Raw genomic sequence first — 72,089 nt, 5'->3', positions numbered from 1 at the left:
ATTTCAAGAGGCCACTTGCGCACAGCTCTGCTTCTAAATGCCATAGTGTGATGCTAAGCAACAAAGAGTGCACACAGAAGGAAAGGGCATGCACAGGTGTGTTGTGGCGGCACATGCTCGTGCACAAATTACAACCACAAACTGCTGTGCAGCTTTGCCTCCACCCACCCCTCTAGAATAATTCCTGCAGTGGGCAGGCTCCCCACTGTAGACTTTCACCCTCCTATTTTTTAAATAGATTAAACATTTTAACTGATGAGGTCTTGTGTTGATTGTACTTTAACTTTGGATTTAGTAAACCCCGTAGAAATATTTTTTTAGATGTGGTAAGCAGTATACAAGTTGAACAACGACAACAACAACAAATTGAGGAGGGTGATGGGGACAGTGACCTGGGCAGCGACTGAGGGGGCGGAGCCAGTATGCTTGTCCCCACCCTCCCTTGTGCCATTCTAATTGCATGGGGGAGTAGAACACCTAAGCAGGGTGATAGTCATAATTTAGGCCCTGAGAAATCCTGCCCATCAGCTGTTCAGGGAGAAAAGCAGGGGCTTGGTTTAACACCCTCCCTCCCACCAAGCAGATGATTGGCACCATGTCCCCTTCTCTAAAAAGGGCCATATCTGTGCAGTGATCCCCCAGCTGGTCCACGTGCATTCCCATGAACTGAGGCCCTTCGGTATCTTTTCTAACAGTGCAAAGAAAATATGTTGCTCATACTGATCTCTTATGCTAATTATATCCTTATTATAAACTATATAAAATTAATAAAAAGAATTAACATTGCACTTCTTCAGGCATTCTATTCAATTGCTTTTATTTAATCTGCTGAAAATATTGATGCCAGCAGTCACATTATCATGCCTTTATGGGCTTCCTGTATAAAGGCTAGTTTACTATCGTTATGGGGTTTTATATTAATTATCCTTGGTACTTCATTGGATTTAGTGAAGTGCTTTGCTGGATAGCCTCCAACCACTAACAGGGAAATGAAATTAAACAAAAAGGTTCGGCTATACTTAAGAGCATTATGTAAGTATTTTAGAGCCAGCTTATAATTAAAAAGGTTGTAAACTAACACGCAGTGCAAGTGTCGTTGCTCACCTGTGGTTCTTTAACTCACAGTGTCAGAGAATTGATCATATATCAGAAGCAGCTTAATCAAATAGATCTTAATAAATGCAGGATGCTTTACAAATGTTTAGCAAAGATTTATAGATCCTAAAACAGTAATACATGAGTGCAGTCATATCTATTATATTCTGTTTTATGCTCCAAGAAACAAATGCCCTGGCTTGGAGAAGAGGAAGCAGTCATTAATTGCTCGAAAAACACTTATGTATGAGGAGTGGAGGGGGAGAGCAAACAAGCTTATTGCCTTTGTGTCTTTCAGCTGTCCACAGTTTCCTTGTATGCATGGGAGTGCCTTTTATAACAAAGGGGAGAGAGACGAAGATCAGCGCAACAACATCAGGAGGATGATTGTGTAATGCAGGGGTGCAAAAACTGTGCCCCTGCAAGCCCTGTCTTGTAGCCTTCCCTCAACAACCCTAGCATTGTGCTGCCAAAAAAAACTACAGTGGCATTCAAAAAGGGGGGGGGGGCAGTCTAGAAATGGACTCTATGATTCCTGCCATAGAAGCCTCATTCCTAGAGTATCTAGGAGCACCCTAGGAAGCAGTGCTTGAAGGCTCCTGCCTACTTCCTAGGACACTCAGAGGACATTCTAGAAACAGGGCTTCTATGGTAGGAAACATAGAGCCCCATTTCTAGAGCCCTCACGTTACACCACTAATTACATCCAAACAGAAATATTTAGAACTTACATATGCCATTAATCTCTAACATGCTCCATGCTCTGATGAAGTCCATTTTTTCCATAGCCCTTGACCTGCCCTAATAAATTTGGGCAACATCCCACAGGCAACAGGAGAAAATGCAAAATGGAGAAAAAGTAAAGGGAGAAAACAAAGCAGAATATCCAGGTCTTACGTAAGGACCCACCAACAGGTCTTGTTAGAGGGCCGATGCCCTTAGCACAAATCTTTGTGCACTTGGTTGCAGCTGCTGGAGCTTTATTGAGACTACCCCAGAAGGGGTTGTATCTTCCACGTTCTGGTCGGGAACCAGCTTCCCGCCTCCGTTTCTCTCCCTCACCCATGTGGGATGGCAGAGCCTCCTCAGCAACACCTAAGCTGTGACAGGGAGTGCCCATGGAAGAAAAAGTCAAGTTGACCCAAGAGTTGATGCTGCCTGGTACTAGCTCCACTCCCACAATATGCTGCTGGTTCCCCTCTTTGTCTTGTTAGCAGAGCAGCCTTCTGCCCTCCACTTCAGCAACTGACCTCAGAGACTTTGGGCTGGAGAACATCTCCTTCCAAGTCTGGATTGGGGTAAAGCTGCCCACAACCTTTCCCTAGCCATGACATTGCACCAGGAGTGCACAATCAAGTTGGCCATGAGGGCCACATCAGATGTTTGCTGGGGTGGCAGGGATGACACATATACATGCACACATGCCTACACGTTCACATGCGACTCACACACGCTAACCACTCCCTCACTCACACATGCACCACTTATTCACATGTGCACACACCAGCTGTGTAGGAGTTTGCTGGGGGAGGGAGGAGGCTGCCTCTTCCCCAACTCAGCAACCTTAACCTGCTTGCTGCTTTACAGATTGGGGCTTTAAGTGGGAAATGCTGGCTGTTTTTCCTCAGTTCTTTTAGGCAGGAAATGGCTTTACCTCCAATGTGACATTGTATATAAGAAGATATCTTCATAGTGAATTGTACCACCCTAAGATAAAGGCAGGGGAAGACAAAATCTGGGAATTCAGGGAAATAACTGCCTATAGAGCTCTGTTACATCCAGGAATCTATGACAACAGCGTGATAGGGAGTCAGCATATATATTGCCTACATCTTATAGTTGATTTGCAGTTGATTACACAAAGGAATTGAAGTGGGATTATTTCTTTTTCTCTTTTCCCCCCTTCTTTTTCTTTAATGAATTTCTTCCTTGTAAATGAATTATGAATTAAGGACTGATTTATGAAATAACCAGTGTACGTTTGCTGTTGGTGGTGGTTTTATTGTCATCTTTATTGCTGCTTTTATTGCTCTTTCATTGTGTTTATGTTTTTTATCACTTTTAATATAATGTTTTTATGTGTTTTTATTTATTTTATGTATTTTACATAATGTTTTTATGTATTTTATTGCTGTGGGCCACCATGGGAGGGCTTCTGCCCTGAAAGGTGGCCAAGAATTTTTTAAAACACATAAATAAAAATAAATAAATTTGATTAATATGTATATTTTGAAATGATAAGTAAGATCTAAAGATTTAAATTAAAATGAAAATTAAGACAATAAGCAAGTAAGAAGTATCTAGTATCTGATATAAATTAATTAACAGGTTTTCTCTGTTAGTGAGGATGTTTTAACTTTTATGTTGTTCTATATGATATGGTTGTAATTTTGGGGATATGAGTAGAAAGAGCAGAGGTATTATGTATTATTTGTAGAAGGATGAAATGTCAACTAGGCAAACAAAGAAAGATATGGAGAGGGTGGATACTGTCAAAGCAGTAGCTATAAGTGATATACAGACACTGTAACAGAATTTAAGAAATTTTAAACAGAGCTTGGGGGATTTAAAAAGGAGTTATGAAACACTATAGGGAAGACAGAAATGAGTAGGTGCTAAGTAAATTGTCAGTTTGGGAGCATAAAGTTGAAGACATAGAGAAAAATGTAGGGATGGGGGAGAATTTCTCCCCGAAACTTTGGGGGGCCGAGTGCCAACGCATTCGGTCCTCCGAAGGTTCGGGGAGAAATTCTCCACCACCACCCTGCCCCCCCGCCCCCCCGGGATGGGACTTACCTTTCACGAATGTCGCTCCCGGCGGCGGGTCCCGGCGGCGGTTCGGCAGGTCTTTGTCAGGGGCAGGGGCGGCAGCTGGACTTTCGACTAGCTGCCGCCGCTGCCATTACAACAAAAGTAAAAAAAAAAAAAAAAAACGCCCCTGTGATAGGCTACATAACGATTAACGTAGCCTATCATGGCTAGATTTGCAAAGTCAGCCGTGATAGGCTACATTAATCGTCACGTAGCCTATCACGGGTGACTTAAAAAAAAAAAAAGTGCGTACGCTAATGGCGGCCCCCATAGGGAGCCGCCATTCGCGTTCCTTATTTGGTCCCTGTAGTCTACGTAAAGATATACATAGACTACGGCGAAAATAAGGGCAACGCAAATAGCAACGGCGAAAATAAGGGCAATGCAAATGACAAAATGGAAGCATTTTGTCAAGATGCGTATGGTCTAGAAGCATACATATAGGGATGGCAGAGAATTCCGCCACGGATCACTGTGAATATTTACGTAGGCTAAAGCGGGGAATAAAAAAGGGACGCAAATAGCGCCCGTTACGCTATTTGTGTTCCCCTTGATTTTCACCGTCATAGTCTACGTAAATATTTACGTAGATTAAGAGGGCAAAAATAAGGAACACAAATGGCGGGGGCTGTAGCCGCCGCCATTTGCATACGCGGGGTTTTTTTTTTGTTTTACCCAGAGCCCTCTGCGGCCAGAAATCCGGCTGCGGACGGCTCTGGCCTGGCCGAGCCTGGCCGGCTGCTCTGCGGAGCTGCCGCAGAGCACAGCCGGCCACGGAGGATTCCGGGGGGGAGGAAAAGAGTGCCTCCCCCCAGGCGAGGATTCCGGGGGGAGAGATGGAACGCCTCCCCCCCCACCATCAACATAATCCATGAACACGTAAGTGACTTTTGTACATCCCTACATACATATGAATGACATAGGACAACAGTTAGAACCACAGTCAAGACGAGCATCACTGACATTTGTTTATAAGGTAGGGAAGAAAACTGAAAAGAGAAGATCTACATATACGGGGGAGGGGAATTTAATTTAATTACATGAGTTTCTTTTTCCTTCTCCCCCCCTTTTTTTTTCTTTCTCTTTCTCTCTCTTTTTAGTATAAGATAATTCATAAAGGGAAAGAAAATGAGCACTAATAGGCACTTAATAGCCCTTATAAGTGTAGGAGAATTAAAAAACACTTTAAGCAAAGATGGACCAGATAATTCTTTCATGCAGGAGACACATGCAAAGTCTGAGCATAAGAAATTTCTTAAAGAAGTTTTTAATGGATCTATATATCATGCAGCTGCACCCACTAAAACAGAGTAATGATAGCTTATAAGAAGAGGTTACTCTTTGTATGGAGCACAATGATAAAGGGCCCTCAAAGGTGAACGTGATGGTAAAAGAACAACATTAGATCGTATATATAACCCAATGCTGGACAAGTGCAATTTTACATATAGTTAAAAACTAAAGTTGATACCTGGATTGAAGGGGAAGTTATATTAGCAGGAGATTTAAATGCAGTCTTTAATCAAGATTTAGATATCTGAGCTTCAATCAGAATCAAGTTCACATTCCATGTATTTTCAGTGATTGGTTAACTAAAACACATTTGGAGATTCCACAATTCACACTATCTAAAGAAACTCCACTTTTTACTCACATCAACATAATACTCACTTGAGGATAGACCATTTATTCATGATATCTGCAATATTGGGTATGGCAACAGAGTCCAAAGAACACCTAGGGTATATGCAGATCATGCCCCAATGCAATGTAAAATTCAATATGCAGGGAGATCCAAAAAGCAGGGACAGGTGGAAGTTGAACCCAATATTGTCGAAGGATAGAAATTGGGTAGGAAAAGTGAGACAAGAAATTAGGGAGCTTTTTGAGATAAATGAACATTCAGTGGCTAATCCTTCGATTGTCTGGATACCTTTAAAGCCTGGCTTTGGTCCAATGTATTTCAATTACAGCCTATTACAAGAAAATGAGAGATAAAGGGAGGAATGAGCTGTTAAAAGTGATCAGTACATGTAGGAAGAACATAAAAATAATAGATCAGGGGAGAATAAAGAAAGAATGAAAATGCAAGAGACAAACTGAGGATTTTGGATGCCTATTCTACAGCTAAATCATTAGTATTTTATAAACAAAACATATTTGGATATGGTGATAAGCCAGGGAAATTGTTGGCAAATTTACTGAAAGAAACTCAGGACATCACAAAAATAAATTGTATCCAGAAAATCAGTGGCAGTAAAGTGTATGATCAACATGGTATTGTGGAAGAATTGATTAATTTGGGGGAACACTTGTATAAATCTTGACAGACAGGATATTGCTAATTTTCTGTGGGATATTGTTCTCCAAATGGAGGAAACACATAAGTAAACTTTGAAAACCCCAATTACATATCAAGAGGTAGAAATAACCACAAATGATGTTAGAAAGGGTAACTAACCATGTTCTGATGGACTACTAGGGGAATATTTTCAAGATTTAATGATACTCATAGATAGCCAGATTGTTGAAAATATTTAATGAGATATTAACTCTATCTGCCATGCCAAATTCTTGGAAGGAAGCTTATATGACAATGACATATAAATGGGGGAAAACCTTGAGAAGCCAGAATCATATAGGCCTATATCACTATTAAATATTAAGATTTTAGCAGCTATTTTAGCACGAAGGATGAATAAAGTGATTGAGAACTACATTGGGGAAGACTAAACATGATTTATCCCAGGGAGATAATTACAGTGGGATATAAGGAAAATAACAAATATGTTAGAATAGTCTAAAAAACAAAAGCAACGATATGTGTATGACTTTGTAGATGAAGAAAAAGCTTCTAATTCTATAGAATGGCCATTTGTGATAAAAGCTATTAAAAAGTTGGGCTTCAGAAAGAAATTTGTAATTTGATAAAATCTCTATATAAAGTCCCAATAGCAAGGCTAATGGTAAAGATCAGTCCATTATCCACAATTAATATGCAATGTGGGGTGAGACGGGGATATCCCCAGTTTCTATTGCTTTTCAATATTTGCATTGAGATATTGGCTCAATGCATCCGAAAGGATGAAAATATTAAGGGTATAAAACCTGGTCAACTAAATCTGATGGAAGAAATGAAAAAATTAGCATGGTTTCAGGATGTAAAATCAATTTGAGGAAATCAGAAATATTATCCATCCATATGGAGGAAGTGCAGAAGAGAGTGGTATAGAATCATACAGGGTCTTAATGTAAACAAAAGGTGTATTAGTTGGGTATTTATTTGTCAAATGGCAACACATTTATTTGAAAGTAATTGAAAAGCAAGATATGAATAGATGGGATAAGTTTCCAGTTTCATGGCTAGAATGAATGTTGTTGTTCAGTCGTTCAGTCGTGTCTGACTCTTCGTGACCCCATGGACAATAGGACACCAGGCCTTCCTGTCCTCCGCTCTCTCCCGGAGTGTGCTCAAGTTCATATTCATTGCATCGGTGATGCTATCTAGCCATCTCATCCTCTGCCGTCCCCTTCTCCTTTTGCCTTCAGTCTTTCCCAGCAACAGGGTCTTTTCCACAGAGTTTTCTCTTTGCATTAGGTGGCCAAAATATTTGAGCTTCAGCTTCAGTATCTGTCCTTCCAATGAGCAGTCAGGGTTGATTTCATTTAGGATGGACTGAATTGACCTCCTTGCAGTCCAGGGGACTCGTAAGAGTCTTCTCCAGCACCACAGTTCGAACGCATCAATTCTTCAGCACTCAGCCTTCCTTATAGTCCAGCTCCCACAGCCATACATTACTACTGGGAAAACCATAGCTTTGATTATAATACAAACCTTTGTCGGCAAGGTGATGTCTCTGCTTTTTACTATGCTGTCTAGGTGTGCCATAGCTTTCCTCCCAAGGTGCAAGCGTCTTTTAATTTCATGGCTACAGTCACCATCTGCGGTGATCTTGGAGCCCAAGAAAATAAAATCTGTCACTGCTTCCATTTCTTCCCCTTCCATATGCCAGGAAGTGATGGGGCCAGATGCCATGATCTTAGTTTTTTTAATGTTGAATTTCAAACCAGCTTTTGCACTCTCCACTTTCACCCTCAACAAGAGGCTCTTTAGATCCTCTTCCCTTTCTGCCATTAGGGTGGTATCATCTGCGTATCTGAGGTTGTTGATAATTCTCCCAGCAATCTTAATTCTGACCTGTCATTCATCCAACCCGCCGTGTCTCATGATGTACTCTGCATATAAGTTAAATAAGCAGGGCAACAATATACAGCCTTGTCGTACTCCTTTCCCAATTATGAACCAATCGGTTGTTCCATGTCTGGTTCTTACTGTTGCTTCTTGACCCTCATACAGGTTTCTCAGGAGACAGGTAAGGTTGTCTGGTACTCCCATCTCTTTAAGAATTTGCCACATTTTGTTGTGATCCACACAATCAAAGGCTTTAGAGTAGTCAATGAAGCAGAAATAGATGTTTTTCTGAAATTCTCTTGCTTTCTCCATAATCCAGCGAATGTTGGCAATTTGATCTCTAGTTCCTCTGCCTCTTCGAAACCCAGCTTGTACTTCCAGTAGTTCTCAGTTCACATACTGCTGAAGCCTAGCTTGCAGGATTTTGAGCATCACCTTGCTGCATGTGAAATGAGCGCAGTGAGCACAATTGTACGGTAGAATGAATAGTAGAAGTAAAAATCAAAGTGTTGCCAAAAATAATATTCTTATTCCTTTCTCTTCACATTACGATCCCACAAAGGTCTTTGAATAAAATACAATCTGAGATCAATAGGTATATATGGAATTGTAAAATGCCCAGACTTAGAGTGAAAATAATGCAACAGCAAAGGTGGATTACAGGAGCCAAATGTTGAATATTATTGCCATACATCATTATTGGTGACATTAACACGATGGTTTCAAGAACATAAAGACACTCCGCTATGGATGGCAGAAATGACAGGAGTAAATATATCTTTATTAAAATGAATATAGTGTACCTCCCAAGAAAAGAAAGAGACTTCAAGCAAATTGAATTAGGGATACAATAGTAAGAATATGGGACAAGTATAGATCTGTCTTAGCTCCAGATATTTCATCCCTGAAATGGGCAGGATTCCAAATTGTAAAAGAAACAGGAGATTTTTGGTAAATGTATACTAGCAGGTATAAAAAAAGCTTTCAGGATTTTGAGAACCAAGAGATAATTCTGTCCTATAACCACTTTAGACAAAAATATCCTGAAGCTTTTTTCTAAGTATTTACAATTATGAAGTTATATACAGGACAAGACAAGAGGGATAAATATGAATAGGACATTAACCTCATTTGAAAAATTGGTGGTTAGTTGAAAATATAGGGACACACTTTCTTTAATATATAAGACAATATTAGAATCTACAAGTAGGAATGATTGTATAAAGCCTAATTGAGAGAGATAATTTAATGTCAAAGTTACAGAAGTGAAATGGGATTTTTTTCTGTAAGCACATAGCAATATTTGAGAGATATTGCCACTAGGAAGGATCTTTATAAAATATTGTAGAAATGGTATTATACACCTATAAAGATTCCTAAAAAGGAATCAAATAGGTCTCATCTATGTTGGAGATGTGGTAGAGAGAGGGGTACATTTGTTCATATTTGATGGGAATGTGTGAAGTTGAAAAAAAAATTGATTGGACATTATTCATGGTATTAAACATATTATAGGTTATGAAATACAGTTAAATCCTCAAATGCTATTGCTGGAAGTAATAAAGGGTTGGACCAGGAAGGAGCACACTGTGATGGTAGTGTGTATCTTAACAGCAGCTCATGTGTTGTTTGCAAATCACTGACCAAAAAAACTGTGACTTAATGGAGAAAGGAAGATCTGGAACATGATGCTGATGAATAAGATCACAGCTTACAAACAACGGGAAGGAAAAACTTTGGAAACCTTCCATTTTGGACTCCATTTTGGAATCAATATTGGTCAAATGATTTGGTATTAATGGATATTCTGACTATGTGGAAAAAATCAGTGCTGGATGTGAATGTAACCTAAGTAATTTTATTTACTTTATCAAATATAAAATGAATAAAATATATAACCACCAGCAACAAAAACCAGGCAAGGAGGACAGGAGAGCAGACACCTTGTATTTTCTACCTGACTTGGCCAATCCAGAGGCTTCATACAGTCTGCCAGTTGCAGGCACAGATGTTTCACACCTCTCTTCCTACTTGTTGTGCCTGAAGACAGCTGATTGTCAAGAGGTGTTTTTAAGGTGCTGAGGACAGCTCCTAGGATATCGGTGGCCCAATCTAGCTTTCAGGCACTTCCCATCTGGCCTCAGCATAAACCCCAATCCCAAGGACTCTCCAAGATACACCTCAGCCACTTTGTCCCATGCAAACCATGGCAAATGGTCTTCACAGGCATCAGTTGTCAGCATGGTTGAGCATCTGCTGATGGACCTCAGCTCAGAAAGTCCTCCCCCAACCCAACTGACCACCCATTGGGGCCCCATCTGGCATGCCAGTGCCACACTGGGCCTCCATCCAGCACTGCTGCTGCTATAAAGAACCCCACCAATACTGCTGCTTGTGGCCACCAATCACTCTCCCCCACCCCAATGTGCTTTTTTACCTGGTGGACAGTAGCAATACTTTTGGATAGAATGGAGCCATTCCTCTGCATTGCGTGGTGGGAGGCCACCATTGTAGATCCCACAAACTGTGGTGTGTGGTATGGGGTCAATAGCACTGTGTGGGGCCCATTGGCAGCACAATGCTATGGGCCCACAAAAGTCTAGAATGAGGCCTAGTTCTTCAACCCCCTCCTCTCCAGTGTAAATAACAGCAAAGGCTTTGTGCAAGTTATTAAATCCCATGAACAACTAAGCCACAAGAAACTATTGTTGGGGTGGTAGCACCAAAGTGTTCATCCTGGAAATCATTTGCACTGCACTAGCATTAAAGTCAAGAATGTAGACTCTTGAGAAGTGCAGCAAGTGAGCATTTAACTTTAATGCTTGAAGGGTGCAATACAAGAAGCCCTCCTGTGCCTGCTAACCCTCCCTCCCTGGCCCAAAGATGCAAAGCCTCACTTAGTTAAGGGGGACTGGGAATAGGGATGTCAGAGAATTCCACGATGGATCTCGGTGAGGCCGAATGCCAGTGCATTCGGCCCCCCGAAATCCATCGCGGAACAGCCTGCCACCCCCCCCACCCCCCGCGGATCCCCCCCAGGACGAGACTTATCTGGGGCGGATGTTTCGGATGGCAGCGGCTCCAGCAGCAGCTTCGGCGGTGGCAGCGGTGGCAGCTGGTCTTCCGACCAGCTGCTGCCGCCGCCATTTGCAGTCTGTGTTTTTTTCTTTTTTTCCCCCCATAGACGTGATAGGCTACGTAAAGACTTATGTAGCTTATCACATCTGGGTAAAAAACCCAGAAAAACCAAAACGCATATGCAAATGGCGGTGGCTACGGCCGCTGCCATTTACGTTCCTTATTTTTCTTCGTCTTAGTCTACGTAAGTATTTACGTAGACTAAGACAAAGACAAGAAAGAGGAACGCAAATAGCACCCAGTATGCTATTTGCGTTCCCCTTTCTTTTCTTCTTCTTAGTCTACGTAAATATTTATGTAGACTAAGACGAAGAAAAATAAGGAACGCAAATGGCGGCGGCCATAGCCGCAGCCATTTGCGTACGCATTTTTGTTTTTGTTTTTACCCAGAGCCCTCTGCGGCCAGAAATCCGGCTGCGGACGGCTCTGGCCTGGGCCTGGCTGGCTGCTCCGCGGAGCCACCATGGAGCACAGCTGGCCGTCGAGGATTCCGGGGGGGAGGACCAGATCGCCTCCCTCCCCCGCCGAGGATTCCGGGGGGAGGGACGGATCGCCTCCCCCCCACACCATGAAAAGAATCCGCGAAAAGGAAAGTGACTTTCGTACATCCCTAACTGGGAAGCAGTTGAAGGAGAGCTCCAGCAGTGATAGGAGAGTGCTCTTCTCTGGTAGCTAATGAGGGTCTGAGCATCTTTTCTCTCCAGGGATGCTGGGGCTTGTAGTTCAGCTCTATTAACAACAAGTACAGAGGGGCAGCCATGTTAATCTGTTACAGCAACAGCAGGGCATTTTGTGACACTTCAAATACTAACAGATTTATTGTGGCAGAAGTTTCCATGGAGTAGAGCTCACTTAATCACATGCACAGAGTATATCCCCATTTAGCATATAGAGGGAGGGAGGGGGAATGTATGGTAAACAGTGGGGTCAACAGGCCATGAAATACAAAAGCCACAGACTGTACTTCATGCGTTTCATGGCCTTTTGATCCACTTTTTCCTCCCTCTGTACCCATATGTCTGTGCATGTGGTCTGCCAATTGGCAAGAACAGTTCATACATCTGATGAAGAGGGCTCAAGTTCACCAGGGGTTATGCCGCGATAAACCTACTAGTCTTTATGGTGACAAAACACACCAAAAGGGCTATGTTACCACAAAGGAGTAAAGAACAGAAGTCCAACTGGTGAAAAATTTATCAACTCTAGTTGCGTAAACACGAATGTACCCTGCTGTGGTCTTCCCTGCCAAATAACATTACTTGCTTACTGCATGAATATACTGCCTTTCTGCCAATGCACTCAAGGCAGTTTTCAATGTACCAACTAAAATGACAACAACAAGACCCCAAAGATAGGGATGCCGTGAGCGTCCGTTTGGGGGCTCAAGCGTGGTGGGTTCCCACCAGTTCGGCCCCCCGGACACTAGTCCGCGACTTCCTGCCCTTGCCTGACTCAGCACATGCTCCTTGCCCAAGCAGCGATGACAGCAACTGTGCCCCTCTCAGTCTGTGTTCGGCAGAGAGAGGCACAGTTGTTCTGGGCAGCAGCGGAGGCAGCAGGAGAGGCCCTCTCCCATCGCTGCCACCGCGAGCTACTCAGTGATCAGCAGAGAGGGGCACAGTTGCTCTGGGGGGCAGTGCAGACAGAAAGATGGGAAGCGAGAGGGAAGCAGTGCTTCCCTCTCACTTCCCATCCTGCCACCGAGAGCAACTATGCCCATCTCTGCCAGTGCTCAGCAGACAGGGACACAGTTGCGCATGGCATCAGCAGCGACAGTGCTCGCTAGGCCCCTGCGAACCACCAGCCGGCTTGCGTCCGGCAGTGAGTGGGGTTCCGGCAAGCAGGTCACAGGGTGGAGTTCGCACAACCCTACCCAAATACAAGACAATAAAACAGCAGAATTCTTCCAGGCCATTGATAGTCTCTTCAGGAGCTGATTGCATGAGCTCCCTGGCCTGGCCTTCTTTTTTTATGGTTGCTGAATATCATTTTAAAACTCTACTTTTAAAAAAATCCACTTGTTATTCTAGGGGTGTACAAACCCCACTCACCCGTCTGGTCCAGGGCATCCACTGAGGGTGGGGGAGGCGATCCATCCCTTCCCCCGGAATCCTTCCCGGCCAGTTCTGCTCCACAGAGAGTCCGTGGAGCCGCTGGCCAGGCCCACCAGCAGCCAGACTTCTGGCCACTGCCACGCAAATGGCGTCCAGCTTAGCCATTTGCATCCCTGCCCTTGGCCCTGATAGGCTACGTAAATATTTACATAGCCAATCACGAAAAGAGAAGGGACGCAAATGGCATAGCGTCCCTTCCCTTTTCTTGATTGGCTATGTGCAGCGACGTGCCTGCCTGTCGCCATGTGCCTGCTCTTTGCCGTGATAGGCTACATAAATATTTGCGTAGCCTATCACGGCCAAGGGCAGGGATGCAAATGGCATCCGCTACGCCAGACGCCATTTGCATCCGCATCCCAGCAATGGATGGCAGTGGATGGACCTGGACGGACAGCGCCAGGTAGGTCTGTCTCTACCGGACTTCGCGGGGTGGCAGGGGGGAGCAGTCCGTTCCGCCACGGACTCCGGGGGGCCGTATTCTAAAGAATCTGGCCTCATTGGAGTCCGTGGTGGATTTCTCCAACATCTCTACATTATTTTGAAAAATAAAATAGTGCACAAGAGGTCACACATCCCCCCACCCCCAAATGTTTTCCAACATTTTCCAATATTCCAAACCTGGGGAGTGTCAAGGAATCCTAAACACACACAGAGAGACAATCAATCAAAGCCCTGCTTTTCCCCTGACTGTTTCCATTTTCTTGGCCACTTAGGGATGGGTAAACTCTGTTGTGTGCCCTGTTCGGGCACCACTCGCTCGACTCCCACCACCTGCTTGACACTGGTGTGTGTGTGGGACAAGCCTCCAGAAGGCCCATAGGTGCCTGGTGAGAGCTCACAGTTTCCCGCTTTTTTGTGAGCTGCTATTTTGTGCAAAATCGCGGGTATAGCCATTTACAGAATCAATGTTTGTGCAAAATTGCAGCTGTAAATAGCACAATTTGAGCAAACTTGCAGGTGTGAATAGTCTAATTAGACCATTTACGCCTGCAGGGTCGGGCAAGCTCAGGGTTCTGCAAGCTGGCACCTGGGGGGCTGAGCTGGTGAAAACTCGCCAAGCTCTACCCCCAAACTGGATTCCTTGGGCATCCCTAAGGATGGGGGAGAATTTCTCCCCGAAACTTCGGGGGGCCGAGTGCCAACGCATTCAGTCCTCAGAAGGTTGTTCGGGGAGAAATTCTCCGCCCCCCCCCCGGGATGGGACTTACCTTTCACGAATGTCCCTCCCGGCGGCGGGTCCCAGCGGCGGTTCGGCAGGTCTTCGTCAGGGGCGGGGGCGGCAGCCGGTCTTTCAGTCAAATAGCATTGCCCTTATTTTCGCCGTAGTCTACGTAAATCTTTACGTAGACTACAGGGACCAAATAAGGAACGCGAATGGCGGCTCCCTATGGGGGCCGCCATTTGCGTACGCGCTTTTTTTTTTTTTCAAAGTCACCCGGGATAGGCTACGTGACGATTAACGTAGCCTATCACGGCTGACTTTGCAGATCTAGCCGTGATAGGCTACGTAAACCGTTACGTAGCCTATCACAGGGGCTTTTTTTTTTTTAACTTTTCTTTTGAAATTCGCAGCCGGGGAGACGGGACGCTTCTCCCCAGCCTGAATTTCGGCCAGGCGAGGCGGGAAGCCTCCCCCCAGCCTGAATTTGGCCGGGCGAGGCAAGAAGCCTCCCCCCCCGGCCTGAACTTCGGGGGGAGCAGCGAAGCGCCTCCCCCCCACCGCAAAGCAAGCTGTGAGACCAGGTAAGTGACTTTCGTACATCCCTAGTAGTTCCACCCCTTTGCCACTGGGGACATCATTGGACCTGAAATAGGATTTGGGTGGGAGAACTTTTAACGAGTTCATAGCCCTATGACATTATGCCACATCCCCAAACCTGTCAAGCCTAAATAGGTCTTTAAGTAGCCCTAAAAAGGTAGGGAAAGGGCTGTGTTGCCTTAACTCTCAAGCCATCTCAAGCCATTTGTATATTTCGATGTATAAATTGTAATGTTGTAAAGCCGCCTTGAGTCCCAGTATTGGAAAAGGCAGGAAATTATGATGATGATGATGATGATGACAGGTGGCCTCTTCAGTGAGGGAGAAGATGAGCTCTCCTGTTCTGCTTCCCTCTTGGCATACATACATAGCACTTCTGAAGTTGAGTTGTTAGTAACATCACCACAGAGTAGCTGGTGTCTAGCAACAAACAACACATTGGAGCCATCTCTCTAGAATCTGTAGAAGGGCAAGATTTCCTTGGAATCGAGTGGGTATTGTGGGTATGCTCTAGAACTATAAAGTCCACTGGAACTACATGGGCAGAGATTTCACATAGTTTTGATCTGATATAGGTGCAACCATGCCTCTCAGGTAGCTTGTAAATCAGGCCTCAATGCCTTGCAGGCCTACATGCTGCACCTACTGAAATTTCCACTTTTGTGCTCTTTTGCATCTTGTCTCCCTAGGCCGAGGCTTCCAGAGGTCATTTATGCAGTGCCAAAAAAGAGGAAATGCATCTCCAAAAAAGAGGACCAAAGAGGACACCAATTTGCGTAAAATTCACAGCTGGTAATTCATATGTATAGATGCAAATTTAGAAATAGTTATTATAACTTTAATAGAAATACAGCGCATCTCACCATAGTGTGGAAGACTGTGACCAGGGGACCTGTGTGCCTTGCTCAGTCTGTTGTCCAGTTGCTGTTGATGGGCAGCTTCATGGCCTAGCTCTCCTTTCTGATGGCTCTTGGACAGGACAGCCCTTCAAATAGATGACACCTTCAAATAGGGAACAGTCCTCTGACAGGCCTTCCAATAGAGGACTGGGCCACCCTAGGTCTCAAGGGTAGAGTTAAGGGTATTCAACAGAGTATTTAATTGGTTAAGTTTATTTGGCTTTCTACAGTCAATTCTGTTTTTCTTCCTCCCTAAAGCGCCTTCTCCCATTCTAAATATGCTGGGGGTGGGGGAGAGAGAAGGAGTAACTGGCTCTCCGAGTCAATAGTGTGATTTACGACTTGTCTCAGGTTTCTCAGAGATGGCTTGTGCCAGAGTAAGTTAATATATTTGGATCCTGGCCCTTGTTCATGCTTGTTCTATTGGCAGAAGACTTACAACATCGTTTTAGGAACCATTCAACTACATCCAAACCATATTTTTAAAAAATGTCAAGTAGAACAACATTTTTAGTAGCTCCCAGGAATACCCTGTGGTAGAACATGAAAAACCAAGCGTTTTCATTTGCAGATAAGGTCACAGTATGCCTGTCTTCCAATGCACATGAACAGAGAACAAATTAGCACTGGCCAGTTGTGGCTGGCAGGGAAAAGTTCAAAGTTTATTAAGTTCAAGATGGACTATTCACTTGGCATAGGGATAAAAGCCAGAAAAGGTTTGAGTCTGGAAATCCAAATTCTGCAGCCTCAGCTTCAACTGGGGGCAATTGAGGTTGGAACGTTGGCTGCATTGGACAGAAATAACAAAATATTTAAAAACCCAGCAAAGCCTTCTTGTCAATGAATCATGAAAAAACAGTGAAAGGGGGAGGAGAGGGAGAAAGTGAGAGGAGCCTCTTTAACGCACAAAGATAAATTATGGGTGACAACAGATGTAAAATTAAAAGAGGACTCATGGTAGGTTCTTCCCAGCTTCACCATTACAGAACTGACAGGAGAGCATGCTTGAGAAACGAATTACAGTTCCAGCTGCTAGCTGCACCCCTCCTCCTCCTGCTGCAGCTGGAGAAAGTTAACAACACACCCTGCAGTCTAGTGCCTAAAATGGAAGAAGGCTGCACTGCTTCCATCTAAGGTGATCAACTGTAGGGCACTTAATTTTCTCCATCTGCAGGTGAAGGCAGAAACATTAGAAAGCTCAGGATTAAGGGAGCTGCTTGGAAACTACAGTTAGTGCAAAATGTGGTGGTTGGACTTTTGTCAAGAGTGCACTTCATTGACCACATTGACAACAGTCTTGGATCAACATCACTGGCATCCATTTTGTTTCTGGGCATAATTCAAGGTGCTGGTTTGAACCTACAAAGCCCTAAAAAGTTGGCAGGTGGGCGGGCAAGTGCGTGTCTGTCAGGATATCTGAAGGACTGCCTCTTTCCATTTGATCCAGCCCACAACTTATAGTCATAATCAGAGACCCTGTTATATATACCACCCACTAGAGAGGCAATCCCCTTCATGGATCACTGCCTTGTTGTGGCGAAGGAGCTTGCATAAATCAGTGAAGCCATAAGCTATGCTGTGCAGGGCCACCCAAGACGGACAGGTCATAGCAGAGAGTTCTGACAAAATGTGGTCCACTGGAGAAGGAAATGGCAACCCACTCCAGTATTCTTGCCAAGAAAACCCCATGGAACCTATCACAAGGCTAAAAGATATGACGGTGGAAGATGAGCCCCTCAGGTCAGAAGGTGTCCAATATACTACTGGGGAACTAGGGATGGCGGAGAATTTCTCCCCGAAACTTCGGGGGGCTGAGCACCAATGTGTTTGGCCCCCCAAAGAAGTTTCGGGGAGAAATTCTCCGCACCCCCCCACACCCCGCACACACCCCCGGGACAGGACTTACCTTTCCCGAATGTCCCTCCCGGCGGCGGGTCCGGCCGGCGGTTCGGCGGGTCTTCGTCAGGGGCGGGGGTGGCAGCCGATCTTTTGACCGGCTGCCGCCGCCGCCATTGCAATAAAAGAAAAAAAAAACGCCCCTGTGATAGGCTACGTGACAATTAATGTAGCCTATCATGGCTAGATTTGCAAAGTCAGCCGTGATAGGCTACGTAAATCGTCACTTAGCCTATCACGGGTGACTTAAAAAAAAAAAGCGTGTACGGATAATGGCGGCCCCCATAGGGAGCCACCATTCCCATTCCTTATTTGGTCGCTGTAGTCTACGTAAATGTTTACGTAGACTACGGCGAAAATAAGGGCAACGCTATTTGCGTTGCCCTTATTTTCGCCGTAGTCTACGTAAAGATTTACATAGACTACAGCGACCAAATAAGGAACGCGAATGGCGGCTCTCTATGGGGGCCGCCATTTGCGTACACGCTTTTTTTTTTTTAAAGTCACCCATGATAGGCTGCATGGCGATTTACGTAGCCTATCATGGCTGACTTTGCAGATCTAGCCATGATAGGCTACGTTAATCGTCACATAGCCTATCACGGGGGCATTTTTTTTTTTAACTGTTTAGTTCGTGGCCGGGCGAGGCAGGAAGCCTCCCCCCCGGCCTGAATTTCAGCCTGGCGAGGCGGGAAGCCTCCCCCCTCGGCCTGAACTTCGGGGGGGTACCACAAAGCGCCTCCCCCCCACCGCGGGAAATCTTTGAGGACAGGTAAGTGACTTTCGTCCACCCCTAGGAAGAGCAGAGGGAATTTCCAAGTAGCGCCAGAAAGAGTGAAGCGGCTGGGCCAAAGCCGAAAGGACACTCAGCTGTGGATATGTCAGCTGGTGAAAAGAAAATCTGATGCTGTAAAGAACAATATTGTTTAGGAACCTGGAATGTAAGATCAATTAATCAAGGTAAGCTGGAGGTGGTCAAACATGAGATGGCAAGATTGAACATCAACATCTTGGGAATCAGCGAACTAAAATGGACAGGCATGGGCAAATTTAATTCAGGTGACCATTATATCTACTACTGTGGGCAAGAATCCCTTAGAAGAAATGGAGTAGCACTCATAGTCAACAAAAGGGTGGGAAAAGCAGTACTGGGGTACAATCTCAAAAACGATAGAATGATCTCAGTACGAATCCAAGGCAAACCATTCAACATCAGAGTAATTCAAGTCTATGCCCCAACCACTGAGGCCGAAGAAGCTGAGGTTGATCGGTTCTATGAAGACCTACAACACCTTCTAGAACTAACACCAAAAAAAGATGTCCTCTTCATCATAGGGGATTGGAATGCTAAAGTAGGAAGTCAAGAAATCACCGGGATAACAGGCAAGCATGGCCTTGGTGTACAAAATGAAGCAGGACAAAGGCTAATACAGTTTTGCCAAGAGAACACGCTGATTCCAAACACTCTTTTCCAACAGCACAAGAGGTGACTTTGCACATGGACATCACCAGAGGGTCAATATCGAAATCAGGTTGATTATGTCCTTTGCAGCCAAAGATGGAGAAGCTCTATACAGTCAGTAAAAACAAGACCTGGAGCTGACTGTGGCTCAGATCATGAGCTGCTTGTTGCAAAATTTCAGCTTAAATTGAAGAATGTAGGGAAAACCACTAAACTATTCAGGTATGACCTAAACCATATCCCTTATGAATATACAGTGGAGGTGAGGAATAGATTTAATGGATTAGACCTGATAGAGTGCCTGAGGAACTATGGACGGAGGTCTGTAACATTGTTCAGGAGGCAGCAACTCAATCCATCCCAAAGAAAAAGAAATGCAAGAAAGCCAAGTGGCTGTCTGAGGAGGCTTTACAAGTATCTGAGGAAAGAAGGGAAGCGAAAAGCAAGGGAGAAAGGGGAAGATATACCCAACTGAATGCTGATTTCCAGAGAATAGCAAGGAGAGACAAGAAGGCCTTCTTAAATGAACAATGCAAAAAAATCGAAGAGAACAATAGAATGGAAAAGACTAGAGATCTCTTCAAGAAAATCAGAAATGTCAAGGGAACGTTTTGTGAAAAGATGGGCATGATAAAGGACAAAGAAGGCAGGGACCTAACAGAAGCAGATGAGATTAAGAAGAGGTGGAAAGAATACACAGAAGAACTATACAGGAAAGATCTGAATGTCCCTGATAGCCATGATAGTGCGGCCACTGAACTTGAGCTGGACATCCTAGAGAGTGAAGTCAAGTGGGCCTTAGGAACCATTACTAACAACAAAGCTAGCGGAGATGACAATATTCAGGCTGAGCTATTTAAGATCCGAAAAGATGATGCTGTTAAAGTGCTGCACTCAATATGCCAACAAATTTGGGACACTCAACAATGGCCACAAGACTGGAAAAAGCCAGTTTACATTCCAATTCCAAAGAAGGGCAATGCCAAAGAGTGCTCAAACTACCATGCAGTTGCACTCATTTCACATGCCAGCAAGGTTATGCTCAAAATCCTACAAGCTAGGCTTCAGCAGTATGTGAACTGAGAACTACCGGAAGTACAAGCTGGATTTTGAAGAGGCAGAGGAACTAGAGATCAAATCGCCAACTTTCCCTGGATCATGGAGAAAGCAAGAGAATGCCAGAAAAACATCTATTTCTGCTTCATTGACTACACTAAAGCCTTTGATTGTGTGGATCACAACAAACTGTGGCAAATTCTTAAAGAGATGGGAGTACCAGACCACCTTGCTTGTCTCCTGAGAAACCTGTATGAGGGTCAAGAAGCAACAGTAAGAACCGGACATAGAACAACCAACTGGTTCAAAATTGGGAAAGGAATATGACAAGGCTGCATATTGTCGCCCTGCTTATTTAATTTATATGCAGAGTACATCATGAGAAACGCCGGGTTGGATGAATGACAGGTCGGAATTAAGATTGCGGGGAGAATTATCAACAACCTCAGATACGCAGACAATACCACCCTAATGGCAGAAAGCAAAGAGGATCTAAAGAGCCTCTTGTTGAGGGTGAAAGTAGAGAGTGCAAAAGCTGGTTTGAAACTCAACATTAAAACAACTAAGATCATGGCATCTGGCCCCATCACTTCCTGGCATATAGAAGGGGAAGAAATGGAAGCAGTGACAGATTTTATTTTCTTGGGCTCCAAGATCACCGCAGATGGTGACTGTAGCCATGAAATTAAAAGACACTTGCTCCTTGGGAGGAAAGCTATGGCACACCTAGACAGCATAGTAAGAAGCAGAGACATCACCTTGCTGACAAAGGTTCATATAATCAAAGGTATGGTTTTCCCAGTAGTAACGTATGGCTGTGAGAGCTGGACTATAAGGAAGGCTGAGCGCCGAAGAATCGATGCTTTTGAACTGTGGTGCTGGAGAAGACTCGTACGAGTCCCCTGGACTGCAAGGAGGTCAAATCAGTCCATCCTAAAGGAAATCAACCCTGACTGCTCATTGGAAGGACAGGTACTGAAGCTGAAGCTTAAATATTTTGGCCACCCAATGCAAAGAGAAAACTCTGTGGAAAAGACCCTGATGCTGGGAAAGATTGAAAGCAAAAGAAGGGGATGGCAGAGGATGAGATGGCTAGATAACATCACCGATGCAATGAATATGGACTTAAGCACACTCCAGGAGAGAGTGGAGGACAGGAAGGCCTGGCGTGCTATGGTCCATGGGGTCACGAAGATTTGGACACGACTGAACGACTGAACAACAACAGAGAGGCAATATTGGTGGTTAGACAGAACAGGGCCTTTTTGATACCACCTCAATTGTGGAACTCCCTTCTGAAGGAAATGAGATTGGTTCCTTCTTTATTTTACTTTAGATGGGCAGGAAAGACTGCTTTGGATAGGGATGTCAGAGAATTTTGCCACGAATCCCAGAGAGGCCGAATGCCAGAGCATTCGGCCCCCCGAAATCGGTGGCGAAACAGTCTGCCAGCCCCCCGCCACCCCCCCGGGACGGGACTTACCTTGGGCGAATCTCCCTGGCGGCAGCACAGCGGCGCAGCAGCAGGAGCAGCTGGTCTTCCGACCAGCTGCCACCGCCACCATTTCCAAGTTGTTGTTTTTTTAAAAAAGGGATAGGCTACGTAAACATTCACGTAGCCTATCACGGCTAGATTTTTAAAAAATACCATGATAGGCTACGTAAATGTTTACGTAGCCTATCACAGCTGAGTTTTAAAAAAAAACCCGTGCGTATGCAAATGGCGGCGCCCATGGGCGCCGCCATTTGCGTTCCTTATTTTGGCATGTGTAGTCTACATAAACATTTATGTAGACTACGGCGAAAATAAGGGGAACGCAAATAGCGTAACGTCTACGCTATTGGCGTTTCCCTTATTTTCACCGTAGTCTACGTAAATGTTTATGTAGACTAGACGTGCCAAAATAAGGAACGCAAATGGCGGCACCCATGGGCGCCGCCATTTGTGTACGCGCGTTTGTTTTTTTTTAACCCTGCCGTGATAGGCTACGTAAACATTTACATAGCCTATCACGGCTGACTGCACGGAGGCAAACGGCGGCAGCTATGGCCACCACTATTTGCAAGCCCGGCCGGCCAGGTTTCATGGCGGGAGGGACGGGGCGCCTCCCCCCCGGCCAGAATTTCGGGGGGAGGGACGGAGCACCTCCCCCCCACCGCGAATCAAATTTCATAAAAGGTAAGTGACTTTCGTACATCCCTAGCTTTGGACCACGGGGCATTTAATGTTGTATGTTTTGTCGCTCTTCAATGCCACACTTATGCTACTTTTTGTTTGTTCTTTGCTTCTGCATTTTTTGTAGGGATGTCAGAGAATTCTGCCATGGATCTCGGCATTCAGCCCCCCGAAATCTGTGGCAGAATGGCCTGCCACCCCCTGCCCCCTGCGGTTCCCCCCCAGGACAAGACTTACCTGGGGCGGATGTTCCGGGCGGCGACAGCTCCGGCAGTGGCTCCGGCAGCAGCATCTGCTGCGGCGGCAGTGGCTGTGACAGCTGGTCTTCCGACTGGCTGCCGCCACAGCCATTTGCAGTCTGGAGGTGTTTTTTTTTTTTTACAGAGATGTGATAGGCTACATAAGGATTTACGTAGCCTATCACGGCTGGGTTAAAAAAAATGCATACGCAAATGGCGGTGGCTACGGCCGCCGCCATTTGCGTTCCTTATTTTTGGCTGTGTTAGTCTATGTAAATATTTATGTAGGCTGAATAGGCGAATCAAAAAGGGACACAAATAGCGCCCGCTACACTATTTGCGTTCCCCTTTATTTTCGCCATAATAGTCTACGTAAATATTTACGTATACTAAGACGGCGAAAAATAAGGAACGCAAATGGCGGCAGCCATAGCAGTGTTTTTTTGTGGTTTTTTACCCAGAGCCCTCCGCGGCCGGAAATCCAGCTGCGGACAGCTCTGGCCTGGGCCTGGCCGGCTGCTCCGTGGAGCAGAGCTGGCCGTCGAGGTTTCCAGGGGGGGGAACGGATCGCCTCCCCCCCATTGAGGATTCCAGGGGGAGGGATGGAACACTTCCCCCCCCACCACCATGAACATAATCCGCGGAAAGGTAAGTGACATTCATACATCCCTAGTTTTTTGGTGTTATTGTCCATTGTGCCAGGTGCTTGATAGGCTGAGGTTATGATTGATAGCTAAACAAACAAACAAACAAACAAACAAACAGATCAACTGTTGGAGATAGGGATGGGCGAAAGTCCCTTACCTGGTCCCGCAGCTTTTTTCGGGGGGAAGGTGCTTTCTCCCCCCAAAATTCTTGGCGGGTGGGGAGGTGCCCCGCCCCTCCCCACCGAAATTCTGGCCGGGGGGTAGGCACCCCATCCCTCCCCGCCGAACTTCTGGCCAGGGGGAAGCACCCCGCCTCTCCGGCAGCGAAAGAAAAAAGTAAAGTAAAAAAAAACGTGATAGGCTACGTAAAGATGTACAGCCTATCCCGGCTTGATTTTCAAAGTCAGCCGTGATAGGCTACGTACATCTTTACGTAGCCTATCACGGCTGACTTTTTTTTAAAAAGCGCATACGCAAATGGCTATTTGTGTTGCTCTTATTTTCGCAGTAGTCTATGTAAATCTTTATGTAGACTACCCGTGCCCAAATAAGGAACGCAAATGGCAGTGCCCATGGGCGCCGCCATTTGCGTACGCGCTTTTTTTTCCCCCAAAGTCAGCCGTGATAGGCTACGTAAAGATTTACGTAGCCTATCACGGCTGACTTTGAAAATCTAGCCGTGATAGGCTACGTAAATCTTTACGTAGCCTATCACTTTTTTTTTTTACTTTACTTGGAAATGGCGGTGGCAGCCGGTTGGAAGACCAGCCACCGCCACTGCCGCACCGCCGCCACACCGCCGCCGGGACCCGCTTCCGCGAGGGACATTCGTACGAGGTAAGTCCCATCCCGGGTGGGGGCGAGGGGGTGTTGGAGAATTTCCCCACCAATTTCGGGGGGCCGAATGCATTGGCATTCGGTCTCCCGGAGATTCATGGAGAAATTCTCCGACATCCCTAGTTGGGGAAGGGTAAGAATAACAGCTTGATCCAAACTTTGATTTAGTGGTGTATTCATCTGTTAGTTTCATTATGAAACCAGGATTGGAGTATACCTGAAGAATGAGTCCTTCTTTCTTCATTTCTGCCTTTGCACTGTATGTACGGATGTATGAAAAACTTACCTGGTTTCGTCCAGGGACATCCGCGGTGGGGGGGAGGCGCTCTGTCCCTCCCCCCGAAATTCTCCCCGGCCAGCTCCGCTCTGAGGTGACTTTGCGGATCTGCCAGCCAGGGCCGCCTGCAGCCAGACATCCGGCCGCTGGGCTGCTCAGGGATGCAAATGGTGGCCACCGTAGCCGCGGTAGCTGCCGCCATTTGCGTTCCTGCTTTTTTGCCACGATAGACTACGTAAATATTTACGTAGCCTATCACGGCAAAAAAACAGGAAGGCAAATGGCGGCTGCTATGGCGGACGTCATTTGCGTTGCCTTTTTTGCCATGAAAGGCTACGTAAATATTTCCATAGCCTATCACAGCCTCCGCAGGGATGCAAATGGCGTAATTATTTATGTAGCCTATCACGGCAATAATGAAGAAGCGAATGGCGGCTGCAGACATGGCCTCCATTCACAAAGCAGCGCGAATGGCACCAGGTAAGTACTCTGTTTCGCGAGCCTTTCGTGAGGTGGTGGGGTGGGGGGCTTCATTCCGCCATGGATTTTGGGGGGGCAAATGCACTGGCATTCGGCCTCACTGAGATCCGTGGTGGAATTCTCCAACATCCCTAGCTATATGGTACAGAGGTCTTTAGACTGTACAATTTCAAATTGCAGGAGAATGAATAGATGTTTGAATACTTCTCCCATGTTTTTTAAACCCTATGCATATGGAAAACTGCATACCAGCGAGAGTTCTATGTTACAACCCTCTCCCTGATTATCTGCTAGTTTTCCATGAGCAGGGTTATTTTGATGTGAGGAAATCTTCAAATATCAGTGTCCCCATCTCCAGGCTGAAATCGTACCATCCTACTAACTGAGTATCACATGATGTATCTGCATATGTAGATGCTCTTGTGAGGGGTAGGGATGGCAGAGAATTCCACCACGGACTCCAATGAGGCTGGATTCTTAGAATCTGCCCCCCTGGAGTCCGTGGCAGAACAGACTACCCCACCCCGCCACCCTGCGAAGTCCGACCTGGCTGGATCCTACTGGCACCACCAGGTCCGGGTCCATCTGGGTCCATCTGCTGTCCCTGTGTGGATGCAAAATGGCATCCAGCATAGCGGACGCCATTTGCACCCTTCTCTTTTGCCGTGATAGACTACGTAAATCTTTATGTAGCCTATCATGGCCAAAGGGAAGGACACAAATGGTGTCCGCTATGCCGGACGCCATTTGCGTCCATACACCAGCTGCAGCCGGAAGTCCAGCAGCGGTCAGCCCCAGCTGGTGGCTCCACGGACTCGCCGCGAAGTGGAGCTGGCTGGGGAGGATTCCAAGGGGAGGACTGGATCACCTCCCCCCCCCCCGCGGTCTTCCCAGCGGATGAAGGTGAGTGGGGTTCGTACGCCCTAATGAGGGGAAATAAACATTTTGGGACTGGACAGTTGAGTTTCTGCGCACATTTCTGAGATAGACTTACACTTCCACCACTGAGCCATGTGAATATATTAGGGATGTCAGAGAATTCCGCCACGGATCTCGGTGAGGCCGAATGCCAGTGCATTCGGCCCCCCGAAATCCATGGCGGAATGAAGCCCCCCCGCCCCCCACCCCACGAAAGGCATGCAAAACGGGACACCTACCTGCTGCCGTTCGCACTGACTTGCGAATGTTGGCCGCGGCTGCCATTCGCTTCATCACTATAGTCGTGACTCCATTTGCGTCCCTGCGGAAGCTGTGATAGGCTGCGTAAGTATTTATGTAGCCTATCACGGCAAAAAAAGGGAACGTAAATGGCGGCGACTACGGCGGCCACCATTTGCATTCCTTTTTTTTTTTACCATGATACCATTTTTTTACAGCAAAAGAAGGTCACAAATGGCGTAGTGGCTGCCATTTGCGTTCCCTTTTTTCCCGCCATAATATGCTACGTAAATATTTACATAACCTATCATGGCAACCAAAAAAAAAGGGAACGCAAATGGCGGCCGCCGTAGCGGCCGCCATTTGCATTTGCTGTTTTTTTGGAGGTGGGTTTGCCGTGATAGGCTACGTAAATATTTATGTAGCCTATCACAGCAAAATACAGGGATGCAAATGGCGATGGCTACAGCAGCCGCCATTTGCGTCCCTGCAGCTGCCCAGAGGCCAGATGTCTGGCTGCGGACGGCCTTGGCCGGCGGCTCTGCGGAATCTCCGCTGAGAAGAGCCGGCCGGAGAGACTTTCAGTGGGAGGGACGGAGTGCCTCCCCCCCACCGCGAATGTCACCCTTCGAAAAGGTAAGTGACTTTCATACATCCCTAAAATATATGGAGTTGAATATTCAGCCTGGATGCATTTTCAGAGGCATTCAAAATCCCCTCTCTCTCTCTCTCTCTCTCTATATATATATATATATATATATACACACACACACACACACACACATACATGTGTGAGTGTGTGTGTGTGAGAGAGAGAGAGAGAGAGAATGTATGTATATAGCAGACCGTGGTAATTTTTATTCTAGATTATTTGAGGCTAAGCTTGCTTTGGGGCCATATAATTGGTCTCTTTTCTTCTTCTTTTCACTTGCTAAAATATCAATCATCTCAAGCTTGGACTTCTGGGGGCCAGATTCGAATGTCTTACCTCCTGTGCCACCAAATTTGCTGATGGAATTGCAGGCTAAACTGTATTACCTACAAATGACACACACCTAGGCAGTATGGGAAGCCCTAACTCCTAAGTCAGCACCCAGTCTAGTGATCAAAGTGCACAGGATACATGTGTGTGTGTCTGTGTTTTGTTCATGAACACAGAGGCGTTCTCTATGCAATAAATGCACACAATTTATAAAGTAAAAGTGTCCTACCAGAAACAGTTTCCCCTAGTCATGTGTCAATTGCTCAGGTCCCAGATCAGTTTCAAACCCACCACTTTTTAAAGAGTCTCTGCCAGGCACTGAACTGTTTACTCCCTAAGTGGTGGAGTTTTTCTCTTTTTCTATATCAGCGTGACCTGGGGCCTATAACATGTAAGATCTAGTCTGACTCTATTAACAGCTTCTCTATGCGTTCAAACAATATACTTTACCAGATGTCTTGCAACTCTTCTGGGATAAGAGAAGAGTTATCTCTTGTCTTTGCATTCCTTTTTTTTTTTTTTACCATGATACCATTTTTTTACAGCAAAAGAAGGTCACAAATGGCGTAGTGGCTGCCATTTGCGTTCCCTTTTTTCCCGCCGTAATATGCTACGTAAATATTTACATAACCTATCATGGCAACCAAAAAAACTGACAAAAAGACAAAAATATTGTCTTTTTGCAGGTGCTTTACCTGCAAAAAGACAATATTTGGTGGAAGATCCTGGGAATCTCTTTCCCATTTTGAAGGACCCAAGGTGATATGCAGCACAACATGTGGGCTATTTTAAAGTACAGGAAAGTTATTCTAAGCTAGGGTATTCAATATATACAAGTGTGTTTGGAAGTACAAGGGCATGTATACAATGAGATCTAGGGATGCTGGAGAAATTTGAGACGGATTAAAATGAGCTCAGATTTCTAAGAATCCGACCTGTGGAATCTGCTGCAGAGTGACCTGCAGAGTCCATGGACTTTTGAAAGATTTTTTTTTACTTTCCCGAAATTTATGCATATAAATACGTAGAAAAATACCTAAGTTTCTGCTGAGGAAACGTAGAATGGAATAGGGGACAATACACTAAATGTTACGTACTGGGGTAAATTATGTAAATACTTACTTAAATACTTATATAAATACTTACATAATTATTTCCGTATTTTTCCACATGACGAAAAAAAATCACATTCGTCTGTGGGCGGATGATGGAATGAAAGGCACCTGACAATCCGCAAAACACAGACGGACTGGATTTTGCACAATCCGTACATCCCTAATGAGATCTCATTTACAAGTTTGTGATTGTATATTTTAGTGCAATATAGGTAATATTCATGGAATATTGAGTCTTTGCACTGGTGAGCTTGATTATTGTAATGAGGTCACAACTGGATGCCACACACAATCTAAAAGCTATACTGCTATAAACAACCTCTTCCAGTGTGCAAAATTAACCTTTTTTCAAGGCTTTTGTATAATTCCCTACCTGAAAATGGTTGCTTAATGGTCTCTGATGGCTAGTAGCCACTGATAAACTCCATGTGCTTCGGGTGGAGACTGAAGGAAACTAGTACTTTTGAATGTGGCCAGCAAAGGGGAAACAAATCTGAAATTTGAAAGGGGAAACAAATGTGAAATTCGTGGCACCATAAAGACCAACATCAGCTTTTTTGTGGCATAAGCTTTCATGGTCCAGTTTGTCAGACGCATGAAGTGTTGTCTTCAGTTAGCAAATAAAAATATATGGGAACAAAAAGGAGCATCTAACAGAGAAACAGTTGGGCCCAAAGGCCATGAATTACAAGGGTATCTGTCAGGGTTCCCTTTATGGCCTGGACCCCCTGAGCAACTCCTTAAGGATCTCTTGCCTCCTTAAGAGTCCCACCTTACTTCTTTTAAACTTCCCCTTTCCAGTAATGTGGGGTTTAAGCTGTAGACATGGGGTAACTGACACTGTAGACACAGGGTTTAACCTCAACCGTTTACTGATAAATTATTATTCTGCTTTTAGAATGGCAAAATATATTTATTCTGCGTCAAAAGTGAGACAAGGGGCTTTTAATTCAACCCTCCAGATTTTGCTTAGTTCAATGTAAGTCAGACAATATGGTTTGGCCTTAAGTTTTAAATATTAAATTTTAAGAGTTGTTGTTTTCTTGGATGTAACCAGTGCTTGTATTTTAGTCATATATGTTTTAGCTTTATGGACTGACTCACTGTTTTTCAAATGACTGGTTGTCAACAAAATGAAATTGAACTGAACTGATAAATTAAAGCAACTGATAAATTAAAATTAAACTGATAAATTAAATTAAATTAAACTGATAAATTAAAGCAACTAAGGGTGCAATCCTATGCAGATAGGCAGCTGCCTCCAAACTTGGAGGCGACCGCCTATCCAATGCAGGGCAGGAGAAGCACAGAGGGGATCGTTCCCTCTGCCTTTCTCCTGCCCTGAATATTTGGCTAGACAGCCAATTGTGGCTGTCTAGCCGCGGGAGAGCAGAGCAGGGGAGGAGGCTGCTGTACGACACATTAGATGTGTCGTACAGGCATTTCTGCCCACCCCGGAATGCCCCCTGGAATACCCCATTTTGGCCGCTCCACGCTCCTCTTCCGAGCATGGAGCACGGGGCTTTTCTGCGCTGCCTGGAGGCAGGGCGGAAGTGGGGGAAAGTCGGTTCTCCGGGAATTGACCTCAGAGCACGGGCTCCGAGGTCAGTTCCCAGAAAATGAGATATCCTATGGCTGTCTAGCTACTGACTAGCAGCCATAGGATTGCTCCCTAAAGGTATTTACACAATAGAGTGGAGTGATACAAAAAGCCTTAAAAGAAAATAAAAGTTTTGAAACGAAAGTTCCTTTACTCTAGCTGCACTTAGACTTCATCAGGCTGCTTCTTCCTGCTCCCTCTTTAGGCTCTGCTCTGCTCTCCTCAACTCTGCTCTTGCTCTACATCTGCTCTTTCCAACTCTCTTTTTATATCCACTTTCCCCAAAACTGAAAGTACTGCTTCAAACCTGAAGAAGTAAAACGTAACTGGGGAAATGAAAATGAAACCTAACCGGAGAAATGAAATGACTCTTCTCAGGGTTAGCCCCTCCCAACAGAAAACTCCAGGCCTCTAAGCCTGATCATTTTTCTTTTGCCTCTCTAGGCCTCGAACTTCACAGTATCTGTAGGCCTGTGGGATTTCTAAGCAGAGAAATCCCACAGGCCTACAGAGAAGGGCTCTGCTCAATTTTGGGAGAGCCTAGGGATGCACGAAAGTCACTTACCTGGTCTCGCAGCTTGCTTCCCGGTGGGGGGGAGGCGCTTTGCTGCTCCCCCTGAAATTCAGGCCGGGGGGGGAGGCTTCCCTCCTCGCCCGGCCGAAATTCAGGCCGGGGGGGGAGGCTTCCCGCCTCGCCCGGCCGAAATTCAGGCCGGGGAGAAGCGCCCCGTCTCCCTGGCCGCGAACTTTAAAAAAAAAAAAGCCCCTGTGATAGGCTACGTAACGATTAACGTAGCCTATCACGGCTAGATCTGCAAAGTCAGCCGTGATAGGCTATGTTAATCGTCACGTAGCCTATCACGGGTGACGGGTGACTTTGAAAAAAAAAAAGCGCGTACGCAAATGGCGGCCCCCATAGGGAGCCGCCATTCGCATTCCTTATTTGGTTCCTGTAGTCTACGTAAAGATTTACGTAGACTACGGTGAAAATAAGGGCAATGCTATTTGCGTTCCCCTTATTTTCGCCATAGTCTACATAAATGTTTACATAGACTAAGTCGTGCCAAAATAAGGAACGCAAATGGCGGCGGCCATGGGCGCCACCATTTGCGTACGCGCTTTTTTTTTTTACTCAGCCGAGATAGGCTACGTAAACATTTACGTAGCCTATCATGGCTGACTGCAGGGACGCAAACGGCGGCGGCTACGGCCACCACCATTTGCGGGCCCGGCCAGCCAGGATTTGGGGGGGGAGGGACGGAGCGCCTCCCCCTAGGCCAGAATTTGGGGGGGAGGGACGGAGCGCCTCCCCCCCACTGCGAATCAAATTTCGTTAAAGGTAAGTGACTTTCGTACATCCCTAGGCTGTCTGCAGCCGGATTTCCACCGCCGCCCAGAACATCCGCCCCAGGTAAGTCTCGTCCCGGGGGGGATCCGCGGGGGGGGCGGGGGGCGGCAGGCCGTTCCGCCACAGATTTCGGGGGGCCGAATGCGCTGGCCTTCGGCCTCCCTGAGATCCACGGCGGAATTCTCTGACGTCCCTCCTTATACTGAGTCAGACCACTGGTCCATCCAGCCCAGTGTCATTGTCCACACTGACTGGCAGCAAAGGCAGTCCAGGGATACAGGCAGGATTCTCTCCTAGTCCTGCCTGGAGATGCTGGGGATTGAACTCGGGACCTTCTGCATGCAAAGCGGGTGCCCTACCACTGAGCTACGCCAGTTCAGCCAACTGTGTTGTGCCTCTCTCCTTGCTTGCTTGCTTGCTTGCTCCCCCCCTTTTGTTACAGTGATGCATGTATGCCCATTTGTTTTTATTTTGCACATCAACTTTTTTTTTTTTAGTCAAACATTATAGAAGCTGTTGCAGAACTGACACAGGGACTGGGAAGGAGGCAAGTTGGTGACAACACAGAAACTAGCCAATTGGCACGCTCCACAGTTCGCTTTTCCCTGGTTTAAACTGAACTATGGTGCAAACTTGTAGAAAAAAAATTCTAATGGAGGAAGAAAAATACACTGGCTAATATATACATAAAAATGGCTCCATTTTTTGGTATACCTTACGCCCAGGTCTCAAGCACACTTTCCTCCCAAGTAATCAGACCCTTTGAAAGGATGCCAATGGAATTTTCTATGGTTGTGGGGAGTGGGAAATATGAAATTATATCAGCACTGAGCACCGATTGTTCGTGTGTCTACGGACAGAAGATGGGATCATTTCAACGCTGTAGATCGAAATAAATATTCCGATTGACCTAGTTAGAGGAAAGAGGAATTATGAAGCAAAGCCATACCCCATTAATGGGTTAATAATTTTATCACGCTATTGCTTTTTTGCTTTTTTTGAAAAGGCTTATTTAAATGTTTATCAGTTGTGCAAAGTGGAGCAGCACTAGAGAGACGCAAGGGAAAACCGATCATTGCCTATGCATGGCAGCGTTGTAGGAAGATTAAAATAACATTGAGTATATTCTGTAAATGAAGGAGAGAACTAAAAAAAAGCCTCCAGAGTCCATTATAAATTTTAATAATACATCAAGGTAATGTAACTGAATAACCGATCTCTGAGGGAAGAAACACAACATTTGGCTAATATTACAATTTAAATTATGAAAACAAAAAGAGCTTTTAGTTAATCTTGTCTTTCTGCTTTTATTCTTCAGGCTTTTTACAATTTTTTTTATTTTTCCCTGAATCCAAAACACCATGTAAACAAATAAAAGTATGGGAGAAAAATAAACAGTTTGGCATCTCAGTAGATTAATTAATGCGCTTCAGCCTTGGCACCAGTAGGCGAAAATTATGTGCATAAATAATATCACTAATTAAAAAGATGCAGATTAACATGCAAATAATGTTAATGAGGATCTGCAATTCCAGAGTGGGTTCGCATAACATCAACAATTTAATGGGTTGGAAGGCTTGTGTTTGCATTACATTAATAAATTTCAAAGACCTTGCATAAAAAAGTTCTGTCGGAGCCTCTGTATCCCACTTGTGAGTTGTAAATTCTGTGGGCAGTTGCAAGCACTCATCGGCAGATGCCCAAGTCATTATCTCAAAGGCTGCTGAGAAAGTGCCATGTGCCAGTGTAACCAGCTGCTGGGAACTGGGCAGTGGGCACAGGGCTATGCCAATTATTCATATTATTTGGGGAGTCTTGATATTTATTTAAAATGATTAATATTTTGTGCTCTGCATCTTGATCTGAAGGGAAATCATTTTAAGCAAGTAAAGTTGTTCTTTTTTGTTGTTGTTCTTTTTCAAAATCTCTTCTTAGCCTTTGATGTGTCATGGATGGTTGAATGCATAATGGAATTGATTAAGCAGACATAATTTCTAACCATGGGCAAAACAATATAAGATGTCTTTCATGATGTAATCTAATGTTGAGATAAAATATGGCTGCATTAAAAATCCAAATGAGTCATAATAACCCAGATTTTATTTTTATGGCTTTTTTTTTTTAACACGATGAAAAAGTCTGCTGTTCTTATTATAAATGGGAGAAGCTTCTCAGAGGACACAGATCAAAGGTTAGGGAAGATTAGAACCAACTTTTTGGGGAAAAAATGTCCAGTGTTCTTCTCCACAGCTTCTTTTTAAAAGGGGGGGTCACTTTTGAATTATAACAGAGGAAGCCCTGAGTTTGAATCTCACCACTGCTATGACCTCAGAAGGTGGTCTTAGGCACTGTGGGCATCAGTCTTCTCATCTGCTATGTGGGGATAGTAATACTGACCCACCTTGCAGGGTTGATTTAAAGAATGCAACAAGGTAATGTATGTGAAGCACTTTAAGCATTTGAAAGTGCTTTATAAATGCCAAGTATAGTTACCGCTAGAGGACGTGATGGATGGTGGAGGAATGGAGTAGGAGAAATTAATATGACGGGGAGAGTTGTCCCTGGTAATTTCTTCCTCTTGTTTTTATGCAACCCTTTCAGTGAGCGATGTGCATGCCCCCAAAAGCAATAAAATGTGTGCGTGCAAATTTTACATATTGATTTCCACAAATGGCCCAAACAGGTTTGCCAGGTCTGCAGGGTTTGATCTAAAGTGTCAGGGTTTCAGCTTCGTTAGGTTCTCCAGCAGAAGGAATAACATTTCCGGGTGAGGGGTAGGGATGGGTGAATTGATCAGTTTCACTTTCTCCTGCATTCACATTTTTTAGAATGTGAAGTTCCTTCTCCCCGAAACATGAACTTTGCAGTCCTTATCAAAAACTAACTGAAACGAAATTCGCAGCCCTCTGCATCAGCCAAATTCAGTAGATACAGCGAGTCCCAGTTTGTAGAGGACCATGATTTATCTGCCTACCATGTAACTGTTAAAGATGAAGAGCCTGTTAGAAAAAAGAGGTGGCAGCACTAATTCAGCACAAGGATTCAAAGCCAGACTTTTAAGAGCGAAGCACTCAAGGCCCTGGGCCTGGATGGACAAACTGGTCAGTTTCGGTTTCTCCTGCATTTGATGTCTTCTTCTTTTTTAAAATCCCAAGATCTTTTTGTCCCAAATATGAGGAATGTTGCAAATGCTGGTAAATACTTTTAAAAAATGAACAGAAGTGAAATTATCACCCATCCTCAGTGAAGGGGCAGAAGCAAAGGGGGCCAGGCTATTTTCTGCTAGGCTTGAGAAGCACTTTTGCTAGGTGTGTTTCCATGCCTGATAGAACCACTGGGTTAATAAAACCACCAGGCAGCACCATGCTCTGGCCCCAGCCTGCCAGGTGTCACAAGGCTCTAACCCTCCAGACGTTTTGGACTACACCTCCCAGACAGCATGGCCAGTGGTCAGGGATCATGGGAGTTGCGGTCCTAATCATTTGGAGGGCACCAGCTAGCCTAGCCCTGCTCTAGCCCTACCCCACTGGGTCCCCCCGTCTGGCAGACATGGAGTAAATTGTGGAGGGAGCTGGGCCCAGGCTAGCAGCAACAGTGCTGGAATCAGACTGAAGGGAGCCGATCCACTGCTCACCTCCAGTTGGAGCTGGGCAGCTGCCATTTTTCATGCCCCACAATGCAATGCTGGACAGGGTCCCACAGCAGCGTGAGGAGGGTGACGTTTTGCTCGGTGGGAATGAGGCTTCCCTTCCTCCCCCAAAAGTAACATTAGCAGAAAGGCTGTTTCTGCTGCAGCTACCCTTTGGCTTATAGACAGGCTGCAAGATCAGCCTTGGGTCTTTAGTGTTATTACCTTGATTGAGCAGACAAGAAAATTGTCAGCCTAATCAACAGATCACAGCTATACTGGTGTGTGTCAGATCTGATGGTCTTACATTCTGCATCAACAGAGCCAGTATTTATGGGGTAGGAACAGGCAGAGAAAAAATCAAAGGGGGATAGAGGGGGCATATACCAGATTATTTCATGGTGTATTAGATTCTGGGCTGCAAGGAATACATTGGGTCTTTTTATGGCTATGAGGAAGAGGGCCTTTTCTGCTGTGGCACCCCAGCTGTGGAATGACCTTCCTAGAGAGGGTTGCCTGGCACCTACGTTGTAGTCCTTTCGACACCTTTTTATTTCCCCAGCATTTTAGTTTTTTAGCTCTGCTATTATAAGTCTGTATTTTAAATCTCTGCATTGCTGCTAGGTTTTATTCTGGTTGTACTTTTATATTGTAGTTTTAAGCTTTCATATTTTATATAGTTTTATGTTGTGCTTTGTAGTTTAAATTTTTGTGAACCCAGATGTCAGGGTTGGATCGGAGCCCATAGAGCCCCAAAGCAGTTCTGATTCTGAGGAAGAGATAGAAACCATGGGAGAGGAACCTGCATGCTGTTCAGAGGTGCCGCCGGAGGGAAAGCCCTTCCCTGCTCACATTCCTGAGAGTGGCAGTGACCCTGGCAGGGAGAGAGAGGGACAACTGGAGCTTCGGGACATGAGGTGCCTGCACAGGGGTAAGAGTGCACGAAAGTCACTTACCTGGTCTCGCAGCTTTTTGCAGTGGGGGGGAGGTGCTTCGCTGCTCTCCCCCTGAAGTTCAGGCCGGGGGGGGAGGCTTCCCGCCTCGCCCGGCCGAAATTCAGGCCAAGGGGGAGGCTTCCCGCCTCGCCCGGCCGAAATTCAGGCCGGGGAGGAGGCGCCTCGCCTCGCCTGGCCGCGAAATTAAAAGTTAAAAAAAAAAATGCCCCCGTGATAGGCTACGTGACGATTAACGTAGCCTATCACGGCTAGATCTGCAAAGTCAGCCGTGATAGGCTACGTTAATCGTCACGTAGCCTATCACGGGGGCGGTTTTTTTTTTTTTTTATTGGAATGGTGGCAGCAGCAGCCGGTTGAAAGATCAGCTGCCGCCCCCGCCCCGGACGAAGACCCGACGAACCGCCGCCGGGACCTGCCGCTGGGAGAGACATTCGGGAAAGGTAAGTCCTGTCCCGGGGGGGGCGGGGGGCAGGGGGGGCGGAGAATTTCTCCCCGAAACTTCTTCGGGGGGCCGAACACATTGGCGCTCGGCCCCCCGAAGTTTCGGGGCGAAATTCTCCGCCAACCCTACACAGGGGCAAGCGGGAGATGGTGGGCGCCAAGAGGAGGCGCTCAGCCTGCTTGGCACGATGACAACAGCTGCGCCCTGATGCCCCACAGGAAAGGGGTGGACTCTCTCCTCCTAGCCCTTAAGTTCAGAGGCTTCCCACCCTTTCCCTCCAAACAGAGACCAACTGATTCCCTAAGGCTAGGAACCCCAGGTAGGCAGCTCTCTTAAGTTTCCCTCATTAGGCTCAGGCAATTAGCATCTGTAAGCGTCATTAGGTTGAATGGAAATAAAGCCTTGGAAAAGAGCCCTATCGTCTGCATGTTGATTCTGGCTACTTGAGGATTTCAGAAGGCAGCAGCCAGCAAGGGTAATCCTGACACCAGAGAGCTTCAGCTATTGGGCAGGATAGAATGGAATAATAAAGAAAGAAAGAAAGAAAGAAAGAAAGAAAGAAAGAAAGAAAGAAAGATCTGGTATTTGCTCCATTTCATCTCCTGAAGTTGTAAAAAGGCTCACCATTAGAGATCTATGTTTTGATGCTAAATATTAGGGATGTATGAGAATTTTGTTGCTGTTCAAAGAATAGACAAAATGTCCCACCCACAATCCTGAATATAATCACATTTCTTTTAGAAAAGCTTGCATGTTCTTGAGCTTGCAATCATATTTGCAGACTGCATCCTTTTTGAAAAATGTGCACTTTAAAATGCACATTTTTCAAAAAGGATGCATGTTCATGCTCTAATCAATGGGAGGGAATGCACATTTGGGTGCATGCTTGGGAAATGCACATTTTTCCTGTTTGAAAATGCACACTTTTCCTGTTTGTTTGTTATTTGTTTTATAAAGACTCATGTTTGGGAGTGAGAACAAGGTGAAATTAGCATAACAATAGAAAATGGAGACAGGCTTGAACACTGCTCTGTCACCCATCCCTACTAAGTAAGTGTGATAGAAAATGGTGGCTACTTGAAAGATCCCAATGAAAAAACTCTTTTGCATTTTCCCTGCCTCATATTGTTTAATCTCAGTTTTCCTAATTCTAATCTAGGCCACCACTTGATCTGTTAGAGCTGGATAAGCTGAGGTAGAAATAGGATGCTTTCAACAAATTAAACAAGTAACTCAGGACAGACTTTGACCTCTATATCCAATCATCTAAAGAAGATGGGGGGGTGCAGTGATGTGTCCATAGGACTGTTGCACTCATGTCCTGCTGCTTGTGGGTTTCCCACAGGCAGCTGGTTGGCCTCTGTGTGAACAGAATTAGGGATGTAAGAAACACTTACCTGGTTTCGTCCAGGGACATCCGCGGTGGGGGGAGGTGCTCCGTCCCTCCACCCGAAATCCTCGATGGGGGGGGAGGTGATCCGTTCCTCCCCCCCGGAATCCTGCCTGGCCAGCTCTGCTCCGCGGCCAGGACGCGGAGCCAACGGCCAGGCCAACCCACAGTGGGGCCTCCAGCCGCTGCCAGGCTGCTGCGGACGCAAATGGCATCCTGAGTAGGGGACACCATTTGCGTCCCTATGGTAGCCCGTGATAGGCTATGTAAATATTTATGTAGCCTATCATGGCTAAAGCGGGGACGCAAATGGCATCCCCTACGCCATTTGCGTTTCCCTTTTCTCCGTGATAGGCTACGTAAATATTTACATAGCCTATGACGGCTAAAACTGGAATGCAAATGGCATCCCCTACACCATTTGCGTTCCCGCTTTAGCCGTGATAGGCTATGTAAATATTTACGTAGCCTATCACGGGCTACCATAGGGACGCAAATGGCGTCCCCTACTCAGGACGCCATTTGCGTCCGCAGCAGCCCAGCAGCGGCTGGAGCTGCAGCCGCCACCGGAGCCACTGCTGCAGCCGAAGCTGCAGCTGGAGCCGCCACTAGGTAGGCTCCGTTCCAGGGGGCTTTCGCGGGGTGGTGGGGCGAGTTGCTCCTTTCCACCACGGATTCTGGGGGGCCAAATTCAGTGGAATTCAGCCCCCCTGGGATGCGTGGCAGAATTCTCTAACATCCCTAAACAGAATGCTGGGCTAGATGGAGCCTTGGTGTGATCTATCATGGTTCTTCTTATGTTCTTGGTGCCTAAAAGGATTTCCCTATTAATTTTAAAGGAAGAATCAGGTCTGCACAGGAAAATAAATGCATATGGGGAGCTGCTTCCTCATTGAAATTAATGAGGAACCCCTGAGGGTGGTGGAGCCTCATGTGTGTACTAAAGCCCCTGTACATGAAATCAACGCAAATAAGTTACAGCAACTTATTTCATCTGGATTCTCTATCCAGTAGGGATGGCGGAGAATTTCTCCCCGAAACTTCGGGGGGCCGAGCACCAACGTGTTCGGCCCCCCGAACAAGTTTCGGGGAGAAATTCTCCGCACCCCCCCGCACCCCGCACCCCCCCCCAGGACGGGACTTACCTTTCCCGAATGTCCCTCCCGGCGGCGGGTCCGGCCGGCGGTTCGTTGGGTCTTCGTCCGGGGCGGGAGCGGCAGCCGGTCTTTCGACTGGCTGCCGCCGCCGCCATTCCAATAAAAGAAAAAAAAATGCCCCCGTGATAGGCTACGTGACAATTAACGTAGCCTATCACGGCTAGATTTGCAAAGTCAGCCGTGATAGGCTACGTAAATCGTCACGTAGCCTATCACGGGTGACTTTAAAAAAAAAAAGCGCGTACGGATAATGGCGGCCCCCATAGGGAGCCGCCATTCATGTTCCTTATTTGGTCGCTGTAGTCTACGTAAATCTTTACGTAGACTACGGCGAAAATAAGGGCAATGCTATTTGCGTACGCGCTTTTTTTTTTTTTTTTAAGTCACCCGTGATAGGCTGCGTGATGATTAACGTAGCCTATCACGGCTGACTTTGCAGATCTAGCCGTGATAGGCTACGTTAAGCGTCACGTAGCCTATCACGGGGCCGTTTTTGTTTTTGTTTTTTAACTTTTAATTTCGCGGCCGGGTGAGGCGAGGCGCCTCCTCCCCGGCCTGAATTTTGGCCGGGTGAGGCGGGAAGCCTCCCCCCTGGCCTGAATTTCGGCCGGGTGAGGCGGGAAGCCTCCCCCCACTGGCCTGAACTTCGCGGGGAGAGCAGCGAAGCGCCTCCCCCCACCGCGAAAAGCTGCGAGACCAGGTAAGTGACTTTCGTGCACCCCTACTATCCAGATAGGTGGTGCAATTCCACACATACGTATGCTTTCCAGGATCCATTATGGATTTTAGATACCCCAATTCTTGTAATGAACCTTCTGGAATCTGGAGGGATCTGATGGATTCTGGAAAGTCCTGAAGCTTTTGACTGTGCTGTAGATCACCCTGTGCACCTGCATGATGATATGATGATGTCATCACTCAGAGCACGAAATCTCTGTGCATGCAAAGCATTGGCCAAGCCTTCTAGACCTGTGGTAGAACCTATAAATAAAGTCAAGTTCCATTCCAGTGCCTTCCTGCCAAGGGCGGAACAGCAAATTCAACACCATTCGGAGTTGTATTCAGTATCATCTCTACTATTATGTAATATGTACATATTAGGGTTTGGCTGAGGGCACCAGTCTGTGGGAAACTGGGAACCAGGAAGAATAGGGAACTGGAAACTAGGACTGAAGAATGTCAGAACCAAAGGACAAATCAGGGGCCAGGACTGAGGAGCAAGCAGAGGTTGGGACCAAAGGACAACTAAAGGATACTGCGCAGGAAGAGCATAGCCCTATTTAGGCATAATACTTGGGGTTTAAGTTAGGGATGGGTGAACCCCCTGACATCCAGTCAGGATCCACTGTGGGGAAATCTGGGCCACTAAGGGCCCCATGGATTTCCCTGGAGCCCTGGTGCATCCTCCATAGTTCGCAGGGTGGCTCCCTGGCTGTCTAAAAGGCGTGTTAGGCTAACGGCGGTCACCATCAGCCTATCACAGGAAGATTACAGCTGTAAATTGCATGGTTTACAGCATTTGCAGCCATAAAGCACTTCCTTATATGTAAATTGCAGCCTTTTATGCCACAGTTTACATAGAAGGAAGTGCTTTATAGCTGCAAATGCCATTGTCAGGAGCGCCCTAGCTGCCTCTTGTAGTCCCCTCCAATAGCCAACTCAGGACACAGATGATGAGGATTCTTTCCAAGACTTTATTCCTTTATTACTTTATGACTCTTTCAGATACTAATCACTAGCGACTAAGCAAGGAACAGCACTGGGGAAAGACAGCAGAGTAGCCTAAGCTCCAGGTAAGGCAGTTGGTCCCCGTTTGAAGGAGAACCACAGGAAGACCCTGAACGTATGGGCTATGGAGAGATCCTCCCTCTTTCCCTTGGGTCCTTGGGACACGACCGTTGTTTGAGCACCAAACAAGTGGAACGCCTCCTTTCAGCACCCTCCATCTGTTGCCGCTCCCTGCGTCTGCACCGAGCGTCCAGCAAGCCCTGCTCCAGCGCTCTCTCACAGCCAGGGTCACTATCTATCCCAGGAATGCTGGCAGGAGGAATCTCTGCCAGCTGCTGTGCTTGTGAGAGTTTAGGGATAGACGAAAGTCACTTACCTTTTCGACGGGGTGATTAGCGGTGGGGGGGAGGCGCTCCACACCTCCCCCCAAAATCCTAATCCAGCCAGCTCCGCTCCACAGAAATTCCGCAGAGCCACTGGCCAGGGCCACCCGCAGCCGGACATCCGGCCGCTGGGCAGTCATCCAGAAAAAAAAAAAACAGCATACGCAAATGCTATGGCGGCCGCCATTTGCGTTCCCTTTTTTTCACTGTTTTACCCTATGTAAATATTTATTTATTTATTTATTTATTTATTTATTTCATTTCTATACCACCCAATAGCTGAAGCTCTCTGGGCGGTTCACAAAAATTAAAACCAAACAACACACAATAAAACAATTTAAAATATATAGAACATTAAAACCACAATATAACAATACAACCACAATAAAACCTAGCAGCAGTACAGGAATTTAAAATACAGATTTAAAACAGCAAAGATAAAAATTTAGAAAGCTAACAAGCCTGGGAAAATAAAAAGGTCTTCACCTGGCGTCAAAAGGAGTACAATGTAGGCGCCAGGCGAACCTCACTAGGGAGCTCATTCCAGAGCCGGGGTGCCACAACAGAAAAATCCCTCCTCCTAGTAGCCACCCGCCTCACTTCCTTTGGCAGGGGCTCACGGAGAAGGGCCGCTGATGCTGATCTTAAGGTCCGGGCAGGCACATATGGGAGGAGGCGATCCTTCCGGTAACCTGGCCCCAAGCCGTTAAGGGCTTTGAATGTTAACACCAGCACTTTGAATCGGGCCCGGAAATGGACTGGCAGGCAGTGCAGCTGGAAAAGTACTGGCGTAATATGAGCTCGCAGGCCAGTCCCTGTTAACAATCTTGCTGCCCTATTTTGGACCAGCTGAAGTTTCCGGACCGTTTTCAAAGGCAGCCCCACGTATAACGCATTGCAGTAATCTAGACGAGAAGTTATCAGAGCATGGATAACTTTAGCTAGGCTATCTCTGTCCAGATAAGGGCGTAGTTGGTATACCAGCCTAAGCTGATAAAAAGTGCTCCGTGCCACTGAGTTCACCTGTGCCTCAAGTGACAGTTCTGGATCCAAGAGCACCCCCAAACTACGAACCTGATCCTTTAGGGGGAGTGCAACCCCCTCCAGAACAGGTTGAATATCACCTAGCCGGGCAGATGAACCACCCACTAACAGTACCTCCGTCTTGTCTGGATTGAGTTTCAGTTTATTAGCCCTCATCCAGTCCATTACCGTGCCCAGGCACTGGTTCAGAACAGCCACTGCCTCACCTGGGTTTGATGAAAAAGAGAGGTAGAGCTGGGTGTCATCCGCATATTGATGGCACCTCAGCCCACACCTCCGGATAACCTCCCCCAGCGGTTTCATGTAGATGTTAAACAGCATGGGGGATAAAATAGAGCCCTGTGGAACCCCATGGCACAATTGCCATGGCACAGAGCAATAATCCCCCAGCACCACCTTCTGGAATCGTCCATCCAAGTAGGAGCGGAACCACTGTAGTGCAGTGCCTCCAACTCCCAACCCAGACAACCTATCCAGAAGGATACCATGGTCGATGGTATCGAAAGCCGCTGAGAGGTCCAGGAGAATCAACAGGGTCGCACTCCCCTGTCCCTCTCCCGGCAGAAGTCATCCCACAGGCGACCAAGGCAGTTTCCGTTCCAAAACCAGGCCTGAAGCCCGATTGAAATGGATCTAGATAATCCGTTTCATTCAAGAGTGCCTGGAGCTGTCCTACAACCACCCACTCAAGCACCTTGCCCAGGAAGGGGATGTTGGCCACTGGCCTATAATTATTAACATCCTATGGGTCCAGGTTAGGCTTTTTCAGGAGTGGTCTAATTACTGCCTCTTTTAAAGCAGCAGGCACCACTCCCTCTCTCAAGGAGGAATTTACAACCTCCTGGACCCAGCCGGACAACCCCTCCTTGTTTGATTTAATAAGCCATGAAGGGCAAGGGTTAAGCACACAAGTGGTTGATCGGACTTGGCCAAGCACCTTGTCCTCATCCTCAGGCCTCAGTAACTGAAACTCATCCAATAAAACTAGACCAGACGGTGCTCTGAACGCCTCTACCAATGGAACTGCATTAATGGTGGTGTCCAATTCGTGACGAATCTGAGCGACTTTATCCTCAAAGTGCCACGCAAACTTGTCACAGCGTGCTACCGAGGGTTCCACCATCTCTCTCCCTGGCCCAGAATGTAACAGGCCGCGAACCACTCGGAAAAGCTCCGCTGGACGACACTGAGAAGATGCAATGCTGGTGGAAAAGAACTGCCTCTTTGCCACCCTCACCGCCACAGAGTAGGCTCGATAGTGGGCTCTTACCTGTGTTCGGTCAGACTCAGCACAAGTTTTCCTCCACCTGCGTTCTAGCCGTCTCCCCTCTTGCTTCATTGCCCTCAGCTCAGGTGTATACCAAGGAGCTGGCCGGGCTCTGCTCAGAGGGAGAGGGCGCTTGGGCGCGATCGTGTCAACCGCCCGAGTCATCTCTGCATTCCACAGAGCGACCTGGGCTTCGACAGGAGCACCAGCCATACCAGCAGGAAAATCCCCCAGAGCCCTCTGGAATCCATTGGAATCCATTAATCTCCGGGGGCGGACCATTTTAATAGGTCCCCCACCCTTGCAGAGGGGAAAGGCCGCCAGGAGTCTAAACCTCAGCAGGAAGTGATCTGACCATGACAAAGGGAGAGATGTTAATTCCTCCACTTTCAGATCACCATCCTCCTGCCCAGTCGAGAAAACCAGATCAAGCGTGTGTCCTTTTATATGCGTTGGGCCGATGACATGTTGGGACAGCCCCATGGTTGTCATGGCGGCCATGAAGTCCTGAGCCGCCCCGGATACAGCGGCATCGGCATGGAAGTTGAGATCCCCCAGGACCATCACCTAGGGGTCCTCAACACCAAGTCCAAGACCACCTCCGTCAGCTCAGGCAGGGAGTCTGATGGGCAGCGGAACAGAATCCCTAATCTGTCCCGGGTACCCAACACAAGGTACAAACACTCAAGATCTGCACTCAAATGAGCAGGAAGCCTGGAGAGGGAGATTGAATTCCTATAGACCACGGCAACCCCCCCTCCCCGACCCTCAAGTCGGTGTTGGTGCTGCACCGAGTACCCAGGAGGGCACAGCTGGGAGAGAATGACCCCTCCCAGTTCCCCCACCCAGGTCTCAGTAATACATGCCAGGTCAGCTCCCTCATCCACAATCAAATCATGGATGAGGGAGGTCTTATTTTGGGCCGACCTGGCATTCAGCAGCAGCAGCAGCAGACCTGAGGGCAGACTGGTAAGGCTTCCAGGAATAGGGATGGCAGAGAATTTCTCCCCGAAACTTCAGGGGGCCGAGCGCCAACGTGTTCGGCCCCCCGAACAAGTTTCGGGGAGAAATCCTCCGCCCCCCCCGCCCCCCGGCCCCCCCCCCGGGACGGGACTTACCTTCCCTGAATGTCCTTCCCGGCGGCGGGTCCGGCTGGCGGTTCGTCCGGTGTTCGAGCGGGGCGGGAGCGGCAGCCGGTCTTTCGACCGGCTGCCACCCCCGCCATTGCAATGAAAGAAAAAAAAAAAACGTCCCCTGATAGGCTACGTGACGATTCACGTAGCCTATCACGGCAAGATTTGCAAAGTCAGCCGTGATAGGCTACGTGAATCGTCACGTAGCCTATCACGGGAGACTTTAAAAAAAAAAAAAAAGTGTGTACGGATAATGGCGGCCCCCATAGGGAGCCACCATTCCCCTTCCTTATTTGGTCGCTGTAGTCTACATCAATGTTTACATAGACTACGGCGAAAATAAGGGCAACGCTATTTGCGTTGCCCTTATTTTCGCCGTAGTCTACGTAAACATTGACGTAGACTACAGCAACTAAATAAGGAATGCGAATGGCGGCTCCCTATGGGGGCCGCCATTCGCGTACGCGTTTTTTTTTTTTTTTTTAAGTCACCCGTGATAGGCTACGTGACGATTCACGTAGCCTATCACGGCTGACTTTCCAGATCTAGCCGTGATAGGCTATGTGAATCGTCACGTAGCCTATCAGGGGACGTTGTTGTTTTTTTTTTTTTACTTTCGTGTTCGCAGCCGGGCGAGGCGGGAAGCCTCCTCCCCGGCCTGAATTTCGGCCGGGCGAGGCGGGAAGCCTCTCCCCCCGGCCTGAACTTCGCGGGGGGAGCAGCGAAGCGCTCCCCCCCACCGCGAAAAAGCTGCGAGAAAAGGTAAGTGACTTTCGTTCACCCCTATCCAGGAACCATCAGGTTGGGGAAAGAACCAGAAGAGGGGACAGCTGTAAGGTGTCTAGCCCCTCTTCTCCTCAACTGGCCTGTTAATCCCCCAACGCCATACCTCCCCCTGCCCGTGACCACAGTTATGGTGGCACCTCCCCCACCCCCTGAGTTGCCCAATAGTCCTCCCAGGCACATATTAAAATATTAAGATATAAAATACACAACAGTTTAAAAGAATATAAAAGAGATAAAAGAGAACAGCAGCTAAGAAGGAGCAGATAGTCCATGTTTGCCCCTTCCCCTTGTCTTTAAAGCTGCTGCCCTCTGCTGCTGCTGCTATTTGCTGCTGGTATTGTGGCTGCTGGTGTCTCTGGAGAGGCAGGTGGGTAGATCTTCAGGTTCTACGTGACTCCAAGTGCGATGCTAAGTGCGCACTTAGCGTCGCACTTGGCGCAACGCCAAGGCGCTGCCTCTGGCAGCCCCGCCTTAAGTACCTGTGGGCGGGGGCAGAAGCAGGCTCAGGCTCAGGATCACCTGGTGCAGCTGCTGGCTGGTCCTCCTTCCCCAGGCTCCTTCCCGAGCAGCCTCTGGCAGCCCCGCCTTAAGTACCTGTGGGCGGGGGCAGAAGCAGGCTCAGGCTCACCCGGTGCAGCTGCTGGCTGGTCCTCCTTCCCCAGGCTCCTTCCCCTTTACGTAAGCTCTTACGGCGAAAAAAGGGGAATGCAAAAAGTGTAGTGGGCGCAGCCGCCATTCGCAAGTCAGCGCGGATGGCAGCGGGTAAGTGCTCCATTTTGCCCACCTTTTGTGGGGGGGGGCTTCGTTCCGCCACAGATTTCGGGGGGCTGAATGCACTGGCATTCGGCCTCACCGAGATCCGTGGTGGAATTCTCTGACATCCCTATGAGAGATGAGCGAGCTCCTCTCCCACGGATTGCTGTTCCTCCTCAGAATCAGAACTGCTCTGGGGCTCTATGGGCTCAGTTTCCACCCTGACAGCCGTAAACCACACAACTTACAGTCCTAATTTTTCCTAGGGATGTCAGAGAATTCTGCCACAGATCCCAGGGAGGAATCTGGGGCAGAACAAAGCAACCCCCCCCCCCACCATCCCGCGAAATGGGCCCGGAACAGAGTCTAGCTTGTGTTGGCTGTCCGGTGCTCTGTGAATGGAGTTCACATCTAGGGATGGCGGAGAATTTCTCCCCGAATCTTCGGGGGGCCGAGCGCCAATGCATTCGGCCCCCCGAAATCGGTGGTGAAATTCTCCGCCACCCCCCTGCCGGGCCAGGACTTACCTTTGGCGAATGTCCCTCCCGGCGGCGGGTCCCGGCGGCGGTTCGGCGTCGTTTCGTCACGGGCGGGGGCGGCGGCCGGTCTCCTGACCGGCTGCCGCCGCCGCCATTGCAAAAAAAAAAAAAGTAAAAAAAAAAAAACCCGTGATAGGCTACGTGACGATTTACGTAGCCTATCACGGCTAGATTTCCAAAGTCAGCCGTGATAGGCTACATAAATTGTCACGTAGCCTATCACGGGTGACTATGAAAAAAAAAAGCGCGTACGCATATGGCGGCGGCCAATGGGCGCCGCCATTTGCATTCCTTATTTTGGCACGTCTAGTCTACGTAAAGATTTACGTAGACTATGGCGAAAATAAGGGCACGCTATTTGCGTTGCCCTTATTTTCGCCATAGTCTACGTAAATCTTTATGTACACTACACGTGCCAAAATAAGGAACGCAAATGGCGGAGCCCATGGGCTGCCGCCATTTGCGTACGCACTTTCTTTCTTTTTTTCAAAGTCACCCGTGATAGGCTATGTGACGATTTACGTAGCTTATCACGGCTGACTTTGGAAATCTAGCCGTGATAGGCTACGTAAATCGTCACGTAGCCTATCACGGGGTCTTTTTTTTTTTTTTACTTTTTGTTTTGCGGCCGGGGAGACGGGGAGCTTCTCCCCGGCCTGAATTTCGGCCGGGCAAGGCGGGAAGCCTCCCCACCGGCCTGAATTTCGGCCGGGCGAGGCGGGAAGCCTCCCCCACTTCGCCTGAACTTCAGGGAGAAAAGCGAAGCGCCTCCCCCCCACCGCGAAGCCAAGCTGCAAAAAGGTAAGTGACTTTCGTACATCCCTAGTCACATCTGCGGCCACCATTCACATTCTGTCGAATGGCTGTGATAGGCTACGTAAGTATTTACGTAGCCTATCATGGCTAATGCAGGGACGCCATTTATGTCCCTGCGGAGGCCGTGATAGGCTACGTAAATATATATGTAGCCTATCACGGCAATAGGCAGGAACGCAAATGGCGGCGGCTACGTCAGCTGCCATTTGCATACCTGCGCAGCCCAGCAGCCAGATGTCCAGCTGCGGGCGGCCCTGGCTGGCAGCTCTGCGGAGTTGCCCCGGAGTTGCCGTGGAGCACAGCTGGCTGGGGAGAATTTCGGGGGGAGGATGGAGTGCCTCCCCCCCACCGTGAATGACCCCACGTGGAATGAGGTAAGGGATTCGTACATCCCTAATTTTCCTGCAATAGAATAATGGCTGCTGCCATTAGCCTATTGTACCTTTTAGACAGCCAAAGAGCCTCCCCATGAACTATAGCAGATGCGCCAGGTAAGGGGATGCTGGTCCACTGCAGAATCCGGAGGTCAGATTCCTGGGAATTTGGCCTCCTTTGGGTCCGTAGCAGATTTCTCCACCATCCCTAGTATAAGTCAAGGTGTGAACTGGGAGTGGGGCTGTGCCAAGTTGGTTCATCCTGACATAGCATACATCATGTAGCTCTCATGCAATTGGGAACCGCCATTGCAGACTTTGATGCTGTATATGGAGGAGGAGGAGACGTGGTCCTCCCATACTCCTGCATGAGTCCCCACCACCATCAAAGTAGTCTACTGGTTCTTCCTGACCTGGCCAGGCCATAACTGTGTCCAGGTCAGGCCCTAGGTCCCAGCAATAGCCTGGTCCTGGCGTTATCTATGCAGCTACCTGACCACTCTCAAAGTGCCTCTGCTTGTTGGCCTGTCAGCCGACTTTCTGCTAACCAAATCTGGTGCCCTCCAGATGTGCTGGACTACAACTCCCATAATCTCCTAGCCAGCACAGCCTCCAAGCTGTGCTAATCCTTGTTTCTCTCACAGGCCTCCAGTTTCCTTACCTTTCAGCTAGCTGCTTCCTTGTGCTTCTGATCCAGGCTCCTTCAGACAGTGCTTGGACTTCGCCCTGTGACAGGGTCTGCTTGCAGACTCCCCCTCCTGTGCTATGTTCATGTAGACCCACTTCCTAATGCCCAGTTCAGCCCTTCTGGTGAATCTACCCCAGTGCTCTCTTCCAAACCTCCTAGGGTGGGTACTTCCTGCATCCTGTGCTTAGCTGCTTCTAGCCCAGCACTGCCGTACCTGCCAAGATTCAATGGAACATTGGACATGTTCAACCACAAAGGCCTTTTCTCCTCATTTCATTTTCTCTCTTCAAATGCTTGAAAGTACTTCTTTGGTACAAAAGATGCACTGATGAATGAGAGGTAAAAACAAAACAAAGCCTGGCCCTCATTGCAATATTTCCCAGACTGATGCTGCATTGTGGCCTATTCTGTGGTCCAAGACACCCACCCATTTGTCTTTCCCTTCCCACCAGCTCATTTTAACAATTGGGTGCTTCATCAAGCTCTCTCCCCTTGAACCATCCTCGATTCCTATAGAGAAGGTAGCAGAGAAGTTGCACGCAAACCTTGTCCAATAGAATCGAGTTGGAGTCCGAAGCTTGCATCTTTCTTTTCCTGTTGCAAAATTTGGGATCTGTTTTTTTAAAAAAGAAAAAGAAAAACCACATGGTCTAGATCAGCCTTCCCCAACCTGGTGCCTCTGCAGTTGTTTTTGGACTACAACTCCCAGCATTCCCGACTATTGGCCATGCTGGCTGGGGATGATAGGAATTAAAATACAAAATATCTGGAGGGCACCAGGTTGAAGGGGGGCCTAGATCCTAACATGAAGTTCTCTTTGCAGTATAATCACACAATCTTTTAACAATTCTTGTTTGAACACCTAATCAGTTAGGGTTTCTGAAGGCACTGAGCAAAGAGTTGCTAAAAGAAAAAGGAAGTGCTGCTTTAACAACTTTCCCTGATCCTTTATAAAGCACTGCTCAATTTTTCACTATGTTGTACTCCAGGATATATCTTCCAGCCTTGGAATCACTCTTGGCATCAGGGCTGGCTGACCTGAGGCACTGCTGTGTCCATCACCCATTGTGGGAAGTGAGCAAGACAGGCATTTTGAAAACAGGGAATGAACGGGCAAGTAGGCATGCTTGCAAATAGGTGAGCTACCAAGCTGCCCAATGGAGAATTAGGTACAGGCAATCTGGTAGTTTGTTGTTGTTCAGTCAGTCGTTAAGTCGTGTCCGACTCTTCGTGACCCCATGGACCATAGCACGCCAGGCCTTCCTGTCCTGCGCTCTCTCCCGGAGTGTGCTCAAGTTCATATTCATTGCATCGGTGATGCTATCTAGCCATCTCATCCTCTGCCGTCCCCTTCTCCTTTTGCCTTCAGTCTTTCCCAGCATCAGGGTCTTTTCCAGAGAGTTTTCTCTTCACATTAGGTGGCCAAAATATGTGAGCTTCAGCTTCAGTATCTGTCCTTCCAAGGAGCACTCAGGGTTGATTTCCTTTAGGATGGACTGATTGGACCTCCTTGCAGTCCAGGGGACTCGTAAGAGTCTTCTCCAGCACCACAGTTCGAAAGCATCAATTCTTCGGCGCTCAGCCTTCCTTATAGTCCAGCTCTCACAGCCATACATTACTACTGGGAAAACCATAGCTTTGATTAGACGGACCTTTGTCGGCAAGGTGATGTCTCTGCTTCTTACTATGCTGTCTAGGTTTGCCATAGCTTTCCTCCCAAGGAGCACGCGTCTTTTAATTTCATGGCTACAGTCACCGTCTGCGGTGATCTTGGAGCCCAAGAAAGTAAAATCTGTCACTGCTTCCATTTCTTCCCCTTCTATATGCCAGGAAGTGATGGGGCCAGATGCCATGATCTTAGTTTTTTTAATGTTGAGTTTCAAACCAGCTTTTGCACTCTCCTCTTTCACCCTCAACAAGAGGCTCTTTAGATCTTCTTCGCTTTCTGCCATTAGGGTGGTATCATCTGCATATCAGAGGTTGTTGATAATTCCCCCAGCAATCTTAATTCCGACCTTTGATTCATCCAACCCAGCATTTCTCATGATGTACTCTGCATATAAGTTAAATAAGCAGGGTGACAATATGCAGCCTTGTCGTACTCCTTTCCCAATTTTGAACCACTCGGTTGTTCCATGTCTGGTTCTTACTGTTGCTTCTTGATGCTCGTACAGGTTTCTCAGGAGACAGGTAAGGTGGTCTGGTACTCCCATCACTTTAAGAATTTGCCACAGTTTGTTGTGATCCACACAATCAAAGGCTTTAGCGTAGTCAATGAAGCAGAAATAGACATTTTTCTGGAATTCTCTTGCTTTCTCCATGATGCAGTGAATGTTGGCGATTTGATCTCTAGTTCCTCTGCCTCTTTGAAACCCAGCTTGCTTTATTCACAAATCAAGGGGTAGTAGCCAATGTTAGTCCTACTTAGAGTAGACCCATTGAAATTAATAGGTCTTCTTAGTAGGACTAACATTGGATATGACCCATTGGGTTGAATCCAACTTCCTCATTGCACCCACGGAATTGATACCACTGATAGAACAGGACCTCCATGTCTGTTCCATCCCCCTGCAGCGCCCCTCCTCACACATTCTCCAATCTCCTCCAGAGGATGCCCCTACCCTCTGGAGCAATTCAGAGAGTGCAGGGGCAGGCTGCAGAGAGGACAGGATGCAGAAGTCCCATTCCTCAAGCAGTATCCATTCTGTGAGTGCAACAAGAAAGCTGGATCCAACCCAAGTTCCTCAAGCAGAGGGGCCAAAATACAGGCTTGGTTTTATAGGGCCAGAGGAATCTCCATTGGCCCCTTGTAAGACCTGGCCACTGCTAATCAGTGAGTTGCAGCATCTCCACTTAGCCATCTGCATCCATGGTGCCCATCAGCAGAGGACAGCAAGCCAATGGCTCTCTCCTTTAGCAAGCTAACCGGGGGGGGGGGGGCAATGACCAACAGCCCAGGAACATCTATCTATCTATCTATCTATCTATCTATCTATCTATCTATGAATAGCCATCAAAACCTAAAAAACTAAGGGCACATTCCTATGCATGTTTAGAAGGGGGGGAAAGGTCTATAACGCCCAGCATGCTGAAAGTTGTGCTGAGAGCATGGCTGGCTGGGGAATGCTGGGAGTTGGGGGACTTTTTTCTGTCTAAACTTGCATAGGATTGTGCCCCAAGATGCCTAGGAGAAAAGAAAGTTCTTTGTCTGGTGGCAAAAAGATAACCATGTACATGCCAGGCAAATCTCCTTGAGAACAGTATTCCACAATCAGGGTGCCACGAGTCCAAAGCCCTCCTCTCTTGTAGCCACCCAGCTCATCACCCACGTGGTTCCTCCCCTGAGTCTTTGGAAGCCACATGCTCATCCCCTGGGAGGCTGTAGTTTATGCCTCCTGGCATAATTAAGTTTCCTATCCATAGCAATTCAGAGTTCTTTAGCCTCCAAACCTTGCTCCATACCAGACTGTGGGGAGGACTGATGCAAATGAGCAGCACTAATCCAGTTTTCCATTGCCTCGCTGACAAAAGACCTTCCATCTTGAACATCCCTCTGTACATGGTAATACCGTTAATGGCTTGGGGCCAGGTTATCTGAAGGATCGCCTTTTCCCATATATGCCTGCCTGGACTCTAAGGTCATCCTCAGCGGTCCTTCTCCATGAGCCCCTGCCAAAGGAAGTGAGGCAGGTGGCTACCAGGAAGAGGGCCTTTTCTGCTGTGGCACCCCAGCTGTGGAATGAGCTCCCTAGAGAGGTTTGCCTGGCACCTACGTTGTACTCCTTCTGGTGCCAGGTGAAGACCTTTTTATTCTCCCAGTATCGTAGCATTTTAGCTTCCTAGTCTCTTAGCTTTGGTGTTTTAAATCTGTATTTTAAATCTCTGCATTGCTGCTAGGTTATATTGTGGTTGTATTGTTATATTGTGGTTTTAATGATATATATTTTATGTTGTTTTATCCTGTGCTTTTTGGTTTTAATTTTTGTGAACTGGCCAGAGAGTTCACAGCTATTGGGTGGTATAGAAATGGAATAAATAAATACATACATACATACATACCAGCCTAAATTACGCCTAAACACCCTGTGACCTATCAAGTCAAATGCAGCTTGCCAGCCTTGTGTCACAGCCTACTAGGTACTTGACAATGACAGGCCCAGGCAAACAGCAAAAACAACAGGAGGTTTATCAAGTCCCTGGTGGGCCAGCATACATGGCTGGTGGGAGGAATTCATCTTGGTGATTCACAAAATCTGCAGACTATGGGTTGGATCCAGTGGAAGCTGGCGGCTTTGATTTCGGTGGGGCGGTGCATCCATTCTGGCTTTCAGTCAGAACCAGCCAGAACTCTAATGGAGCTACCCAAGCTGCTGAACCTATTTTGGGGATAGGGTTTAGCACCTTGGATAGCTCCTTTGGAGTTCTGACTGGTTCTGACTGAAACTAGGAATGGATGCACAGCCCCACCAAAATCGGAGCCACCTGCCTCCACTGGTTGGATCCAGGATTTGCCTCCCACAGGTGGAAGGGACCTTCTGTGAGAGGAAGGGCTCTGATTTTGGGTCATCCCCTCTCCCTAACCTCAGCCCATTCAGCAGGTTCTCCTATGCTCTGTGTAGCCTTTTCAGGAGCCTGGAGGGACTGATGTGAGAAAGAGGGGGCAGGGAGGTCCACTTCTGCCAACGCAGCTGATCCAGCAGAAATCTGGATCCAACCCTTGTCAAGGGTCCCCCAGCCCCCAGCAGATTCATTTTGGACTTATGCGCTAGATGTGGGGCAGGGTAGGATGAAGTGTTGCATAGCAAAAATATTGATCCTTCAACACCTGCGTGGTGTGGGTTCTGACCTTTTAAACTATCTGGTCTGTACATCTTAAAGAAAATTAACTTAGGCTGCCATCCTATACCCAAACCTGGGAGTCAGATCCATTGAACTAACTGAGACTTACTTCTGAGGAGACATATATAGGTTGCACTACAAGAGAGGAAAAAATGGTCTTCGTGCTACACAGTGCAGAGTGAACATAACGTGCTCCAAGGTTTATGGCTTTTAAAAAAGAGCATATAGCTCTTTTGCAAAAGGTTTAACTGATCCCTCGTTTCCTCACTGCAGAGTGCTGCTATACAGTACATGTGTGTGGAAGAATGCCTGTTAGAGGGCTTAGACATGGTACTTCAGCTAAAATCTTCCTGGGACATCCTCCAGAGTGTATTATGTTTGGCTTCTGCAAAGCAACTGCTGTTAGAGTCAAGCACAATGATCGCTTCAGCTGGACACTTGAGCAGCTGGCCAATAACTTAACTCAGAGTTTTGCTTTACGCTTCCCAAATTGTCCAGGGGATTGGATAGACAACATATAAAAATATGACAGGGAGATGATGGATGATCAGTCGCCAGTCTCATTTCGGCCATACAAATAAAACATCGTGCTTGTGTGTTTTGATAGTACAGTGAAAGGACAGAAATTAGCAGATGTTGATTGCATTCTGCTCCACGCAACATACCAAAACCCACAGAGGAATGTTTAAGAGATTGTAAAGAGGCTTTATCATGTCATGCCTATAGAACTGGATGTCAAGTAGCAAAAACATTGAGGAGACAGTTTGGTCGTTGTCTGCATTTGGTTTTAAAGTTTTGCTCCGCCACATTAAAACACAGGCATATTTTGCACACTTGGGTCCAAGCTGAGAGGCAACGTTTTCCCCTTGTCATCCAAAGTAATGCCTTATAACTGTCAAAGAGTTTCAATGCGGCAGTTTCTTATCAAAATAAAATATAGCTCAATCTTAGTGATGGTGTTGGTGGGGAAACCTTTTAGTTCATCAGTCTTTTAATTTTCAGTTTCATGGCATCCATGAAGCACACATTTTCTCTGCTCAAATTGGCAGCAAAATCCTGAGGCCTTCACTTTGCTCAGCCATTCCCAACATATACATTAGGTCCAGGGTAGGGAACTTGGTGCCTATGGGCACCAATGCACCCCTGGGCACCTTTCTTGATTCCCACCAAGTTGCCCTACACACTTTTTCTTTTTCTTCATTAACACATTTTCTTACTGGCAGCTGGGATTGCTGTGAACTAGGTTTTTGTTGGTGCATGGAACTATGGGTTCAAAGGAATTGTTTAGTGTGTTCAGGTTCAGACTTCACCTCTGCCTTGTATTTGGGCTTTTGGACTTGTCCTTTGCCATGCCTCCCATGGCAGCCATTTTGTAGTTGTGCCCAGGACAGTTTCTCAAATTGACAAATGTGCCCATGGCCCAAAAAGATTACCTACCTCTGAGTTAGGGCATATATAAGAACATAAGAAGAGCCATGCTGGATCAGACCAAGGGTCCATCTAGTCCAGCATTCTGTTCACACAGTGGCCAACCAGCTGTCAACCAGGAAATCCACAAGCAGGGTTGCAACAGTACACTCCCGCCCATGTTCCCCAGCAACTAGTGTACACAGGCAGACTGCTTCTAATACTGGTGTAGCATAGAGCCATCAGGACTAGTAGCCATCAATAGCCCTCTCCTCCAGGAATTTGTCTAACCACCTTTCAGAGCCATCCAAATTGGTGGCCATCACCACATCTTGAGGTAATGAATTCCATAGTTTAACTATGCACTGTGTGAAGAAATACTTCCTTTTATCTGTCCTGAATCTCCCACCAATTTATTTATTTAAAATATTTCTTGGCCGCCTTTTGGGGCAGAAGCCTTATCAAGGTGGCTTAGAGGAATAAAATATATAAAATCCACTTCATGGAATGACTCAGGTTCTAAGATTATTGGAGAGGGAGAAAAATGTCTCCCTATCGACATTCTCCACACCATGCATAATTTTGTACACTTCTATCATGTCTCCCCTCACTTGCCTTTTCCCCAAGCTGAACAATCCCAGCTGTTGTAACCTTACGTAAGAGGTTACGACTAGACCCTTGTGAGAAGAACTAATGGCCAAACTACATGTTATATTGAGCACCCTTTCTTTGTTTAAGAAAAATCAACTGTGCATGGCCTGATGTGGACGTGGAGCACAACACAAAGCATTTCATCCATTTGCCAGACATCTTTTGCAGCAGTCTTGGCACCCACCCCTCGAGTTGCAGTGTAGGAGCAGCCAGTCATGTAGGGGCTGAGCAGGAATGTTTTGCCTGTCAATCACATTGGCATAGGGAAACAGGTTTTTCTGCCTACACTGCACTGCCTTTTGGAGGTGAGACATGGTGAGTAGTGTTGGGTGTGTGTGTGTGTGTGTGTGTGTGTATGTAGAATACATAGGAGTATCAGAGTGTGAATTGATGGAGATGAGGTAGGCGATACATTGCCTCCAACTCAAGGCCTGGATTAGGCTCTCTCTCAGGTGATTATTTCAGTGTCACACACAGTCTGTTATGCTAAAACTAATAGAGTTGTGGCCCTCCTTAACACAATGCCACGTGTCTCTTCTCTCTAATCCAGGATGTGTATGCAAAAAGAAAGTGCACTTAACAGTGCCAGCTCCAGGTTTCTGTGGGCCCTGGGACAAGGCACTCTCAATGGGATCCCTTCCTCAGTGAGTCGACCTTTTCACTGCTATTGTCACCAGCTGCTATTGTTCCTCCTGCTCTTTCTCATGTCCTTTCCTGGATGTCCTCTTAACTATTGAAAACCATCAAATTGTCATAGACTTATATTGTAAACCTACAGATTCCCACCTGTACCTTAACTTCAAGTCATGTCATCCAAACCATCTAAAGAAGACCATTATATATAGTTTGGCTCTTAGGATAAAAAACACATTTGTAACAACAAAGAAAACTTCTCAAGAAGATGTAACAAACTTAAAGAACATCTTCAACAATGCGGATACCCTAGTCACATCATTGACTACATCAACTGAGCATTAGTAATATACAGGGATACCTGTCTTTATGAAGCAAAGGCTAACTCTTTGAAAGCAAATCACATTCCATTAGTTGTGGACAACCATCCTGCTGCCCCTAACTACCACCAGATTATGAAATATAGTTACCCTATTATATTGTGCTCATTTAATGGAAGCCATTACTTCTCCACTATGCATCACATTCAGAAAACCACCCAATCTGTGTAAATTGTTAGTTAAAGCAGCACTTAAACAAGATATTTGCAACCCAGGATTGTACCACTGTAAATCAACATGTTGCATTACCTGCAGTTACCTTCAAGAAGCCACTTCTTTCAGGAGCACAGTTACTAACAAAACATATTGCATTAGACAGTCGTTAACATGCACTTCTACCTATGTGTTTTATTTAATTGAATGTAAAAAGAAAAAAGAAAAAGGATGCCATATGCAATATGTAGGGAAAGCTACAATGAACCTCAGAACAAGATTCCATAACCACAAATCTGTGATTCTTACCAAAAAACTGGAGCAGCCTGTTGCAAGACATTTCAACTCTCCTGCACATAGTCTCTCAGATTTACAGTTGGTTCTAACAGAACAAACAAAAGACCCTGATACGCTTGACAAAAGGGAAAATTGCTGGATCTATAGACCCAGAATGCTTGGTCCCAATGGCCTTAATCTGGAGGACAATTCGTAAGCATTACACCAATCATATCTCTGTTTTTTCTCCTAAGGAACCTTCATCTCCAGGCATTCCAGACTGCCACTCCTGCTAGCTGGTTAACAGCACAGCTACTGGTGAGGGTGGAAGACGAAACACTTAGCTTAAAATATATTTTTAATACTCTTGTTAGTCTTTCTATCTTTCATACACATACGCGCACACGCATGCACACACACACGACTGAATACTCAAGTTCATCAAAGGGCCTTTTCAAACATTACACAGGGCAAACATGGCTACTGAAATTATGGATAGAAAGATCAGTCTTTTTCCTGTCCATGTCAGTTTCATATGTGATCAATCATAGTGCATTCGATCCCATTTTGTGCTAATCTTTTTTTTTTACAAAAACCGGCATGAACATTCAGATTTAAATTGTATGCATTATCCCCTAAAATACACATATTTGAGGTGAGGACTGTATCACAACATTTGCAGAAGTGTGTAATCCAAAGGATAACAGCGTGCTTATCTTAGTGTGGGACGTTGGCTTAAAAATGCTGACCAAATGAAAATATCCAGCATCCCTAACTGAAAGCACACTCAATGGGCCCCCAACCACACAATAAGTGTACATGGTCAATGTGCTTGCAAGCACAAGTTTGTCACCACTTGTACATACTTTACATCTTCAGGTTAACACTTCACAATGTCTTAGGTGTGCACCTAAAAAAAGGTGGAGGAATGGGTGAAGTCGGGATGAAAGGTTTTTCCTCATTCCATTCCTTTACCATTCAGTGAGTTCACTTCAGGAAAATTTTAAAAACAATTTTGGAATTGGAGCTTGCACAGTTTGCCTCAGCTTTCAGTTCCTTCATTCATTTGCATCTTCCCCCTCTACATTACCAATGCATATGCATACACTGAGAAAACACTGCATAAAAACAACACCCAGTCATGATATGATCATCTGATTTCATTGATACCTTTTTGTGTGACATTCTACTATTCTCCCGCATGCTGGGAAGACATCACAGAAAAATAATGTTACTGCCATATGTACAATCTCTCACAAAGTTTGCTTTTCTGTGGTGATTGATTGATGTGCATGTGGATAGATAAAACTCTGGACAAAAAAAATCATGTTGTGATGGAGAATTCCTTATGCATCAGTTCCACTTCAGAAACAAGACTAGATAATTTGGAACTCCAAAATCTGGGGAGAACCCTCCAACAGCCCCTTTGTCTCAGCTTCCAATATTTTAGGTATGAGCTGGATCATTCTCAAAGGAAAACCTTCATCCTACAAGTAAACAAATACCAGCAGCAAAACTAACTACAGCTTGATATTTCTTAAGAAAGTCAGTTGCTAATAACACATTTGATGTAGCCCCAGGAGAATATTTCCACCTTGTGAATTCTGTTCACACCAGGGATGCAGGAAAGAAACCAGTTCAGTTCATCACACCAGAAGGTACAGCCCACATTTAATCCCAGTGAGTGGGATTCCTGGCCTGATTCTGTTCCAGACGATGTACTGGCATGTGTAACACTGCACCAGCTGCATTGGTTACCAGTGTGTTTCTAAGCCCAATTCAAAGTGTTAGTTTTGAGCTTTAAAGCCTTAAATGGTTTGGGACCAAGTTACTTGCAGGACTACCTTCACCCGTATCAGCCTACCCACACTTTAAGATCAGAAAGAGAGGCCCTTCTCATTTGCCCACCTACAACAGTAGTCAGATGGGTGATCACACATGAGAGGGCCTTCTCTGCAGTGGCCCCACACCTTTGGAACAAGTTGCCATTGGAGGTCTGCCATGCTCTGTCATTGCAGACTTCTAAGATGGCCTTGAAAATGTATTACTCTACCATGGGCTTCTCTTGATATGACTGCTGATGTTGCTGTTACTGCAATTGTTGTTGTTCTGGCTTTATTGTTGGCTTGTATTGTTGTTTTTATTGTTTTTATGTTTTCATCACTTCTAATATTTTAACTGTTTTTATGTATTTACTGCTGTAAGCCACCTTGGGAGGGTGTCTGCCCTGAAAGGTGGCCAGGAAATGTATAACAACAACAACAACAACAACAATAATAACACATCCACACCACATAGCCAAGGAGGAAAACCTCAGATGCTTCAGAAAGGCGGTCTTCATTATACTTACCAACTGCACCCCACAACACTAGCCAAGTTACTCTGGAATTTGGATAAGAATAATTTTGGAAGCATCCCTCACATGAAGTGGGCCAGAGATTCCTACCTGAGAACAAAGGCCACCGTCCACTGAAGTTCTGCACATGCTCATTGCATTCTTGTGCAGCCCCCATTATGCAGTCTTTTGCAGAACTTCCCAATAGATCGTACTCTGAATTTTTGAACTATGTGGGCTGTGAAGGTTTTCAATTTTTCTACTGACAAACAACCCAAAGCCACTTTTTTAGACATTAAAATGTGCATTGTTATACAAATATAATACACATTTTGTGGCTAGCCTACTGGGTTTGTTTCTTGTTTCATTAACAAATTGATGACAGTAAAGCATTCTTTTACTATTTGGCCGTTTCCCAATCATGTAACTGCCCCATCTGTATAAACATTGTATTCCCCTGATTCATTTAAATGTAGATTTAGAAATGTAGTCCAATTCATTTAGGCAATCACAGGCTAATGTATGTGCAAAGCTTGCAGTATAGTTATAGTCATACCACATTTGCAGTTTTATATTGGCATTATAGGTGTTCTGGCACTTGGAGAGTTCACAAAATATTTTGTATATACCAGTAAAACTTTCACACAGCCTCTCTCTTTGATAATGAGAAATACCCCATAAATTGTACAGTGAGTGGCCCAAGCATAACACTGAGCTGAAACAGGTGCCTTGTATAAAACTTTTCACTACCACACACTTTGGCACTTTCCCAAAGAGGGCAAAACTGATGGAATCTAGATAAATATGCGCATTACTTTGAAAACAACGCACTGAAAATAATGGACATGTACAGATGTAATCCATTTGCACTGAATTACTTTCAGTAGGATGTGCATCCTTCTCAGGAACTGCTGACTGAGCCATGTCATTAAAACTTCTCTGTGTGTGAAGAACCTTCTGGATTGACTCCACCCAGGCGGGCCATTGGCTCCCCCTAGACAGGAAGGTATATAAGAGGGCCTCCTGTCTCAGTAGAACTTTGTCCAAGCAACAAGATCTACATGACCTCTGGTAGCTCAGATCCTGCCTTCTTGCTGTGCAGTCCCAACTTCCTGTATCTGACTTGCTCCAGACTGCTGCCCACAACCCAGCCTTGACAATTCCTATCCACATTCTGCCATAACTAATTTTTATATTGATTTATTTCATTACATTACGTTACATTACTATCCCACCCAATAGCTGAAGCTCTGTAATCAAATGTCACTGTGCCAGTAGAGCTGACTTTGGGTGAAAGTATTCTACCCCTTCTAAGTGAGAGCAATGCAAAAGCTTTATTTGTTCTCTATAATGTCATTACAGATCCAGATTCCAAGAAACTACTAGTTGAAAAGCACTGTTTTAAAATGTGTACCTATCTAACCTCCCCGCATCCGCACCTCCCCACCCCTCTGTTCTGTCTTGCTTGTTGGTCCAGATTTTCAAATGCAAATTCAGTTTGAACGTGTGTGTGTGTGTGTGTGTGTGTGTGTGTGTTTTGCCCTGCCCAGATCTGTTAAGTGAGCTATGTTTTCATTTATTATGAAGTATAAAAGATGTTGGGAGTTCAGTTTTATGGAGAACAGCACATACAGATGTCACAGATCTACTCTTGATAAAGCATGATATGGTTATGTAGGATGAACAAACTGGCTTTTTCACATATTATAGTTTAATTGGCATGAAAAACCAAAACTAAAATGTGCCTACCATATGCCTTAAAAAGGCTCAGAAAGACCCCATCTTCTCCCAAATAGAATATAATAGTATATTGTTTGAGAAAACCCAGCAAACCTTAAGGAAAGGAAGTAGAGCTTTGCGCCTCTCAGGGCTACTGCAGACCTTAATTTTCTGGGCTTGTTTGTGTAAATAACCGCACCTATGAATGGTCTACTCATATGGGCTGTGTAATATCAAAGAGCTTCTTAAAGAAGACTGAGCAGGGACTCAGTTATCTGAAGACATCCAATAGGATAATCTCCCTAAGACCTCCAGATGTTCTGGACTTCCATTCCCATCAACTCCAGCCATAATGGCCAATGGACATGAATTCTAGGAGTTGTAGTCCAAAACGTTTGGAGGGTACCAGGTTGGGGGAGGCTGCAGTAGTACAACATAGTTGAAGTTAAACACATGTGGACCTCCTTGGTGCTTGGATGGGAAACCACCAGCAGCAATATGTCAGCTGCCCTGAGCTCCCTAACAAAATTTAATCCATGAACTTTTTTTAAATGGAAATAGCTGCTGAGATCTGGTATTAGTGTCTTCTCTGGTGTGACACTGTACGCCCAAGTAGGCCACTCAAAGAACAGATATTTGTGAAAGCCCTGAAAAATAGCAGCATGATAGCTTCATATCATATATTCAAATTAGTGCTGTGCTGAAACCCGGCCTGCCTTGTGGCAGCCTCTTTCTTTCCCTGCAAAAGAGGAAATTATTCTTCTGCCTCTTTCATTGGGTTGCTGAGAATTTTGGAGAAATTTATCTGGGTGCAGGGCTTCCGTATTTACCTTACTGGAAAGAGGTGGCAGGGGAGGGGTTTTTTTTTCTTTTACCATTCCCCCCCTTCTGTCCCTGCAGCCTCTCCAGCTGCTTGAGCTTTCTAAAATGTCCCCTAGGTGACTTGACCAGGACTCCCTCCACTGGGGCTCTCCAGTGTGGCTGCCTGCTGAGGGCCTGAAAGCTGAGCGAGGAATGATTGTTATTTTTCTTATTCTTTTTCTTCTTGTTGTTAAAAGGACTTTTAATAACAGCAAAGCAAAACCAAAAATGCTTCTCTCAGCTCTTAGGCACTCTGCAGGCAGCCAGCAGCACAGGGAACCCCATGGGAGGAAGTCCTGGCTAAGCCCTCAGGGGCCTTTCCAAGAAGCTGAAGCAGCTGGAGGGGCTGCAAGGACAGAAGGAGGGGTAGTAAAAGAAAGAGCAGCCCCACTCCCTTCAGCCACCTTCTTACAGTAAGTAAGCACTGAAGCCCTGCACCTAGAGAAATGTCTCTGAAATTCTCACCCCTTCCCACAAATGTTCAGGTGCAATATCTTTTTTGCCCCTTCCCCCAACAAATGGTAAAAAAAATAAACAGATTGAAAAATTTGGCACAGTGCCGCTAATCCAAATCCAATTTGCCACATCCACATCATCATAAAAGTGAACAGAATTTAAACTGGGCTCTATGAAAACCTGCAGGTGACACCAACATGATACTTGCAAGAACTTACACCAGTTCTACATGCCCTGGTTACTTTCAACCTAGACTAGCATAATGTGCTTTATGTGGGCCTACCTCTAAAGATGGTCCAGAAAGTGCAACTGGTACAGAATGCATTTTCTCAGAGACTAGTGCAACAACGTGATTGAAGCATACAACACCTATACTGTACCTGTTGCATTGGCTGCTTGTTTGTTTCTGGGCCCAAATTAAAGTGCTGGCAATGACCTTGAAAGCATAAAGCACTTTGGGACCCGGTTATTTGAAGGACCGCCTGCACCCATATGAACCTGCCTAGGCCTTGAGGTCAGACCCACTACTTCACAGGCCCACCACTTAGATCTGTTAGATTGGTCGGAATGAGAGATAGGGTCTTTTTTGTGGTGGCTCCATAACTGTAGACTGTCCTCCCTAGGGAGCTACGTATGGGCCCTACACTACTGGCTTTTAAACAGACCCTGAAAACTTTTTAAAATTTCCAGCTGTTTTTGAATATGTGATGCTCTGTGTTTTCTTAAGACCTGCTGTTCTGTTGTAATGTTTTAGTTTTATATTGTGGTTTTATCATTATACTGTGTGTTATGGTTTTGATGGCAACTGCTTTGGGAGGGTTCTGCCCTGAAAGGTGGCATATAAATGTTTAAAATAAATAAATAAACCTGGGAGAGACAGCGCAAGGCAAGCCTCCTGAACTCTCCTGAGGGAATCCCTATATCAGAGGCCTCCATTCATTTCTGGGGCATTGTTTAGCTTCTCTCCCATCAGGGTCAGGAAATGAGATCTGGAAGAAAAACCCCAGATAAGGAAACTGTCCTCTGGTGCTTGTGTACTCTTGGGTCAAACAAGGGCTATACCCCTGAGGCATGCTTAGAGGTCTAGTCTGCCTCAGCGCCCTCCCACTCTGAATTATAGGGCACTTCGTAGATATGCAGAAATATTAGCCTGGGTTCAACTTGTTGCATATGGATACCATGATTAACATATTTTGTGTTTTTATTTTTGTGCTTAAAATAGGTGGCACATCCATTTTGTTTTCTTTATTTTATCTTAATTTCTGCAGCAGCGTTCATCACTGTAAAAGACTGCATGTGAGTTTATGATGGGCTTTCATTGAAGGTGGATTACTTTTGCCAGCAGACTACAATGAGTTGGAGTGTACTGAAAATACCTTGAATTCTAAAGAAGCCCCACACAGCCCCCACAAAATCTCATATATATGCATGATCAGCTGCCGGTTTTACTACTTCATTCTGAGTCATATTTTTTATTATTATGAAAGTCAGACCAAGTGACACATATAGTCTCTTCTTTCTCACAGTTGACAATATCAAAATCGTAATTGTTTTTTTTTAATGAAAAGATAAAACATCTTACTCTACAAGTGATACATAATGTCACATACCTATTACTAAGACAGCCTATTTTCTATGACTAAAGTGAATAACCTGATTTGAACTAAAGGAACTGAATAGAATTGTTAAATAACCCTTTTGCATTTTAAGCAACATTTAATTAGAAACACACTTTTAACCATCAAAACGATAAAAAATTCCACGAGATTAAATTATGAGTGTCAATTATCATAAAATTCATCATTGTAATTCTTATTAAAACTCAGTGTTTAGATAGGTAATGATTTCATAATGTGGCAATTTGCATAAGGAGCCCTGAGATGGCTTATTATTTCGATCCTACGCAATTACAATTCCAGCTCCATACATCAGAGCTCTTAGCAATGTACAGTCGCGGTGCTAATTAATAAGCCATTTACTGACTGGAGCTAGTTATGGTGGTCCTGCAGCTGACCTCACGGAAGATGAGCCATCTCTGAAGTGGCTGTGTGTAACTACAAACATAATGATGTGCCAGGAGGGAATCATTAAAAATAATTTACACAAGCCTTCATTTACAAGATCTTTTGATAGTGTGCTTCCCCGGTGTTTAGATCCGCAGCACAACCCCTACCATTTGGAAAGTGCCAGGCGGGAGAGTGAAGGAGGATACCTAAGTGGTTAATTAAGAGCCATTCGGTCTCCACAAGAGCCTCCTGAAAAATCCCTCTGATGTCGGCTGTGTCAAATGTCTCTCGCAGGCAAAACCACAAGAGGTAGCTGCCATAGCCGGCTAATTACTGGGGACTAGGAGCAGCTGAGAATGGCCTGTCATCCAGCCCTTGCTGTGAGCTTCCCCCAGCTAAGGATTGAGCAGAGCTCTCTCTCGGCTGCTGCCGGACTGGGAAGCTTGCAGCAGAAATCAGATAACTTAATATTCAAGATTGTGACTCTTAGTCAATCAGGAATATATATATATATATATCCCATTGCAAAGCATTGGGGTTTCATTTCCTTTCTTCACATGGTATTTGGCAGCTCCCACTTCTTCTATGGTTATTCCAGTTCTCAGACAGACGTGTGTGCTTTTTTAAAAAAATTCAAAATTATCTTAGGCAAAGAATGAGCCATGTTTTCATGAAAGTGAAGACTTCAAGACACGGTTGCACACTGCAGGAATTCATTTATTTGGATTTATCATCATTCTGGTTCTGGATGCTTGGGGAAGGAACAACATGCTTAAGATCGATCTATCTATCTATCTATCTATCTATCATCTATCTATCTATCTATCAAAAATAGGACCTGGAGAATCTAATGGACACATTTGTCAAAACACATATTGTTTAAAGCACTCAAGTTCTAAGTGAGACAACTTTAAAAAACACACTATGGGCCATGTACCTGAAATACTAATACTGGGTTAAATCCAGTGTCATGCGAACAGATGTCCCCTCATGCAACAGGTCTTCCCTTTGCTCTTCTCCACCTTGAAGCCCCACACATGGTCCCCCCCCCCCAAAAAAAATATGCTTGGGTGGGTCAGTCAACCCTCTGGAGCAGAGGAGTTCAGAAACTATTTGAAAGATACTCAGGCAGTGCCCATTAAAAATGTTTATGAAGGAGTTGTGTATGTGTGTGTCTGAATAATTACTCAGCTAATTAATTATTGATACAATTATTTAGAAGCTTGCTGAATAAATTGTGCCACAAATATTATTAAGCTGGGTTCAAAGATAAATTGGACTGTATATGTTATACCTATCGCCAATGAACTGTAAAAGGTTGCTTTACCTGAGCTAATTTTAAAATCTTCCTTAACTAGAATTGGGAACATATCTGACCACTCAGCAATATGTTAGCTGATACACCAGGGCCTAGGCAGAGATGGGTTCTTCTCCCACGGCAAAGACTGAGGGAGCTATTTACCACCATGTATACTCTGCTCATCCATGCACTTGGTACCATCGATGGCTGTCCCTTTAACAGTACAATCCTGTACACATCTACTCAGAAGTAAACACCATTGTGTTCAATGGGACTTGCTTCCAGGACAGTGTGTATAAGATTGCAGCCTGAGTCATATATAACACAGATGGCTGACTTAAGAAGTGCTGAGCTTAAGCATACTTGCCCCAATCCAAGTGCTTTAAGAAGTTTTTTTATGCCTGACTGGTTGCACCAGAATGGGATTGCCAATGTGCATTTAAATGCAAATTCCAATGCACATCCTATTTGAAAAGTAATGCAGTGTGGATAGATGGCATTCGCACTTGCATGTGCTTCCAATAAACATTTGGATGGCATCAGATTTACTCCTACAGTTCCTGATCCAGCAAGTGATACATGCACAGATCTGCTTCCAGTTTTCGTAGCTGGATCGGGGCACACGGCAACAGCCTTGTACTAGTTGGTGCTAACTCTTCCACTTCTGCATCTGAAGGCTGTGTAACCTATGCAAGCTTATGCTATATTAAACCCATTAGTATGATATGGTGCTACTGGATTTATACTTTAAGCAACTGAAACTTTAGGCCAGGAACTCCGTTAGAGAAGAGGGAAGAAGAGAAGGGGGGGAGGGAGAGGGGGAGAGAGAGGGAGATGTTGGACTCAAGACACAATGAAGCAAATGGAAAATACAAATAGTTTTCTGTGAGACTTTTCTAGCAGTTAGAAAAGGGATGAAATAAAACCTGGAAGTCTAGTTTTTTCCTGTCCATCTGACAACCACAGTAGGAAACTAGCAGGGCTGGCTCTACCATTAGGCAGAAGGAGGAGCCTGGATGCCATGAAAAAGCAGCAAATAGTTATTTAACTTCTTATTGCTGTATGTTTACTGCCAGGGAGAAATGGTTGTGGGATTTTGTGGTAATGGGTATGACGTACCTTGACTTGGGAGGAGGGGGACACCATTTGCTGCTCCACATCAGGCACCAAAATATCTTGTGCCAGCCTTGGAAAGAAGTTTCTTGGGTTAAGCATCTGCCTGAAAACGTAAGGCCAGAATGGGCTCCAGAAAGGCCCAGCTCAAATTAAGTCTTGCCTCAGGGTGCTCCCAGACGAAGCCTTTATGTTGCTGGGCCCTGCCTCATTCACAGACATTTACAGGGGTTTCAGATGACGTCATCGTCTACTCATAATCCTCCTATGTTTTCCCACCATTTTTCCCCATCTTTTTCCTTACTGCAGTAAATCTGCAGCATGCGCAGGGGTCGGGGGAGAAGCCACAATGGCTTCTTTTACCCCTGCGATCATCCAAACCCAGTCAATGAGTGGCCAGTCTTAAACCGGATGTTTGAGATACAAGAAACTCAATAAGAGCTGAATGAGTGGGTGAAAATTGGCTTTCAGATAATTTCTGAACTGATTTATATCAGCAAGTTGTTATGACATCTAGAGGATCGAGACAAACTGTAGCAACCTTCAACTTGGGTGCGCTCCAAATGTGCTGAACTGCAGCTCCCATCATTGCTGCTGGAAATGATGGGAGTTGTAGTCCAATACATCTGAAGGGCACCAGGCTGGGGAAGGTTGAAATATAGTCTTTTATAGGAGTGTTAATAGTTACGAGAGAAGTGTCATTGCCCATGGTGTATACATTCCACTACTTACGAGCTGGTGCATAGTAGCTAAGAGAAAGTACTCTAACTCTGTGAATCAGCAAGCATCTGGTTCAAAGCACACCACTGCTATGCTGTTTTAATATTTAAATATGGTTTTTACTGTGGTTATTATCTGCTGTACTCTGTTCTGGGGACTGTACAGAACTACTACTACCACTAAACTCAATAGGTGGCTTTAGGCAAGTAAGTTTTGCAACAGCCGAATATCTGTGAAGCACTTTGAGCATTCCAAAAATGGAGAGCCAGTGTGGTGTAGTGGTTAGAGTGCTGGACTGGGACTCTGGAGATCTGGGTTCTAGCCCTCACTTGGCCATGAAGATCACTGGGTGACTTTGGCCGGTCACTGACCCTTAACCTAACCTACCTCAAAGGGTTGTTGTGAGAATAAAGTGGAGAGGAGGAGGACCATGTAGCTACCTTGGGCTCCTTGCAATATATATGTAATAATGAAAAATATACATACATACATGCATGCTAAATCTTATTATCATCTCCTCCTGCAGTTTATTGTTAAGTGTTCCAAACTCCACAGCACCTGTTTGACAAAGAGATGACAAAAGACATGTGGGTGTGTGCACGCCTGCATGCGCAAAGGGAACTCTCCTCCACCACGCCCCTTGCAGTTCTCTTTGAAACTATAGTCTTGCCTCCAGCCTATGATGGAAGCCAATGGAGCCTGAGCATAGTAAGAATGGATGAAAAAGAGAAGTGAACCTGGCTGGGCAGAAGAAGGGGTCAACTTGAAAGACGTGCATAATTATGAATGTTTCGCAGTTATGAACCTCACATTTCAAGTATTCCAGACTTAGAAGCTCATACATTATTCCATGCAAAAACTTTTGTCTCACATCTTGCCTCATCAAGACAGATATTTGTTATTATTTATGGTTTCTGCAGCTTTGCTTTAAAATATAATAGAAATGTGCTGAATTGCTGCATTTGGAGGAGGGGGAGAGTACTGTGTGAGCTAGAATGAATTCAAAACCTGCTATGAGCATATGGCAAATATAATTTGACTATTAGCCTTCTATGCCCCACAAAGCAGATGGAAAGAGCCGTAGGCCTCCTCAAGTCTCTCTAAGCCAGGAAAGACATTAACACAACTCCGCATTTCAAAAGCCCCTTCCTCCTCAAACTGAGTGATGTAGGGTTCATAAAACAATGGACTCTGCCCTCACAGGTTCTTAGTCTCTAGTTCCTAAAATCTAAGCCTAGGTTCTCACCACAAGGGTTCACAGAATCATAAAATAGTAGGGTTGGAAGGGGCCTATAAGACCATCAAGTCCAACCCCCATAGAATCATAGCTTCTTTATAGGGGGGCCATTCATGTGTCCCAAAAGAGGAGAGAAGAAGACACTGATTTGCATAACATTTGGACATTTGCAAATCATACGTATGCACACAGACACACTTGGAAATAATAGTTACTAATATTTAAACAGAAATACAATACATCTCACCGTAGTAGGGAAGACTCACCAGGTAATCTATATGCCTACTCCAGCTTTCCCCAACTAAGAGCTTTCCAGATGTGTTAGACTGCAACTCCCATCATCCCCAGCCAGCATGGCCAATGGTCAGGAATTCTGGAAGTTGTAGTGCAAAACATCAGGAGGGCACCAGGCTGGGGCAGGATGGCCTACTTGATCTGCTGTTGAGGTGCTCAATGCCATTGGGCAATTTCAAAGCTCCTGCTCTCTCTTCTTATGGCTATTTATCTTTAAAATGGCTTTACATTCCACGGCATAGTCTGAAGGCACATGTGGTAGCCACACCTAGGGATGGCAGAGAATTCCACCACAGATTCCAGTGAGGCTGGATTCTTTAGCCAGCCCCCCGGAATCTGTGGCGGAACAGTCTCCTGCCCCCCGCCCCCCCCGTGGAATCCCCCCGCGACGGAACTTATCTGGGGCGGATGCAGCGGATTCAGTGGCAGCTGCGGCGGTTCCGGTAGTGGCTGCAGCGGCGGCTCCGGTGGCTGGTCTCCTGGCCGGCCACAGCCGGGCTGCTGTGGCCGCCATTGGCGTCCTTGCAGCTGTGATAGGCTATGTAAGTATTTACGTAGCCTATCACGGCTACCCCCCAAAAAAACCCCAGCGTACGCAAATGGCGGCGGCTACAGCGGCCGCCATTTGCGTTCCCTATTTATCACCATTCTAGCCTGCATAAATATTTATGTAGGCTATTACGGCGAAAAAAAGGGGAATGCAAATAGCATAGTGGGCGCTATTTGCATTCCTTTTTTTTTTCGTCGTTCTAGCCTACATAAATATTTACGTAGGCTGGAATGGTGGGGAAAAAAGGAATGCAAATAGCACCCACTACGCTATTTGCATTCCCCTTTTTTTCGCCGTAATAGCCTACGTAAATATTTATGTAGGATAAAACGGCAAAAAATAGGGAACGCAAATGGCAGCCACTGTAGCCGCCATTTGCATACGCTGTTTTTTTTTTGGGGGTTGCCGTGATAGGCTACGTAAGTATTTACCAGTAAGGCTGCTATCACGGCAGCCTGGCTGGACACAAATGGCAGCCACTATAGCAGCCGCCATTTGCGTCCGCAGCAGCCCGTCCGTGGCCAGAAATCCAGCTGCGGACAGCCCTGGTCGGCTGCTCTGCGGAGCCAGCCAGGCAGGATTCTGGGGGCAGGACCAGATTGCCTCCCCCCCCCGTCGAGGATTCTGGGGGGAGGGACAGAGCGCCTCCCCCTCCACCACGAAAAATTCCATGAAAAGGTAAGTGACTTTCGTACATCCCTAGCCACACCTTGCTGAAGCTAAGCAGGTCTGTGTCTGGTCAGTGCTTTCAGGGGACACCACCTCAGAACCACATGTAGCTACCTTGATTTCCACAATGGAGGAAAGGTGGGATATAAATGTAATACATACATACATACATACATAGACAGTCCTTCAAATACAGGATGCCTTCTAATAGAGGTGTGTCCTATGACAGCTCTTCAAATAGAGGACTGTCCTTTGTAACATAGGACACATGGCCACCCTAGTTCTTTATAAGCTTCAGGATGGGCACATGGGCACAGTAGCAAGCACCAGGTGGTCAGCCCCCCAAATATGGTTCAGTGAATGCACACAAGGTCATATTCCATAAAGAAAACACACAATGATCAGAAACATTTCATAATAGTGCTGTGCTGAATCCTGCCTCCTACTGTCAAGAACTTTTTCTCTTGCTGTGAAAGAGGCATTGTTTTTTCTGCCTCTTTTGCTGGGAGGGGGAGAATTTCAGAAAAAAAATTTCCTTGGAGAGGGGGACAGGGTTTCCACACACATTTCTAAAGTGTAGGAGATTCTTGAGGGGTCTTCTTTCTATTTTTATTTTCTATTTTTTCAAAAACACTCCCTGCACTTGCAGGAGCCCAGGACCCTTCTCCATCCGGGAGTTCTTCCTGAATGCCTATTGGAGAGGGCGAGGTCTCCTGGGAGTTCAGAAAGGACTGCAACCTCTGAATCTTAGCTATCAGAAGTTTGGGGGAACACTGCTTTATTTATCCAATGGTGTCATTCCGCAAACTCAAACAGTGCTAGCGGTTGCCCAATGGGTTGCACAAGTATAATGCCCACTTCCTTGTGCAACTGCAGTTGTGCAAATGTAACTTTACTTGGATTCTCCCCTTGCATATCATTTGGAAGCTAGTTTCCACTAGTGCAACGTCATTTGCGCTAACAGAATAACGCAGTTGGATGCTACATTATGGAAGAAAAAAGTGAGAACATAAATACGCCACTATTTTTTGCTCATCCAAAGCAAGAAAAATTTAGAGAGCCAAGAACACAATGAATGGTAATTTGCGGAAGAAATAATTGGTAAGAGGAAGTGCTCTAGTCAATGAATAACCAAAGAACAACTGTTCTGGTAATTGCCCTTATTTGTCACCCTCTCCCCCTTATACATTGTTCTAGGAATAATAAGGGCAACAGTGAGACAGGCAATAATACAGCAATTCCTGTCCTTTAGGGCATAATGTATTCCTGTTGAGAGAAGTGTGGATTTATTTGAAAACCTAGCAACTAGTTTCTGAGTCACTATCTGTTTCACTAAGTAAGGGTGGAACCCTATGCATGTTTAGACAGAAAAAAAATCCTACAATTCCCAGCATGCCCCAGCCAGCATGGTTGGCTGGTGCATGATGGGAATTGTTGGATTTTTCTGTCTAAACATGCATAAGATTGTGCCCTAACTGATCATTCCCACACTTGATATCCCAGGTGTCTCATTCATGCTCTCTGGAGAATCTAGGAAATGAAGCTCCCTCCCTATCAGAAAAGGCTAATGCCTTGGGAGCTTTTTAGTTTAGGGGAAAGTCAGGATGATCCAATGTGACTGAAACATATAATAGAAGTATCAAATACATGTCCAAAAGGAATTATAGGCAGAAGGAATGTCCATGATGCAAGAATGTAGGGTCAACCAATGAAGCTGATTGGCAGTAGCTTCAGAAATGGCAAGAGAAATAATTTCTTTGCATGACACGTAATTAATTCATGGGATTCGTGGACATAAGACATGGTGATGGCCATTAGCATAACCATTAGACTGCTGTGGGCAACCTGTGGCCCTCCTGTAGTTGTTGGACTCCAGTTCCATCAGCCCTAGGCAGCATGGCCAATGGTCAGGGATGATGGGAGTTGCAGTCCAGCAATATCTGGAGGACCACAGGTATCCCATCCTTGGATTAGACAAATAGATCTTTTGATGGCTATTAGCCATACCAGCCATGCAGAACCTTCAGATACAGAGGCAGTGGTGGGGCAAAAAGCAGAAGGTCATCCTCATCGTATCTTGCTTGCCAGTTTCCATAAACATCAGGCTAGCCACTGCTAGAAAGAG

The sequence above is a fragment of the Heloderma suspectum genome, chromosome 4 (assembly GCF_057233095.1).
Source record: "Heloderma suspectum isolate Gila_16-S chromosome 4, 16-S_ref, whole genome shotgun sequence".
Taxonomy (NCBI): domain Eukaryota; kingdom Metazoa; phylum Chordata; class Lepidosauria; order Squamata; family Helodermatidae; genus Heloderma; species Heloderma suspectum.
This window is presented reverse-complemented; position numbering follows the sequence as displayed.